This window comes from Pipra filicauda, unplaced genomic scaffold (genome assembly GCF_003945595.2).
Source record: "Pipra filicauda isolate LSUMZ 115617 unplaced genomic scaffold, ASM394559v2 scaffold368_size711631_pilon, whole genome shotgun sequence".
Taxonomy (NCBI): Eukaryota; Metazoa; Chordata; class Aves; order Passeriformes; family Pipridae; genus Pipra; species Pipra filicauda.
In genome coordinates this window covers 1-71,365 of record NW_024104496.1, presented here as the reverse complement: position 1 = coordinate 71,365, position 71,365 = coordinate 1, and the positions used below count along the sequence as shown (strand labels likewise).

At 42.4% G+C, this 71,365-nt stretch overlaps 1 protein-coding gene and 1 long non-coding RNA gene across 2 annotated transcripts in view; both read right to left on the bottom strand.

Moving 5' to 3' along the window:
- The window catches only part of LOC120323897, a 9,519-nt gene extending 3,503 nt beyond the window's left edge, over positions 1 to 6,016 (bottom strand). Inside the window, exons 1-2 of the long non-coding RNA XR_005564812.1 lie at positions 5,959 to 6,016; positions 2,657 to 2,793 (exon numbers count right to left, since the gene is read on the bottom strand). This is a non-coding gene — a long non-coding RNA (uncharacterized LOC120323897). The remainder of the gene's footprint in view (positions 1 to 2,656; positions 2,794 to 5,958) is intronic.
- Positions 6,017 to 37,968: 31,952 nt separating this feature from the next.
- On the bottom strand, positions 37,969 to 69,714 carry FHDC1 (FH2 domain containing 1). The gene is made up of 11 exons (XM_039384654.1): positions 69,086 to 69,714; positions 62,214 to 62,275; positions 61,539 to 61,641; positions 53,351 to 53,436; positions 53,169 to 53,269; positions 50,548 to 50,618; positions 50,338 to 50,445; positions 49,372 to 49,442; positions 46,907 to 47,024; positions 44,555 to 44,719; positions 37,969 to 42,051 (listed from the first exon to the last, which is right to left on the bottom strand). Exons 1-11 carry the CDS (start codon positions 69,566 to 69,568, stop codon positions 40,006 to 40,008), a joined length of 3,414 nt encoding a protein of 1,137 aa, XP_039240588.1. The 5' UTR covers positions 69,569 to 69,714; the 3' UTR covers positions 37,969 to 40,005.
- Positions 69,715 to 71,365: the final 1,651 nt, after the last annotated feature.

The following is a 71,365-nucleotide window of genomic DNA, read 5'->3' as shown; positions in this document are numbered from 1 at the left end:
GCCTTCTGTCACTAGCAAAGTTTGGGAAGAATTTGTTTGTCTTGCTGGAGAATGACTTTTTCTGGAATAAAAGTCTATACCATTTCTTTGTTCTGCCTCTAGAAAGAGAATGAAGAAACATGGCTAGGTTGTTAATATAATCGATTGCCTTACAAGAGACTTTTTTTTTTTTACTCCATTTTTAGTGAACTTTGCTGAATTTCACTAGCTCCCTAAAGTCTTTCATGTTTGTTATTTCTCAGTGCTTTGAAGCTGTAGCACAATGCAAGACAGGGCAGAGATACTAGAGACACTTCAGCATGAACTGATTCTACAACCAGCCTAGGTCAGTCCCCAGGATGGCTTTTCTTAGCAGCTGGGTATACCGATGTTCTCGGGACAAACCCTACCTTTTTTCCAAAGGGCAACTTTGACTCTGATTGTCATGTCAAGTCTGTCCCTGTATATGAGAAATTATTTCCATTAGCACTAAAGAACAACTGAACTGGAGGCTAGATTTTGTGAGATTCACACAAATCACTCCTCAGCCCTTTCAGGAAGGACTCTTTTTATCCTGATTCTGTACAGCAGTTAAGCAGCCAGCTCACATCACCGTGACCTGCAACAAGGGTTTCTAAGCATAAGAGAAGGGAGGGGTAGAGGGAGAAGGGAGAAACAGAATTATGCACAGAGAACCCTACCTGCTAGTCAGGAAGAAGAGACAAATGGAATGAAAAAGATCCATGACCTAGAGAAGGTTCTCACATTACGATTTGCAAAATGTTACAGCTTTGATCTATAATCCCTGTTCTCCTATTCCTCCTCCTCCTCCTTTTACATCCATGAGCAACTGTTATCTTTTATCTTACTTGGAGCTAGAGCTTCGAGTCTGGGGAGATCAGATCTTTGCAAAGTGCTTTGCTCTTTCATGGTAGCATTAAAAAGGCAGTTTTCCATAACTGCATTTTTCTGTGGGAGCAGGATTCCTCTCCTGAAGCAGCAGCACTAACTCTATTATTATGGAGCACTTCGAGAGTCTGGACTGAAAACAAGTGCAGAGTATCAGTATATACATTTTAAAACCCAAGAGACACTCTTCTCTTATTTTAATGTAACTGATAGAGTTTCAAAAGCTTTTCAAGAATAACTCAAAATCTCTGATCAGTGCTTTTTGTTTTAAAGTTATCAGTGTCCCAAAAAGCAAAAAAAAAAAAAACCAAAACAACAAAAACCCAACAACCCCATGCCTGCAACTGAAATATCATATAAAAATTAACCATTTTTTCCTTAGGATTTACAGAGCCAAATTCTGCTTAATGACTCAACCCAGGCAAACACTAAGAATCAGTGAGTTTGACCCATGGCATTTTATTCTCTGCAACTAACCAGCTAAAGGTCCTGTTTACCAAGACACGCTCATTTCATCTGTGATATGGATACACATCCAAGCATGGCAGAGTGGATGGAAAGATGTAAAGAGAAAAAAAAATTTCTGAGAATCTAGCCGAAATTCAGGAAAGATAATTGATAGTGAGGAGAGTTTTTGTCTGAAGAGGGGCTAAACAAGGTCTCATTTCAAATAAGAAGTTGTAAGATGTTTGATTTCCCTGCTGATTCCTTAATGTTGTGACATTGCAAGTAAGAGGAGAGGTATGCAATGGAAAGGGGCAGTGTTTCCTCTCCTATTACACAGGAGCTATTCAAGAAAGGAAAGAAAGTGAGCTCAGATCTATGCTTCACTGCTCATAGCATTTGCTGACTGGCAAAGAGATACTGAGTGAAAAGGTTTAGGGACATGACATCTGTTGGCAAGGAGGAAGTTCATCATCTGCATCCCTTGCAGCTGCTGATACTTGGGCAACACACTCCTATTCTAATGTCAGTGGTCTAAATGAGGGCCATACTCTGACAGTTTAATCCCAGGAAATCTCTGCGGAATTATTAGCAAGGCTCTGACTTCCACAGCAACTGTACACTGTTCCTCAAGCACAGACAAGATTCACTAGCTTCCTATTCAGGCAGTGGAGAGTCTGCTAAAACCCTGGTGCAAACTTACTTTTAAGACAGATCTGTTTACATCTGATCACCACTACCATGAGCTTTCAGTGAACAGAAAAATATTGCCCAGTTCCTCAAGTGATTAGAGCTGGGCTATTGTCAGTAATAATTATTAAATGCAGCAAAATGCCACCTTGGTACCGAATAAAAATACTCAGAATACATGAAAATACTACAACAGCATTTCATCTTCTCTTCTACTGGCTGGAAAGCTAACATCTGTTCAGCTTTCTGAGTCTCTTGTGGATACAATAATTTTATAAACTGGAAAATTTGTTCATGACTCATCTGCCTGTATTACCAAGTGAATTTTTTAGTCCAACATCCAGACATCCATTATGTGGGCTGCTAAATGATTTACACTGATTGAACATGCATGGTATGCAGTTCTCGCAAATTTTATATGCTAGCTGTATGGAAGCTGAATGCTTGCTGATTATGCTCCAAATAGCAATGAACCCAATTACCTAAGCCACTAACTCCCAGCATGGAAACCAGAAAAGCAGCTGTTGCTTAGGTACCTTAAAGAAATGTTTGCTGTTTCTAATTTAACAATTGTAATTTGAAGTAAATGGGAGATTCACATTAGTGAAGAACACACTCATTCGTTCAAAATCACCTCTTTTAATAGTTGTTTTCAATTCTTTATGCTCCATAGCTTGTATTCCAGCGTAAGGCCTTACCCCACACCTGGGGAAGCAGACAAGAATCCAGCTACTGAGCAACTTCTGAGATGAAGCCACCAAGGTGAGAAGCCTGGAAAAAAAAAAAAAGGTAAATTTCAGGGAGAAACATAAGGACACTTCTGAATCATCCTGGGGTGAAAAACTGACTTGTATCATCCAGATAGCCAAAATGAACTTTGTTATGAGGAACGGGTACCAATGACTGCAGAAGAATCACTAAAAAAAAAAAAAAAAATAAATATTTTGGCTGAAAGCAACATGTGGAGGTCACTTAGTCCAAATGCTTTTTCACACAGGGCCAACTTCACAGTAGATATTGAGATCTTGGGCCTTGTCCACTCGAGGTTCAGTGTGGATTGAGTGATCATGTCTCTGGCTCTGTTTCCAGTGTTCTGCCACCCTCACAGGGAGGACTTTTTTCCCCACATCAAAATGGAATTTCTCTCCTTGCAACATTTCACTGTTGCCCCTTATCCCTTCATTACACACCTCTGGGCACACCAGCTTTGTACCTGGTGACAGAGCGGAACCACCACCATAGGTGCTCCATGCAGAGTAGTGACAGCAGCACACCTGGGGTACAGGTGCAAGCCCAAAGGGACATCACCACCAGAGAAAGCAGCTGCAGTTCTATAGACTGGGAGCAGCTAGAAATTTAGCCAAGAGCCTCATTTAATAGCTTATATTGCATTTCTGAGCTCTGACGCACATGCAATTGACTGACGTCACCACACAGCTCTGCATCCACAGTGCTGCTGAGTCTGTGCTTCAGGGAAGGACTTAAAGCTAGGACTGGAATAACAGGAAAATCAGGGGAGGAGGAAGAATGATTTTATTCCTTTGAGCTCACAAAGCACCTGTCATACAAAACACTTCTTTCTTTTCAGGAGCACAAAAGTCACAGTGTGTATCACAGAATTAAATGAAAAAGCCAGAAATTACCAGTGTGACTGAAATCAGAGCCCTCTCCTCTTGTTCACCAAGCACATTATGAAGACCAATGGTTAAGTGGCTTTCCATTCCAATCAATAATTAAATTGCTGTCTATAGTCAGTAAGGTTTCAGCTCCTGTTCCAGACTCCTAGGTATACCCCCAAGTATATTTGCCATGAAAAACATGAGGAGGGAGGCACCCCCTCACTCATCACACTGGTACATGGCTCAGGAGACTCAGTACGGGTGTAATCTCATCAGTTTAGCAATACAACTGATCCAAATTTAAAAAAAAAAAAATAAATAAATAAATAAATCTCTATTTAAATAAACCTTTGTATGTGTGGATCTTTTGTCTTCCAAAATTCTTGAATAATTTATTAGATATTAATGGATATGGTTTAACCATACTGTGAAATCTAAGATGGCTGCCTATATCTATCTGTAGGGTTGGGGAATGGCAAATTCAAGTTTCCCAGTTAGCAAAATTACAGCTCCAATTGCACAGAATTAGACAAAACAGAAAGAAATTAATTATAAAACTCCTCTTCACAAATGCAATTTGAGGATTCAATTAATATCCCTTTCTCGCTGGAAAGAAAGATAAGATTCTTTGGAGGATCATTCTGGAGACCAGTTTATCTGCCCATTCTCTTTCCTGCTCTACATTTTTCAGACTACTTTGTACAGTGGCTAAAAGGGAGGATATGAACAGATGGCTGTTTGCACTGATAACTCTGTCTGCTCTTAGTCAGGTTAATTGGTTACAACCCAGTTAAAGATTACAGTCTGGTAAAATGATACAGACAGTCCTTCAGTTACTCTTCACAAAAAATAAAATAAATTGCTAAGAATGAAAATGGAGTTTCAATACATGCTAGGGATTGTGCAAAACACTGCTGTACAGTATTCACCCTTCCACACTACAGCTTTAAAGAGTATAAAATTTACAGGAACATGAAGGTCAAATGGAGGTTTAAAGACACGTTCTGGAGGATCAACAAATCCTAGGATCTTTGACAGAACAGTATCAGTGTCATGATTACTTTTTATTTATCCAGGCCTTTGGCATCAAGCTGCTCATGAGACTTAGGCACCGAGTAGTATCTAATTTCATACCTCTTCCGATTATGCTGAAAAGAGATTCCCCTTCAAACAACTGGGAATGTGCCAGAAGACTGCAGCATTGTACTGATACTCACTGAAGAAGAGATTGGGTTGACCTCAGTAATTATAATCCTCAATGTGTGGTAAGATAATGGCAAAAAACATGCAATGCAATCAATAAGGGATGAAAGGATGGAAACATAAGTAGGGCTGGCCTATCCGCTTATATGGAAAATAGACACCAACTCACAAACCTGATTGCACTCTCTGAGCCTGTGAGATTGATTATTAATGATTATCATGAAAGTGTAAAAAATTCCATAGAGCCCTTGACACAGTGCTGCAGGGTACTCCACTTTAAAAGGCAGCTCTTATCCAACACCAATGAAAGCACAACATATGGATTAAAAATTGGCTAACTGTCAAACTCACAAAGATAGTGGGGAAACTTGATCAACTGAGTAAGTTTCTAGCGGGGTTCTGCAGGGTTTCATTCTGGGTACACAGATCATAAAAATAGGTTTTTCCCTCCCTCTTCTGTGAAACAGAACTGTACATAACACACGTACATGTTTGTATGTGTGATATATACACATGTGTGTATCATACTGAGACTGACAAAGAGTAGAAGAACTTGATAATAACTAAATTCAACTCAAGTAACACGTAGCACTCAAGCAAACACAATGCAATAAATGTAAGAACAGCAAACACCAGCCTCACAAGACAACAGCGTATTCTATAAAACAAAGAACTTGAAAAAATTTGGGTTTACACAAAAATAAGACACTATATACATATCTGAGGAAATAAAATGAGCATGTACAGTCTGCATTTTTGCACCGTGCTGTAGGGGAGGGGAGCAGAGAAGAGAAGCTTGTTTCTCAGGTCTTTGATTAAGAACTTGGGAGGAGGTAGAAAGAGACACAAAGAAAAGGTGAGAGCTCAAGAAAATACTTTTCAGGAGAGGCCTATGGAGCTCCAGCTGTTTGGGCTATCAAAAGGAAGACAAAGAGATTACTCGGCTACAGGATATAAATCCTCCAAAAGGAGAAAATAAAAATTATTAGAGAGATGATTAACATGGCAAAGAAAGACACGCACACGCACAAAACCCCACTGGTTCAAGCTAAGAAAATTGTGAAATCAGACAAAATTGTAATCTACAAGGTGATTAACCAGAGAAGTAAAGTACCCTGGGGGAAGACTTTTAATCTTTGCTTGGTGTTTCCAAACCAAGACTGGATGTCTTCATGGAGAACAGAAGCTTTAGTCTGATTCTTCAGATCAAGGGGAAAACAAAATTGAAATTCTGCCAAAAGCACCAGTTTTCAGCCTGTGGTGCACACCTGTAGTTTACTTCAGAAGTTGCAGGATCTTGCTCACAGTGCCGAGATCCAGGTCTTTTATCAGTCACCAATACTCCCTAACATTCATCTTCTCTCACCACCAAGTCTCGGGTTTCTTTATACCTTCTCCTTTAAGCAGGCTGGTGAGTAGGCATGACCATTTTTTAATGCATATAACGAGAGAAAAAAGTAACATTTTCAAGCAGAAATCTAAAACCCCAGGGAAAGGCACGTGAACCACGTGACGAATAGCTGTAACACAGATTCTTATCCGCGCTCCATCCCAGCCTCATCTCTTACTCTGATATTAAAAGACACACAGCCCGTGCCATGCCAGCCCGTGTGCCCCACACTCGCTGCCTCTCGAGTGAAACCCCTGCACTCAGCTGCCCTCACACGGCCCGGCCGCGGGCAGCGCGAAAATGGCCCCCGGCCACCGGCGCGGCCCTTGGCCCGCGAGAGGCCTCTGGCGCCACCCAGCGGCTCCCTGGGGCCGCCGCCGCCCCGGGCCGTGAAGGGGTCCCCGGGCTTTCCCCCCGCCCCGCCACAAACAAACAGCGTTTTCTTCGCAGTACCTCGCCAACAGCCGACTAAATCCCCTTTGGACGCATTTATACCACAGCGGCAAAGCCCCACTCGCTACCCAAGGCCAGCGGGGATAGAGCTCAGCTGCATCCCTGCAGCCCCCTGCCACCCCCACCCTTCTCCGGGCGGGTTAATTAACCCTTCTCCGGGCTCCTCTCTCCCCTTAACGAGCAAGAGGAGAAAAAGCTCTAAAGTGTTCTCTAAAGAGCTCCGTGAATGCAGTCTGCTAGCGGGAAGCGATGCGAAATGGCCGCCTTTGCTGGCTTTTCGTGACCTTTCTCATTGCCCAGGCTACAGTCGCCCATCGCGGCTCGTCAGGGCATCGGTGCCAGGGCGGCTAACGGGGTTGTGTTTGCGGGATGCAGGTTGCAAAGTTTGCGTGTTGCTAAGCCTAAAGCAACCAACCCAGGTTGTTTTTTGGTTTTTTGTTTGGTTGGTTGGGTTGTTTGTTTGGGGTTTTGTTTTGGTTGGGGAGGGGTTGGTTTTTTTGTGTGTGGGTTAGGGTTTTTTTCCCCGGATTCCCCCTTCTGTCAAATCAATCCACAGAGCAAATATTCATTGAGGGAAAACATTTTTAGTTCTAGCCCGCAACCCGACTTTGACAAAAAAGTCAAAGGCAGCCTCTCCTCTGCCCCCAGCTGTGAGATCTAGACCTGCGAATTTACTATTAATTAAAAAAAAAAATGCAATTTTATTCTAAGAATTGCTGCCAAAGCTTAGTGGTAGGACCACACTGAAGTGGGTGCACCAAAGAGACACAATAGTATCTTCAGATGTCCTTGGATGCATTGCCTTCTTTAACCACTTAACTGATATAATGAGGTAAATGAAAGCATATGTGGTTTTTTTATATCACAGAGCTGCTGCTCACAGTAGGTGAACTAACTCAGTTTTTAATGCAATGTCTCAACCCCTTGAGTCTCAACACCTGAAGGAACTAAGCTATAAAATCTAATGATGGCTAACCTGCAGACTTCAATCTTGGTCTAAATGGACTCCTGTTCTCTGTCTTTTCCACTCAAAAAGTGCACCATTCCCCCTGTCCCTTCCTGGAGCACTCTCAGTCCCCATGCTGCTTCCCCACCTGCAGCACCAGTAAGTCATACCCTTACTTCCTGCTCTTATTTCTCCCCACCACTACATACTTCTACCATCTTATGCTACAGCATCACTTTGGCATAGTTTTGTTTATGTCTTGTTTTGATAGCAATGAACTGATAGTTATTCACATGGAAAACAACATCTCAGTGTTTACCAGTTCTTTGTTTCATATGTCCTGTAATTTTTTTATTACAAGGTATTTTTTTTTGGTTACCTGCAAAACGATATGATAATTTAATTGTATTATTTTCCTCAGACCTTCTCAAAGCCTTTGGCTTTTTAGAATCCTCTTTCTAAATCCTGAAAATAGCATTTTTCTTAGCATTTCTGTTTACTACTTGTTTTTTGAACTCTGCAAGTATTTTCCCTTTGAAGAGGGGAATGAAAATACATGTTCCAGAGTAGTCTTCTTTTGTCCATCTCAAGGGACACCACCAGGGATATCTGTGAAGCATTTTTTGAATACCTATTTTTCTATTAGCTTTTTTGCATCAATGACCCAACTACAACTGGCAAAGGAGCAATCAGGTCTCTCCCTTGCAAATTGCTGTTAATGGGCACACATACCTTATACCCACATGAAATATTGCTTGGTGGGCTGTGTGGGTGGACCTGAGCCTGTATTCCTGCAAATACTTGAGGGCACAACCTAGTCACATCCTTACACTTAGGTGTTGTATTAAGACACACTTGAGATAAGCATACATTTCAGCTGATTTTTTTGTCTCAGTTTTACACCCCTTAAAGAGTATTGACCACTCATTTAGTGGTTGTCACTTTGGTGCTGGAGAGTTCTGCTGGATACTGTCTCAGTACACATTAAGCAACAGTAAGTAATAAATTTAGGCATGGAAGCCTGACGGGTAAGGTTTCACTGGAGGTAGGACACAAAATATCATGTCCTACATACATAAGAGAAAGGGTGAAAAGAGAAGGCTTGAAAAGGTGTTTTTCAGTTATGATTACTTTGTGGAAAACAAAGGTGGGTTTGAGTTTTATACATGTCTGATTTTCAGAATTCCTAAGTGTAGCCAGAGGAAGCTGAGACTCCTACATATCTGCAAGCCCGTCTGCAAGAGCAGTAGCACTGTGTTCCAGCGCTGAACTTGTTGTTCTTAATGCTGGTTTAGAGATGGAGATCGGGATCTTGATTTCACTTAATACATGACTGACAGTGCCGTTTTAACATGAAAATCCTCCATCCACATGCTTTTAAGGAATGAGGAGCCAGAGCCTGTCAGGTGGATTAGCCATATGTCAACTCCCCAGTGCACTACAGCAGAGCCATCATTAATCTGAAAACTTGATCTTGAGCCAAAGGGAACAATTATATAACCCAGATATCTGTAAGGTGAATGGTACAAAAACAAGCAAGAAAGAACAATCATTCTTACATACACATGTGTACGTTTTACTAGAACTCTTAGGCAATCAAGATTGTCATATAATTGGCTTTTTTAAAATTACAAAAATGATGGAAGGGTTGCAGTAATTAAAAAGTGCAGGCAAGACGTTGAAAGGTGATAAATTACATAAAGCCAAAGTGCAAATGAAGCAAAATCTTTACAAGTATTTATTTGCTTCTCCAGAATTTAGATAATTTGTGTATTTGCTGTTTGCCTGTTCCATTGACAAGCCAGTGTGACAGATAGTCAGAGGGACAGATAGCTTTCAGAATGACCTGAGTTACCAGAGCAGAAGATTGCTTTTAAAATTGGTGTCATGCCCCAGAAAAGCCACAGGAGTGAAGCTCTTCACCAAGATAGATTGCATGGGCAAGTTCTATGGCACACGCCTCAATTATCATGAACGTCCAAAGCAAACTTTGGAAAAGTGACAACAGACGAAAAAGGTCCACTAGCATTATTCCTCCCACACGGTTAAAGGAGATGAATGTGCAATTAATTCAAGGTTATTTATTAGGACAGCGCCTAGGGCCCCTCAAGGTGGGGCCTTATTATGTTAGGCAGGTAAAAGCAGAACAAGCCTCTGCCCCAAAAAGACTTATACAAGTATATTTCCTTGTACAAGGATAAAATATAAGCTCAATGAACTAGGTGTCAAAGGAACTTTAAGATTATACTCCAAAACATGCTGGAAATTATTCTAGGAGGAAAGTGTCTGCCTAGGTAGTTCAAAATGCCAACCTTTTCATACTGCCCCAGAGCCATCCTCCAGAGATCTGCCACAGAAGTAGTAGTCAGTGTCAAATCCCACAGGAAGGTCTGCAGTCTGTAGTAAACCCCTAGGACCTGCCTGATTCTCAGGGTTGATTTTCCACAGAATTACTTGGGAAGGTAATGGTCCCCCTTCTTCAAGGGTCCTGGTAGCAAGTCTCCAAACCGGTATGCAGTTTAATACCCGACATCTGGACATATGCTCTTGTACCTGTTGACTCCTGAGTATTATTTGCAACATACGGTTTGCAACCAATTTATTTGTATTTTGCAGCTTCCTTGGATTTTATTTTCTCTCTGTGTCTTTTTTTTTTTTTTAATTTTGCCCACCCAAAGATGCCCCAGGTTGCACAGCCTTCTAGCATTTTAGATGCACATTTCTGAATTTACTGGTGCATGGGACTGCTCCTCACTGGCATGGGCAAATTCTTTATGTTAAGTAATGCTAATAAGAATATTTGCTATTTTTCTGTTATTTTCTATCTTCAAAATGTTAAATTAACTATCTAAGCTGCTAGAAAAGCTTTTCTGTAGCAGCATTTCAGATTTCACAAAGCCACCCATTTACTCTGTGCCCAAACTCTCAAGACTGCAGTGCAGATGCAATGGTAACCTATAGCAGAGAAATGTCAGACCTGACTTAACCTCCACTTCAGCACATGTGTGTGTATACACAGCCCTTTAAGGTAGATGTGTGAGTCGTCCAGCTGAGGTCACAAACAGTGGACACTATAACTGGGGGGGAGCAGTTATATATGATGTGTAAAGAGTGATTTCAATAAGACTAACCTTTTGTTTGGATTAAGAGACCACAAGGAAACAACCCAGGCAAAAGAGTATTTGAGAGAGTGTTGCACACAACTTTGTCTGTATTAGCCTGTTCGGATCTGGAGGCAAAATGGCTGTCAGGCTTTCTTGCCAACTTTGACATTAACAGGAGGCAGGGAAGCCAAGGGATTGCGTGCTGGCCTTGAAGTGAGAAAGCCTGAGCCCTGCAAGCTGCTGGTTGATTGACACAAGACGTACTTCACTTCCCAGTGCCTCTCTCTCCTTTCCCATCCATTGCCACTCTTTTAGATCATGAGCTCATACAGAGAGAAGCTGTTTTCTTATTCCGTCTATGAACAGCAGAGCCCTGAGCTCAGTTGGGCCTCTAGGCACCAGGTTAATATATATAATAATAGTGTGGTACAAAAAAACAAAGGCATAACAGTTTCATGACGGAACGCATCTCAGATGAGTTAATGTGTGCAAAGCACTTTGAAGTTGAAAGGTTCTGCAGTGTGTAAAAGCTGAGCATTGCTTTCATATGGATTTGTTGATCTTGAGGACTCACGAAGCTACTCAAAACATGCCTCTACTCAGCGAAGTGCAGAGTGCGAATCCCTGCTATGCACTCCGATCTCCAAATGGAGTAGTATGTCCAAGAAATTCCTATTTGAGGATGTCATTAAGAAAACCCATGTCATTATAAGCAAATATCTTTAGTTTTAGCACCTCTCTATATTAAAAACAAGCATCCCTAGGGAAAAATGCAAATAGGCTTTTCACAATCCTGCTGATTTTGGCATTATCCCTTCTCCATTGCTTTGAGTCACTCTCACTTTCTGATTCTCTTACATTAAGTTGCCATGGGAAATACAAAAATTCAAAGAAAAAGTGTTACAACCTGCCAACAGCTTGACATGAATCTTAGCCATTCTGGCTCCTGAAGCTGAATTGACTTTCCAAGATTCCCTGAAGCCCAACCCATCCCTGGCCGGGAATAAATGGCATTTTGTGACTCCATATCCAGCATTTCTGGGATCGAAGCTGAGACCCAGCCCAAACATTCCCCAACAGATTCCAGATCCTAACTGCTACTTAGGATCATGCTTGTTTTAGTTGCTTTCATACCTTACCACCCCTTTTGGATTATTATTTACTGCATTTCAGGGGAAGGGAGCACCCTAGCTCAGGATCTAGGACCTGTCTCATGAGGTGACACTCAGGCACACCCACTAGTGGTCCCAGAGCTCATCTTCTGGCTGAGACAAGATGCAGCAACTGCACAAAACATCCCCTAAAGAAAACAGAAGAGTTACGGGAGAACAAGGAGTTACATAGAGCGGCTTTGTGCATAATTTTGGTGATTCTGCATAAGTTGAACTCTTCTGCACCGTTTTGTGTATGTATTACAACAGAGATCCACAGCGATATGCACGCTTACGCATGCATCTACCCAAAGGGAGAAAAGCTGTAATTAAATCCGCCTGACGGACTCTCACCGTCCCCACGGGCCGTGTCCCCTCCCACGGCCACCGCAGTCCTTCCCAAGCCAGTGCCACTAGATGGAGCTGAGCAACAAAATTCCTCCCAGGCCACGTGCACAGCTGCAGCATCAGCGGCATTGCCCAAGTCGCATGTTGCGACTTGTTTCTTGCTTACTGGGCACTAATATTTCCCTGGCCAGTTGATACAGGGACAAGCTGTGGCGAATTGTCATTAAGAGATTGCAAAACCGTACTTCTCAACCACGCTGATTCACCCTTAGCAGAGGATGATGTCAGTCCGTGTAGATTTGGCAGCCAGAAATGAGTTTGGGAAATGAAAGGAAGGGCTTCTGCATGCTCCACAGTTTATGGTGGAAAAATCTCCTCTGTAATGCCTTCTTTTGATTATCTAGGGAACAGAGAGTCTGGCAGCTCTTGGCCTTTTAGTAAAACACTTTTGCTCATCAACGGCCTCCTGAGAGCTTGGGAGACAGGTGGGAAGCATCTCTGCTTTCCCTCTCCAGCCTTTCAAATGATCCAATGACAGCAAACTGGACACGAAACTGCCTGTCTTCCTTGGTGAGAGGTAGTGCAACAGAGAGAAAGAAATACAGGGAAAAGCAATCATAAAATAAACCCTCAGCCTTATGGTCCAGACAGAGCAGAAGTTTCAGGGAAACAATCATAATGCAGGCAAAACAACTGTCACTCTCATCTTGCATGGGTAGTGGTGCTCAGAGGCTGAAAACTGGCTCAATGGAAACACACAGCCCTGGCACACCCCATTTGAGAGAAGTGACACTGCCAGGTCTTGTTTACAAAATGCTTCCATAGCTAAACAAATATGGTGGCAGGAAATCTGCTTCTAATTTTTTAAAGATGCTACAAGCAGAGGAGATAAAAAAAAGTGGGAGAAAGGTAAAAATAAAATATATTAGCAAATCAGGTAATTACAATATCTAAAAAAATTTTAGGATGCATATTGTCAACCTGAATTTTCATATTATCTGTTGACAAATACAGTGGACTGCAATGAGCTGGGAGCAGAATGCAAACACAACCATAGCTTGTAACATAACGTTATTTAGGTTATATGTTGAAATGGGAATAGGGATTAGCTAAATCTGCATTAGAGTGGGTCCAATATAAACTTTGGAGAAACCAGTGTAAAAACAGAATAAAATCTTAACCTTTGCAATGCACTCATACAAATTACATGGGCATGTGAGAAAAGAAGTCATTAACAAATCGTGGAATGAATCTGCAAATATACTGTTTCTGTTCAAGTCTAAATGTATTATCCAAAATAAGCCTCTTTTTGTATTTACCTAATCAAGTGGATATATTTACAGAGATAGAGATACAGCAATTTCTTTATTCCATGAGTGTGTCATATTATGGGAACCTCAGTTTAAGATTATTACAAAATGAATGCTTTCTGCATCCCAGCTCTGTAAGGTGGCAAATGTCTGCAGGCAGACACTACTGAGATGTTGTAGCGGTACATTATGCAAAGCAGATGCTACACTAGTAGGTTCCTATAATGGTAGCCAAGTGGCTAACCAGTTGGAGGACCACTTTTTTCAAGCCAACAATACTAAGATGCTTTGCAGTCAAGGTGTGTTAAAGCCTGCAAGAAAGGGTGTGGTACACTCACAAAAGCATGTCTGTGGCCAAGGTGTTCCCAGGAACGTGGGATGAGTCACCAGTGTCACATTGCTTAATTGCTTGTGACAGGTGACCTTTGGTAGCCACATTATTAATAAACAGAAGTATGAGTGAGCCTTGCTACATGCAGGCACCAAAGTTTGATGTGACCATCTAATGCTTTACAGAAAGCCTCAAGGAGCACACAGGACTGAAAATGTAGTATTATAGCCTGATTAAAAAAATGGGCCCTCTGTGCCTGGTGAGCAGTTGTGAGGAGATTGATAACTTTCAGGAGTTTAGCCATATATTATCCCACTGTAATGAACAGAGATAGCTTTTTAATTATTTCTAATCTAATTTGATAGTTAAATTCAGAAAGCAAATCAGTATCTACTGTAGCTGATATTTGATGTTGGGGAAGCTGGAAAATAAAACTTTTTTTTTCCCTACCTTATTGGGCTTTAGGTGAAGTTAGATGGCATCCTTAGACAAAGGTAATTCATCATTTAACTTCAGCTGTGCTACGTGACTTAAGCAAATGGGAGCTCTGGTGTGGCGCTGTCACATTACAGCCTCCTCGTCAGAAGTGCTCCGTTTCCCAGGCCCCACATTGCACCACTGCCTGCGCCACCAAGGAGGTTTGCCTCCAGACCTGCCGAGGCTCGTCGGCCACCCAGCACGCTCGCACACCAGCTTCTGGTCAGGACTCCCACTTCTGCTGGAGCACCTTTGGGAGAGGGAAAACTCAGGTACCTTCATGCAAGTCCAGACCATTGTGCCTACAGTGCTCAGGGAGCTGGACACAGATGGCACTGAGCCCGTGTGCCCTGGCTGGGCAGCTGGCAGTCCAGGTGACTCTCTGCAAGAGCATGCAGGTGGCAGGGCTAAGCATGCCAAAGCCTGCCCTGAGCACAGACGTGGCCCGAGGGGTTTGCAATATTTGCCTCTGCCCTGTAAGAAACACATGGTCACCTTGCACTTTTGGGAGCCCTCCTCTGGCTGCTGCACTCCCCAAGTTTATGGAGCAGCCAGCACATTGCCCTAAAGCTCAATTCAACCTCGGTTTATGGTGCATATGAAGAAGATCCTCCCTCATTCTCGTAGACACAAGGTGATGGTGGCAGGATGGCATTGACCCAGAGGCAAAGCCATGTGAGTGTCCAGTCTGGGGATCTCCAGCTCCCGGCCCCACAAGACTGATGTTATCTCCTGCACATCCAGGCTGCCAGTGGTAACAAGGAGCACTTTCAGCTGCTGTTGGCCTGTCTGCTTTCCAGTACCATGGACCCCATGCCTCTTGACATAAATCCGAGCTGAATATAGCCTCAGGCTTCAACTCACATTAATCCTACTACAAGTTCATACAGTGTGGTGCAGTCAAGGAACTCAGTGCAAGAAATGAAAGAAGAAAGCGGAGAGAGGAGTAAAAAGGGAGCAGGAAGGGGTTGGCACCTGTGCTAGAGACATGGCAGAGAGCAATTGGAGGATTTCTCACAGCCAGTTTCAGATCACCTTTCATTTCAGAGGCAATCCTGCCTATGAGTTGCAACACCTTACCTTGAGACCCTGCATAAAAAAAAGCAAGCATAAATTAGTTTTGCTGTTCAGGGGTTTTGCGTAAGGGGAGCTGGTATCTCTGTTTCCACCCAGAGCCCCTCACTAACAGAGCACAGCTGAGTACAGGGCTTACTGATACAGAAAGCTGAATGGAAGGTACTTTTTTCACTGAAAGGCAGTGGTTTGTGCTGGAGAAGGTGGAAGAGAGGCTCTTTCAGCAGGGGCAAGACAGCAAACACTGCCAAATCTCTGTCATATGGCCACAGTTAGCAGCATCTTCCAGTTAGCTGGCGAATTGGGCAAACTGCTCTTCCTTGCTAACAGAAAGGCTGAAATTGCCCACGAGGTGATGCGGGGGAAAAAGAGACTAATAAATCCCCTGTCCTCTGACAGGCTTACACTGGTCCACACTGATGCCTAGGCTCAGGTGGCATCTCTTGAGTCTACGCACTGATGGGGATAACCGGGGCACAGTGACCCTACAACCACTACCTACACACAGACTCCCAGCACAGGCAGCTGGACAGGGAGCTGTAAAAACAGCCTCTGCCCCATGGTAGTCGCTTGCCAAAACTGTGAGCCCAGCCAGGCACACGGGTAGCTGTGCTGCCAGGCCAGTGCTCTTGGATACCAGGGCTCAGATAGGAAAAGCACTGCTCCCTGTCTGGGGGAGAGGAAAATCTGTCTAAAAACTGCCATCACATGAGAAGATTCACCAGGATGAAATGTCAAAGTTTTGTTTCGACTCTGCTGCTGAGCTTACAGGTGACACTGAGGAGAGCTGAATAGCCTGGAGACAGAATGACCCCTTGGTTTTTGGGTCTGCCAGAAACAACATTTTTTTGTCTCAGGTTTTCTCTTCATCCACCAAACTCCAAAATCAATTCTTCAGCCAGCTCTAACAATGATTTTAACATCTAGCTAAGAAAGATGTGTGTTCTCTGTATGTATATTACTATTGACACTGCTCACCACAGGTTTAGCACTAAACATGGTGATGATGTTTTTTCCTCCCTGCCTCTTCTTCTCTGCTTGTAACCCCCAGGACCGGTTCCTGCACTTACCAAGATGTTGCGTGTCCTCTTAGGACAGACAAGAGATTGTTTTGAAGTCCAGCAGCTGTTAGTTGTTTACAGTGAAAGTTTCAGCTTTGAGCTGAGATCAATGCAATGGTTTTAAGTATTGGAGAAAGTGTAGAATTAATATAAATCTTCCTGTCGTTTCCTCATGTTTGTCTACTGTGCATACAGGCTCCAGGCCACAAGCTCCAGTGAAGCCTCCAGAGACAGACTGCAAGGGGAGACATGAAAGACATACACCTAGTTTTGTCAAGCTGCTAAAATTAAAGCTGGTCAGAGCAGTGTGAGGTGCCCTGCAGGTAGCAACATGGTGTCTCTTTCCTAGGACCCTTTCATGAGGTAATGATGAAAGTACAACAACTGTCAGGGAGGCCTCTTGCTGCTCTGCCTTCACATGCAAAAGCCTTATTTGGTTTGCCAAAGTAAAGCTGGTGCTTCTCAACAGTAGAAATACTCATGCCTACAAGTGGCCTGTCTGGCCTCTCCCAGGTTATCTGTTGTGGTCACATCCAAAGACCCCAAATCAAGATCAGAGATGAGGCTGTGGTAGATGTTGCGGAAGTCCCACATCCTGCCACAATTTCCATGCTGGTGTGGAATGGGACCGAGGAGCCAACAGCTGGCTGTGGGGATGGTCATGGCTAATGGCAACTCAGTCAGCCTGGAAAGCATGTTCTGGGAACAATCTGATCCTTCAGACTCACTCATAAAGGAAACCAAACAAACTCTTGTACCAATAAAGCCAGTTAGCTTTGAAAGCTATCCCAGCCAGCTCTTGGTGTCCCTCACAGGCTGATGCAGACTGTCACAGCCTTTGTGGCCCCACTTTGCAAGGTCAGGGTGGCACAGAATCCTTCAAGCAGCCAGGAGGGGTGTGAGAGCGGAGCACGCAACACTGTAGGGATGTCCCATCCCCTGCCACAGAGCACATGCCTGCTGGTACCTCACGGAGGGCTGTGAGCGAGAGCCAGGGCTCCTTACACCCCCTCAGTAAGTCTGCCCCTGTCAAAAACTGGGTGGAGGGAGCCTAACCCCACACAGCTGCAAGGCAGTTACAATGGGAACACAAATTAAAGCCACCCATTTATGTAAACTACCTCAAAGTACTGAATACAAAAGCAGATGCATGGAAACAAAACTGCAATACCAGTTTCAGGCAGGATCCACTGGAGCACAAGATGAATTATATACGTATAGGATTTCAAAGGGGATCATTAAGACAGGCTGAGTTCTACCCACGTCTTAATGACCTGAATAGATTAGCCTCTCCCTCCTTGCTGCCTTGTGCTATCTGGCTAGGGATAGACACTGCAGAGATTTTCGCTTTGCTTCAGGCCTTAAAGCACAGCTTCAGCTTCAGGGAGAGGGCAGGGGGGCAGTGATGTGCTGCTGCATCCCAAGAAGCTCCCACCACCCTTCCGAGAGTGGCTTGTTTGCAGAGACAAACCCTGTGGCCAGCCTCAAAGCAGAAAACAGGCAAAATGGAAGGAGAGGAACCTAGCTGAGTGCACTTGGACTGGGCAAGGAAGAATAAGGGGGAAGAGTGCCTGAAATGAGCCTTTCTGTGGTGTTTCTCAAGCATCACTAAAGGAAAGAGAGAGAAAAAAACCAGAATAAACAGAGGACAACGAAGGAAAAAGTATGATATTAACAGGATGGAGAGTTTAAACAACAACAACAACAACAATAACAAAAACCAAACAAAAACAAAACAAAGAGATGCATGATGATCATAAGAGATGCCCATGCACCTTGCAGATCCCTCCTTACAACCACTGCTCTCCATTCTGTGAAGTAAGTGCCTGTTATCCAATGGGGGAAAGGCCGAGCATGGTCTCCTCACAGCCTGCGCAGGGTTTCCCTGCAGGGCGCGCACTGCCCATCCCTGTGCGGAGCAGCTCTGCCCTTCCGGAGCACGGGTAAATAATCCCACGCGCGCACACCTTGGGGCGAGTACATTTTTCCTGGGTGAATACAGCTTTTCCAAGTGACCGAGATAGGATAATCAGGAGTAAGAGACCAGATTATACAGCAGGGCTCAGAAATTTTCGTGGAAGCCCAGGAATGCAGTGCCACAAGTAAGCCCTGCTGTCACCTCTGTTATTTTTCGAGACCAGTTTCTAAAGGTAATTTTTTGTTTGCGATAGCCTTGGAGTCACTCTGGATTTATTCTCTGTAGATCAATTCCACTGACTGTCCCCGTATCAGGGCAGTTGGTGTCCTTACGACCTGTAGCCCCTGAGGGATCCCTGCTGCAGCCACAGCAAACACCCCATCAGGTTTCCCATGCGCTGCATGCAGCAGAGGGTCTGGATGGCCACATACGAGAGCCGCCCCAAAGCTGTGACTCCTTGCAAAGCAGCAGGAGACCTTGGGGTAGGGCAGACCTAGGGCCAGTGTTAGCATCTCTTAATCTCAGGCAGGCGGGTTCACATGAGGCAACCTGACACAATCCATGTTCTACCTCTCTCTGTGCCAGGCAAAAAGTGCTGCTGTTTGGGTTCCCATGGCATTTATTTTATACCCTTTTATCCTAAAGCTCTGTGTTCTTTAATGTAATAAACAAATCACAGGTCTTGTTTTACATATATCTGTTCGGTACTTTTTATGCTTGTCTAAAAAATGCCTAGCAAACTGCTGCATTAAACAAAAATTAAGTCGAGCTTGGGGCTCCTGTACCCAGAGCCCTGAGGTTGCACAGAGCCTTCTTTGTACAGCTTCTATTTCTGTCTGATTAAGCTATCTAATTCTCAGAGGTTAAGCTATCTAAACTGACTAGGTACTGAAGCATTTAAAATGTAAATGCACTGAGCTTTAATCACAGCCTGCAGACTATCCCTCACTCTCTCTCCAATTGTGTATACATGGTAGTTGTTTCCTTGCAATTTCTTGACGTTACACCTGCATCTAGTGTCACTCTCACATGCCACAATGAACCACAGCATCCTGGGGGGAAGGACAAGGTGTCCAGGTGTAGGAAAGCAAAGCTGAAGGTGCAGCTAGGGCAGCTAATATGTCCCTGTTTTCCCTCTCTGTCCTGCTGCCCCTCATAGCCTCGCATTCTCTGTGTCAGTACCTACACTATTGGCTCAGGTTGCCCTTCGTCAGGCAACACTGCTGCCCATATGAAAGTCAGGAAGGGGGAGGAAGGCAAAAACACAGCTCTCCAAACAGGGACAATTTATGCTCCCACAGTAATGCACTTCAGACAAGTGAGTGCTGCCAAGCTCTCCTCCCTCCCAGTACCTCACAATGATATTCAGAACTCCTTTGATTTTTTACATTTGAGAAAAATCCTTACAGAAGAAGTATTTCCAGTCTGGCACGGCGTGCCCTGGGAAAAGAAGACACACTACAGCTGCAGTTGTTCTGCAGCTCTGGCCCGTAGGGGTTATGGGGGGAAGAGTGGGGTGAGCCTGATGCAACCCTGCAAATCCCAGGACTAGGCAGCTCAGGGACTTCCCAAGCTACAGGCTGCATCTGCAGCAGCAGCTCTAACAGGCCTCCATAGCCTGCTTTCCCATTAATTTGCCTAATTGCTTTTTGAACCGATGTATAGTTTCAGCACCTGAAGCATCCCATGGCAATGAGTTCCACCAATTAATTATGGTTGTGTGAAAAAAAGACTTCCTCTTCTATGCCTTAAAAAATATCTGCCTGATGATTTCATTTAACATCCCTTGGCTTTTGCCTCATGAGCAACTGCTTCCATTCCTCCTGCTGTTTGTCACGTTGCAGACTCTGCAACCTGCAGCTTCAAATTCTCCCTTTTCTAGGCTGAAGTTGACTGATTCAGTCTCCTCTCATACAGATAGCATTGCACGTCTCTGATCATTCCTGTCATACGTCTCTCTGCCTTTTCCCATTCAAGTACAGCCTGAATTTCAGGAGTGCCGCACACCCACAACCCTGAGGTTGCTCGGTAGGAACTGAAGACATTGGGTCCCGCATCCTTTAAAAAATCGAACTTGCTGCTGTGGTTTATGCCCCAAAACTGGCTGCAGCCATCTCAGCAGGTGTGCTGGGGACATTGGCACTAACCCTGCCTTTGGTGTAGGGGTGGTAGCACCATGCCTGGCTCCCACAGCTTCTGCAGACAGTGGCTCTGAAGTGGCAGCCATGGCCAGCTCTGGCACTTGCTTCTTGACACCTCTGTCACTAAGCCCACAAACAATTGGTGACTGCCACAATATTTGTATTCGAGATCATGTGGACAATAGAGGTAATATGTTCATTGAGTAATTGTAAGCATTACCTCAATGAAACGTTTATAGGCTCTTGCAATAGAAATATTGCAGATAGGAGGAGAAATGACCTCAGACAGGATCAAATATGCAAAGCTAACTGTGGCCGAGGACTTCTCCCACAAGATAAACAAGTGGCTCAGCCCTCGAGGGGAATAGCAGGAAAGGGGAATCCCGGCAACCTGTTCTCGTGCCAGGTTTTTTTTTTTCTGCAGGGCTTTAGTAGGAACTGTGTCTGGGAATCCCAGGATGGCCTCAACCCTTGCTTGCCTGCAGCAGCCCTGCCTGAGGACAATGCTGTTGGATCCTGACTTCACCGGAGCCCCTCACCGCAAGCCCTGCACACCACAGGGGGAGCAGGCTTGTGCCTACTCTGTGCCATCAGTTTCTCTGAAACTGAACAGGACACAAATACAGGCATGGGTTTTGAAAGGAGGCAGGGAATATTTACAAGGGCTGGGCACATAAGGTGACTTTCTCTCGCTCCTGAGATGCAGAGGTGATTACAGTACTTCAGCCTCTCCAAGACAACTACAAGGAGGAAAGTCAAAATGCGGGGCAGAGAAAAAGCCATGACTCAAAGCACTATGCCCACCTCCCTGTATCTCTTGGGATAACAACGCACCAGCCACTTCTCCAGTCACCGCAAATTCCGTGGGGCTGCTGTGTGCCATCTTGGAGATTATCTTTGTCATCTCTGGCATTTTTCTAGCTCAGTTTATAATCCGTCTTTCTTTAAGTACTCTGTTTTTCTTAAACAGCGTTGCTATTCTCTTCAAAACATAGCTCTGTTTATTCAAAACAAGCAAGGGTTGGTATCACACCATGCCAAATGGCAGCCGTGTTGCTGCTGGGTGGCGCTTGACAGCACCGAGCTGCAGGTGACAACTCCTTTTTCCGGTAGGTGAAACAGGCAAGGGCCAACAAGGATATGCCTACAATATCTGTCATGGCAGAGATTTTTAATCTGGTTGCCAGCATGGATTACAGTCTGAATCTTCCTTTTCTTTAGGAGAAAGCATTTGCAGACATTTCCAGCATTCCCTCTCTAAAGTTATTCTGCAAAAGATGAGCGAAATAAATTGTTGGCTTAGCAGGAGTGAGGCAGCTCTTCTTTTAAACAGAGGATTTTGATTGTGCCCTGTTATTTTATCTTTTTGGAATATTCAGTAGACAAAGTAATTTTCCTGTCTCTGAGCAGTGCTAAGCTGTCAGACTCCTTTTCTCTGAGCAAAAGGTAGTGCAGCATCTTCTCCCCACACAAGTGCTTTTTTTGGAAAATAAAAAAGAAAAGGAGAAAGAAAACCACCCCCACTCCCCCCACCCCAGTCGCTTAGAGGCATATGGTTTTCCAGAGACAGCAAGAATAAAACTGTGCCTGATCATATAAAACCCCAGCATCCAGGAATTAGTCCTAGCAGGATTGCCACCCCAGGAGAGCCAGCCCCACCTGGGAGCATAATACCAGGAGGCTCATTTAGCAGCTAAAATAACCCACCCTGCAAACATCCTTCCATTTAGTTTTAAACAGCAGCGGGTCTGAAATTCAGCTGGATTCAAACAGGATGGGGGGAGGTGGGAGGTGAAGGATTGGGGCAGGGCAAAAAGAGATTACCCAGAGCCCTCCCTTGCAACCAGTGCAGACACTGCCCGTGTTGTTTCTTTAACTGGGGAAACAATGTGCTCTTTCAGGGGCTGCAGGTGGCTTGGGGCATTGCAGAAAAGGGACATTATGGCTTTCCATGATAGCGTGGTTGAAAGGTTTGGAGCCCTATGTACAAAAAAGCCTTTGCTGAGGGTATTGCTGCTGCATCAAGTATCAATGAAAGCTGCATCTCTGCTGTTATGAATCCAATTGCCACAGAAAATGAATGGGAAGCATTAAGAGTAGCAAAATAGTATTTCAAGCTGCAATGAACAGCATCCAATTCATCAGTGAATAACAGGCCTGGGTCAGTGAAAGAATAGCTCTGATTGAAAGAAATATGGAAGAGCCTTGAGCAGTCTGCAGGAGCAGATGTGCAAAAGAAGTAACCAAAACTGCAGGCACTTCTCATATACAGCCAGCTCCAAGCAAGGCAGTCTGACTGGGTGTAGGGTCTGCAGCTCCCCATGTGAACCAGTTTACAGGGCCTTTAATATCCTGCCACTCCCTTGTCTTTGGAAATAAGCTTCTCTGAAGAGGAAAAACAACCTGTATGTGCAACAGTATTATAACACCAAACATCATGGTCAACCCTTCAGAAACCAAACAGGCATGAAAAGCATAAAGGCGTTATCAGCATTTCTACAGTTAGGGAAAGTAAGGGTATGTAGTAAAGCCAGAAGCAGAATTTGACCTGACCCTGTTTCTCCTTCAGCCCCTGTTCCTCTGATTTCTGGGATGCTGCAGTGATGAGAGCTGCAAAACCTAAAAGCAAGCCCTGCTCTCTCCAACACCACAGCAGGACAGCCCAGCCTCAGGATGTTATCAGTGGGTGCCAGGGACCACTTGTAGCATCAAACAACTGCTTGCCCACAGCCTCAGCCCAACTTGCTCCGTTGCCAGGACTTGGCAGGCTCTGCATAGGTTTTTCCTGGGTGTGTGGGATCCACTTGATGCTGGTAAACCCTGCTGATGGTACCTACTGATGGTACCACAGAGAGTTAGCTGGGACTTGGGCTCTTGGCCCGATGGCTGCTAGTCCCTGAGCTGCTGGGGTGCCGTGGGGCTGAGCCAATGCCAGGACATGTCCCCTTAGTTCTGAGCTGCTTTGGGCTACACACTGGGCTTTTACTGAGAGATTTCTCTGGGTAACCTCTCCATGGCAGATGCTGTCTTCAAAGAGCGGTGACACAGGAATAGCAAGACAGCTGATGAGGTTTGATGGCTCTTTATTTAGGGGAAATCCTCCTGACTATTGCCCAGGGCAAATAAGACTCAGAGGCTTGAATTCCCAGAGGAGGCATTGATGCACCAGATCAAAGCCTGCTCCCCAACTGTCACTGCAGAGGCATCACCTCCAGCCATAACAGGAGGTTATAAAAACAAGGTCTCTCCCTGACACATCCCAGGCTCCACTAAGAAATCAGCTCCAAAGAGGGGACGGTGAGAGAGACCCGGCTATAAGTCCACTGTGGACTTTTTGTGCAAGGGGCAGGCTCCCAGAAAATGCTGTGGGATCAGGGCTCTAGCCTCAGGGATGTGCCAGAACCATGCAGGAGCTGGGGCAGGGGAGCATTGTGTTGCTCGGCTCTGCCTATTTCTTGTATTAACTCCTATAGTCAGGGATCCATCTGTTTGCTTCCATTGTTACACTCTCACACAAGGCAACCAAAGTCCAGAGCACTGTGAGACTCTTGAGTTATTAGAAGTTCTGGGGTATAGTTTTTAAACCAACAGGGGCATAGGGTCCTGCCACTGGCAGTGTGATTTCTCTCAGGTGGAGGCTTTCCAAAAAGTCTCACCACTGCTGGCACCTCATAAGGAGCCTGACTACAAGTGGGCACAGGCTATATCAGCCTGCTCGTTCTACAGCTGCAGGATTCACTTGCAGGGCACCATGTGTTCTCACGATGGTGGCTGCCCACTGGGGCTGGGCTGCCAGCACTGCTGGCACAGACCATGCCAAGCTGGTGTCAGGAGCAGCTGGCAGCCCCACGGAAAGCTCACCTGGTGCAGAAAAGGCCAAAGAGTTGAGCTGTGTTAGTTGACATTGCTTCAATAATTTATATCACATTTTGTAGCTGTTGATGTTACAACTCCTTCAAGGTACTTCAGTGTGAAAGATAGCAAGGTCCCTGCCTTGGAGACCTTACAGTCTAGTACAGACAGGTAAACATAACAAGTAGAAACATTAAACTTTAGGTAGGGAGTGGGGACAGGTTGAGGGAGTATGTACAGAAATTATCTTTGGCACATCAAAGAGCTGGAAGAAGTCCATCAGAGGAACCTTTAGGCTATTTATGTATTTCAGGTAGCAAGATAAAATCATGAATAATGAGTTCCTGCAGCCTCTTTGCAGAACCAGCACTGAAGCAAGGCTTACAGAGACTCTTGCCTGCTCACATATGTCCTTCGGATGGGGAACGCTGAATCCTCCCCAGATTTACATTGCTGTCTTTTAACCAGTACAGGCAGAGGCAGATAACCCGCTTTTGCTACGCTGTCAGGTGGTGGAAGGTTCAGGCCTCCAAGCACCAGAGACAGCTTGGGCCCAGACCAGGAGGTGTTTCTAGGTTCATTCTTGTTTGTTAGGGCTTTCTTAAACAGACTGACACAAGACATGAACTCCTTCCGTTACAATGCAAAAATATGTCACCCAAAAAAAGACAAACATACGTGGCAGCACTGTAGTCATTTTACTGCCAAACAGATCAAGCCAAGTAATTTGATCAAATCACAAAGGAATCCTGTGCATAGAGAGGCTGGAGATCCTTTTCGTCAGGCTGATGTGGGTTCTGCCAGCCAAAGCCCCATAGCTATGGTGTGGACTGCAGTTACAGAGAAAAAAAGCAGCTCCTGCCCACCCTGCTGCTCCCATCTCCTGTGCTGCCTCTCCCACCCCACTAGCCCCAGCACCACTGCAAAGAGCTGAGTGAATCAAAGTGTTAACTGTTTTAAAAAAAAAGTTTTTTAAAAAAAGTGTTAAGCTGAAAAAACAACCTGGTGAAAAGCATTATTTCTCTGACAGATAAATTCTGCAATCCAGTTCATCCTATAACAGCTCCTATGAGCAACTTGTCAGGCTCCATCCTTAATCAGCCCCTGGGCAACTAAGTTAGGACTCTTCTACTTGATGGCAAATAATTGCAAGAGATTGCCATTGTTTTATTGTTGTGGTTTTTTTCTCATGCTGTTTCAGCCTCAGTTTGCTTGTTGCCATCTCACTTGTTGTTGCTGTGGGTCAAGGAGCTTGGTGGCATTACAGTGTTTTCAACTGGAGAAGGCTCTCCCCAGACAACTAGAACTGCTTCCCTGCAGCCTGGCCTCAGGGCACACGGAGAGACCTAGGCAGGGCCATGCAACCCAACAGCAATGGTAGCCACAATACAGCTTGGGTGGTGAAGTGAGTGGCAGGCAGGTCATTTGTGTTCGCATGGCTGGGGTCACACAGGGCTAGTGAGAGGCTGCCTCTGCCTTAGCCACCTGATAAAATCAGAGATAACTCCTAAATTTCTTTTTCCCTCCTTTTTCTACTTGTTCTCCCTCCAGCCAGCACTGCCAGAGACGTGCCCTCCCAAATCAGCCAGAGGGGACCTCCCTGTCCTTGTAGGTCTCCTCACACCTCTCCCCACCATGGTACCACCCACTGGTTACACAAGCCAGGATACAGCTCCCTGCCTATCCCTTCACCTCACCTACACATCCCCTTGTTTCCCTTCTGTTTTGACGACCCTATCAAACAGCTGTGGCAAAGTGGAGGCAGATCTCCAACATCTCCTCCTCAGGTGTGTGGATAACAGACACAGCAGCAGGGACAAGGCACAGCCTCCTCAGCCCCTGTGAGCAGCCGCTTATCTCTACAGAGGGCATACAGATTTCAAGACACAAAGTACTCCACAGTATATCTCACAAGGAGTTACAAAAGACTTTTAAGTTACCAAACTTTCTCTTTCCCACTTATTTGGCAGTGGACACCGTAAATCCGTGGTACACTGCAGACTGCAGCTCTCTGAGGATGAGGTCATCTACTTGCCCTGGGGCACAGAGCCCAGCACTTTAAAATTTTTTTTAAAAAAAGCACCATGTAAGTGAGAGGAATCATCAGTCTCTTTAAGGCAAAGTAAACAATCATAGAGAGAAAAACACTTGTAAGTGGGTTGGCTTAATCCATGCCAAGAGAAAAGGATATTTGTTGCACAAATAAAGTGAGTAGGAGCAAGACTTTCTGGCCTAACTAGTGGAGAGGTCCATAGATCAAGACTGGAGATCCTAGCCATGTATATGAATCAATTAAAGCACTCAATGAATCATTTATTTTCAACACAGGCAATCAGTAACAATGGTTTGATGTTCAATTGATTTCTCATTTGTCTTGCTCCCCTGAGTAATGATGAACAACTCACCACTTACATGCCTCAACTCGACTACTCCTGGAGCAGCTTCTTCTTCAAGGAATCACACCAGGCACCTGCTCCTACCTGCTGACATTTCATACCTCTTGGTCACTACCTGCTGATGCCTTTGGCTCTGCTCATTTCATCCCCTATACTCTTCCTTCCATGTTCCTCCTTCCTTCTCTCTCAAAAAGAAAAAAAATAGCAAAGCTTTGTTTCCAATGTGTGGCCATAGAGCCACAGATTCTTCACTAGGGAGCATCAGCATCCTACTTCTCAAAAGCTCAGAATATCGAAAACTTCCAGAGAAGCAGCACAGCTCTGTGTACAGCAGGTGATGTAAAACAGTCTAAAGAAAGAAGGAAGTCTTTACAATATTTTCTATATCCATACACACTTCCTTCATCCAAAATGCCTTTACGTAAAGTGGTTTGTGTAGACCTCTATCTCATATTTTGGACACCTCATAGTAAATGTCCCTCATTAGACCCAGGCGCATACCAAAAGGAAGCCCTCGGTTCAGATGCTGGGCTATGCTGAAATCTCAGGCGATTAATACATCATGCCAACAGTGAGGAGTCCTGCAGTCACAGTTAATTTTGCAGTGTGCAATTCACATGGCCTCAGATAGCTATCCTGAAACAAGACAGCTTGGCTGTGTCTGTTGACTGTTCCTAGCAGATAGAAGGAACCCCTGGGATCGGGCCAAGAAGAACACAAGCATAATCCTATTATAACAAATAAACTGATAAAAGATGGGGGAGGAAAAAAAATGTTGGGGCATGCTGAGCTTTCTCATTCAGGAAAACAAGGTGCCTGCACACATCTTGCAGAGCTGAGCACTGATTTGGGGCACTGGGAACAAGTTTCCTGGGGGGTCTGAGGCTCCCACCATGCTCACCCATGCACTCCCCTGTGTGGAAAGCAGAAAGCAGAGGTGGGAGCTACACTGCCTCCTATGCCCAGCAGGACTACGGCCTCAGCTTGGTCACTGCCAACACAGCAAGGCCTAGTGGCACAACAAGTGGCACGGAGGCTGTGAGTGACATTCAGGCATCAGTGAAGAACTGAGAGCAGACTGCTTCGGTGTATTACAGTGAATAGCAGGGACATATGAGCTGTACTTCACCTCCATCTGCCTACAGTCACCTTGGGAGCATCCCCTCCCCAAAGTATCTGTTACCCAGCATAAGGCTCTGGGGTTCCTTTTCCCCTCTGACAAGCCAGGCAACCAACCAAGAGATCTTGCTTCTTTGTCCTTCCCCATCACTCTGTAGCTCTTCAAAAATCATTTTTGGCCATATTTGTGCATAAAGCAGGCCAAAGAGAGCTGCGTGATCATAAACAACTTGTTTCCTCTGCGCTCAGAGCATTTCCAAACACTTTTGCTTTTCAGCCATTTCAGTGGAGAATATCTTAAAACCTCTCTTCCATTTATAGCCATGATTCAAAGATTTTAGCTCCTTGGTCCACCTCCTCATCTCTAAAGCTTTCAGAAAGCAAGGGCCACCTCAGGGAACCAGCTGCCAGTGCCACATTTCCAGCTCCTGTAGGAGTGAGACATGGAAAGCAGCAACCACGCTGCAGCCCTTCCTAGGCACACACACTCTGACTTTTTAAAACAGGCTCAATAGAAAAATATCAGAATTTTCAAGATTACCCAACACGCTTCACTGAAATTTGTTGAGACATCTCTCCCAAAGTCATCTGCTGCATTTGGGAGCGCCACGAATGCTGCAGTTATGACTCAAAGCAGTAAGCACAGCAGCTAAGGAAAGTCCTTTCAAAAGGCTCCAGATTCACCTCCACAGAGCGGGCACGTTCAGAGTTCACTGAGCCTGAATTCAATATTAGCTGCCTGATGTCATCGCGATTGCAACTCACTTCCTTAAAACCCTGCAAGCCAGAACAGAGCTGGTATTCATGGAGGACGTGCAAATAGTGCCCCTTGGTGCTCAAGCTCTGGCTTGGGCCATGCTCAGATGCTCGCTTGCACTAGCAAAGTAGCTCTTCTGGTGAAGGTAAAAAGCCTTTTATCTGATAGTTTCCATCTTACCTACAAAACCATTAGAGACCTTCACAAGTCACGCAGTGCATCCCACAGGTGTAAAGGCTTATTTGCTCCAGTTTAGCAGCTCATCCCTTTTACCAACTAAGCAATCAGGCTGCTATGAGATCTGTTAAAATCAGACTGGGAAGCTGAATGGAAGGAGGAAAACATACCAGGCCAATTTTCACAAATATTTCACATATGGTGCTTGATACCATTGGACCAACATGCTGCTGAGAACCACTATGCTTATCCTCAGTTGAAATTTCCATGAGGCCTTTCCGTGACACAAGATGACACTGGGCCTGGGGAAGGGAAAATTAGTGGATGTGAGCGGGAGGGCTTGGTGGTACTGTTTGATGGTCTACAGTGAGGAAGTTCCATCTGGGATCAATTTCTTCAGTCCTATCAGTGCTTACCCCAATGATTTCATTATCTAACCCACACTGTTGCATGTGGTTGGCCACCAACATGCACCTAAGAGAGTGAAGAAATGTAAAGCAGCTGCCAAAATATTACCCTGGGGGTTGTCAGCACTATCCAATTAGCACCAACATGTGATGATGCCTTGCCCAGGAAGAGGGATGATGGCCATTACACACACAGTTCAGGGAGCAAATATGCGTGGGAGGTGGTCCCTGCTGACTGCTCCTCGCTGCAGCCTGCTGGCTGCCTGCATCCTGGGCACATACTTCAGAACCAGCAGATGTGGCACCTTGAAACCCCAGGGATCTCTGGGACTAAATTTCCTCCACTTTCTCTTTAGGTCTGAACTCCAGCTGCCAGCAATAGAGGCAAGAAGCAGCTTTGAGCTGCTTCACTGTAATAGACACAAATTCCAGCTTCATCAATTCCACCCCCCTCAACCTTTCTTAACAAACAAAAAGAGCTGATTTTTAATTTTTGTAAAATTCTCAGCCTTGTGCAACTTCAAGATGATTTAAAAAAGTTACCAATTTCCTGCACTGGTCTTGATTTTAGAAATCCACACATTTAAAATAAATAACTAGCACTTTACATAGCATTTAAAGATTTGTGTTACAAGAAGGAGCACAGGCTTACTAATTTTTTATATTTGAAATCAGAAAAGACCACTTGATGGCTGCTCAGAAAACAGCATTCTCTTTGAAATAATGACAAGTCCAATGGAAATGGAAAATTGCCACAAATTAATTTTTTAGAAGAGGCAAAAGCACTTCATATCAGCTGGAGTTTAACTTGAGTAAATCCTTCAGCTGGGTTTGGCAAGTGAGTTTGAACCAGTATCACAGTAACTCAGCTCTATGGGCAGGACACAGTATGCAAAGATTACATCATCAAACTTCACGTTGTAATCATCCAGAATAGGCAATACCACTTGGAGAATCATAAAACAGATGAAAACAGTCAATACTAAGAGAATTACTTAAAACTAAGTCCCTGTGCCACATCATCCCTCCTTGCCTTACATGTTTTGTTTATGAAAGCCACTTCAAATTATTTCTATGTATCTTGCAGTATCTTTCTTCCTTCCTTCCTTCCCTGCCTGAAGGATCTTTGCCTTGTTTGGTCCCGTAACACTGAATCACATACCCAGTTAGGTCACCTGCAAGCTCTTTGCTGGGATGCCATTTTCGCTGGCTCTGAGAGCAGAGCTCCACGTGACTTTATCCTTATTTCCCTCAGCAGGCGATGAGATCATCCTTCTGGTGGCCCAGGAATTGTTGCAAGTCTTCTCAGGCTGCAGTGATTCATGGGGAAGCTGCTGGAGGTGGCTTTGGTGGAGCATGGCACATGTGACTCACCGCTGTGCTGGATAAACACCCGCACCGCAGCGAGCTGGCAGGGCGCTGGCACCGGCCAAGCCGCGGCTGCTGGAGCAGGGCTGGTCCCAAACAGCAACTGCAGAGTCCCTCCTCCCTCCGCCCCACTCCAGATCCAAAGAGTGCAACTCCTTTGGTTGCCATAGCATGGGACTCCACAATAACATCAATAAAGCAAATGACCCAGGATGAGGCCATCTGTTTCATATTCACCTCAAGGCACTGCAGCAAAGGTGTTGTGCTCAACTGAGGGACATTTAGCCCAGTTGAACAGGAGCGATTGTGCAGCAGCATGGCTCATGCAGGCACCAAAAAGTAAAAAAGAAAGATAAAAAGGAGTCTCTTTTTCTAAAAAGCAGCCATAAAGTAGAGAAAATGGTCAAGACAGTCAGAAAATGGTCAACTGAGAAGCAGGTGGCATAGCCACCATTTAATCTGCAGAATAGCTCCAGGCTTGTCATCAACTTTAGCGGAAGGGAAGGAGGGAGGGAAACCCAGGAAAAGAGGGGACAGAGTAAGAGATTCCTTTTTAAAGAATGTCAATAAATGAATCATTAGATGTTATCACTGTCTCCTTAATTACAGAATGCTCAACACAGCCCCAAGGGGGAAGGGAGAGAGATTTACTGAAAAATGCAGATTCCTAGCTTAAGGGACAGGAGGACTGGACCAGCTGCAGAAGACAACAGGGGGAAATCACAACTCTGTTCTTGCAAAGGCTTAATCTGTGAAGTAGAAATATGATAAAAAGAGCTTGCCAGTTTGGCACACAGCACTGTAACAGATCCAGTTACCAGCAATTAGAGACTCCACCCCGATTAATTTGTGTTAGAAATCCTATGACAGTTTTAAACAGAGAGCTTGAGTATGTGTTGGAACTATTTACCAAAGGTTGGGGTGACTTCTCTGTCATTTAAAATGTTGTATATTAAGGCTGGACATTTTATTCAGAGCTATTTACTGTACTTTAAATGAAACTTATTCAGAGAAGTACTTTCATTAAACACGAGGTTAAACTTGATCATACAATGGACCTCTGTGATTAGTCGTGGACCCACTTTGCCAATTCATGCTGCATTTTCAAGCTACACATTCTTGCAAATCTCTGCTTTATGGTCTTTTGTAATATTGCTGGGCTTCTGCAATTACAAAATGTCTCCTGCTGTATTTCCACATGCCCTTCTCCCACGGGTTGCTTATGCCACATTTCACATTATTTCAGATACTCTCTTTGTGCATGCTGGGGACACCACAGCCTCTGGGACTCCATGGGCACAGGGCTGTGCCCAGTGGCCTCGCTCCTCTGGCTTGTTGTGCAGATGAGGCACAGCCCAAGATTTCAGGGATATTCCTCACAATAGTTTAAAGAGCTCCCCTTGCTAACACTCCACTCATGGCTACTCGTCTGTGCCTCTGTGCTGTATCTCCAGCTGGCAACTCATCTGTAAATTGTCTTGCAGGGGTCTGGTTTGGCTGGTATTGTTTAGTGGGTCCAAGTGGTCAGTGAAAATTGGTTACACTCCTACTGCAAGGTACACACAGGGAGGGCAGGGGTTAAGATTTGGCTTGTGTATTTGTATTTTCCCTACAGCTGTCTCCTTTGCTGCCTTACTCATTATGAGGTCCTTCAGGGCATGAGCTCTGATCTGGGATCATCTCCACTGGAGTATGAACCAGTTTCATATTTTGCAGAGACCACTAAAAGCACCATCAGGAGCTGCTACATGATCCAGCCCACGCTCCATCCAGTCAAGTTACAAGTCTCTCACAACAGATTGCATCAAATCCATCACAGCAACCCAGGCAGTATTTTGCAGCAATATAAAATATTTTCTAGATTTCTAGGCTTCCTGGTTAGCTGCTGCTTTACACACTCCATACAAGTATTTGTATTACCTGGGATGACCACAGCGGTTCTTCTGTAAGTGTGAGGGTCCTGGTTTCATTCATAAAGCCACGTTGCAAGGGAAGACAAGCATCAGAAGTATCACATTTGTCAGGAGACTTTCTGCTTAAATTGTACATGCAGAAAGAGGCATCCCATCCTGCAGGACACAAGTTCATCACTGGGAATACTTACTGTAACTTACTTATTGTATTTGGCTGGGTTATTCCTTTAAGAAGAGGGTAAGAAAACATCTGCCAGGAAGGGCTGAGCTGTTGAGCTCACAAGGGTCATTTCGCAGTTTCCCACGGATCAATTGCCATGCCACTACCAGCACCTGCCCACATTCACCTGCGCTCAGGTTAGCAGTGCTAGGCCGATTCTCAGCCTGGCTACTGAACGTCTCCCACCTCTCCTCCTCTTTCTTCATCCAAATTGCAAATATCCACTCTTTCCCACAAGCCTTTGCAACTTTCAGTGTTCCTTTTTCCCCTCTGGTTTCTCTTAAGCCCCAAACTTCTTTCTTTCTTGCATTAAGTAGGGTCGTTCTGCTTTTGAATGTTCCCTCGAATTTCTTGCCCAGCTCCTGCCTTTATTTGCTTTACTGACTTCAGGTCACCATCAGCCACCTAAGATAGGCTAGCATTAAAAATTACAATATATTACTTGAACTAGGTGGCAAACACTTTTCAAGCCACAACCTGCAGAAGACGGGCATTTTCCTTAGCGTTTTCCCATCCTCAGCACCCTTATTTCAGTAGCAGAATCTTACGCCTCCCTTTTATAACCACTTTGTGCTAAGAACAACACCCTTTGGCCCTCAGCAAAGTGACCTACGTGTGAAGTTAGCTTTTCTTGGAGCAGGAGGCTGGGCTGGGTGACCTCTGGAGATGCCTTCTCAGCTCAACTATTCAATTGCTTAGGCTATAACCTCCTGGGAGGAAAGACGTTCTTAAACAGGATTCAACTGTTTTTAGAAAGAACACATGCGACACCAAGTACTTGCAGCAATAAGCAGTGCATACCCTATAAAAATACACTGTGCATGCGTTACAAGTGCTCTCCCTTTCATGCAGTGATTAGTCACTTCCAGCAGAACTAAAACTGAGTATATATGCTTCAAGACCCATCTTTGGGCTTCCATGCACTATCTCTTATGAAAAGGTCCGTTGTCCTGTCAGAGAAATGCAAAATCTCCTGGAGCATTAACCCATATCATGAAAATCTGTGTGCACATTTAAGAAAGAGTAATACAATTATTATGCTCTGGTGCACAGGGAAGCAGCACCAAACTGACTGCACAAATCTATTTGCTTGTGGTACCATGACTATGGGTGGGGTTAGAAATCACTTCGCAAATGGCTTTTTAAGCTGTCCTCGACAGTCTTTCATTAGGGCTTTTTAGACACCGCAAAGCTAAATTAGTCACACCTTTATTTGAACAGACTTTCCTCACCCACCTCTGCAAAATCATCCCATGTGCTCAGCTCCTCAGCTCCCCCTGCTCCCCCGTAAGCTGCTTGGCGTGCGGGACGAGCGACATTCATATAGAAAAGAAGCAAAGATGCACTTCTGGGTAACAGCCTCCTCCAGCTACTCACTTGCAGTGACAAGGCAAAGCTGCAAAATACAGACATGCAAGCATTAAAAACTGAGTTCATTTTGTTGATCTATTCCCACACCTCACTGGAAGCTGGCAGCAAAAAGTCTCAGCTTGCAGATTTTGCAGACAGACGTTTGGGGAAGGACTCACATTGGCAGAAAGAAGAAAGCAAGAGATGGAGCAAAGCAGCCACTGGAGTCAAGAAACAAAGAAAGCAGGATGAAGCAAATGGAAGAGTATAGAATGCCTGCCACGTGGAAATAAGATAAAGAGAGGAATGAGTTATTAGCAGAGGATGGAAAATTATAACAGAGGAAACAGGAGTGGGAGGAAGCAGTCATGGGATGTAAAGGGGCAAATACAGCTGTAAAAGGGTGGGGAAAAAATCAAAACCACATTTACACCAATTTTTCATCCGAAAACAGGGGATTAAAGATTTGCATAGGGAATATATCTGAATCAGTTTAAAATGCTGCGTGAGAAACACCAGAAACCAAAACACGAAGCTAGCAACGTGTCCTAGTTTCAGCCCCAGAACTCAAGCGACTCCAGCAGTTCTCAGAGAATTGCTTTCTGCAGTGATTCGGTGGAGTCAGGCACAGGGGAGTCCTGGTTTCTCCTGGAGACCATGATTTAAACCTAGAGCTGCCAGAAACAGCAGAGAGAGAAAGTGACCCATATGGGTTCTGAACACTTGTCTCCAGTTGTGCCTATACATTTGTTTTTGCCACATTTTCCCTTATGCACTTTTCCCTAGGCAGCACATCAGTTACTGGGCTTCAGTAACGCGTAACACCTACTGTGCAGGTATCCATCCTGGAAATACATTCAGTTCCTTCCCACAACTTGTGCTACCCGACCTGAAAGATGTAAAATCTTACTCTTTTGAAGAAACTATTGAAAGTGCACATAGAGAATCAATTAATCTGTTTACTTAACCCTACACAAAAGGACTGTGAGAGCAAGCACCAGGGAAGTGATGTTGAGAGAAGGTTTGCATCCCTCAGCCCCCTTTACTGCTCTCTGTTGAAGGTCACTTTTTTACTTCTAATGACAAAAAAATGGGAGACTATTGAAAAATAAAATTTATTGTGAGTAATTATTTAGAAGTGGAATCAAACATATTTTAGCCAGCTCCTCTTGGGTGCCCAAATTAACATTGTCTGGGTTCACTTGCCAGAGGTTTGTATTTCAGAGCAAAGAGAAAGCAGTTGCTGGGATGCACTGGGGAGCTAAACAGTTCTTGCTTTTATGCCTATTTTGCTGCTGGATCACTGCAGCCATTGAAATTATCTGCTGCCTCTGTGCAGCAGAGAGTTATTTGAAGCTAACAGCTCTATTTATGAGTCAAAGTCCTATTGTTTAAAAAAAGACAAAAAGCAGAGTAGGTAGAGTTCATATCTTTGCTCCACTTGACCCACGAGGAGGCATCAAAGCTTTTTGCCTTTTTTTTTGGAATAGGATAAAAAAAAGGACCTATTGTTCAGACCCGTTGAAAAGCAGAAGAGGCACATCTCTGTTCAAAGGGAGTCTGTCTGCTTCAGATGGTGTGAATGGTCTCAGAAACCCATGTAACTCTCTCCCCTCCATGCAGACAAGGCCACCCTTGCTGAGCATTTGCTCAGCCACTGCCTAACTCACCCTGAACAGCACCACTCAAGTCAATATGCTCATATCCCCAGTGCTTCAGTGCTACAAGTAAGGACATAAGCAGCTAGAGATTAATGAGGATTTTTCTCTTCTCTTTTTTTTTTTTTAAATCAGAGCAAGTTGCCAGCTGAGGCAGTGTCTACCCTGCAACCTCAGCCTTCAGCCTGAAAAGACACAGAAACCAACTATATGGCAAGGAAAAACCGCTGGCTGGAATCAGTTTTCTCTGAGCGCAAGTGGTTGGTACTGGTGGTGGTGATCACATACCTTACAGCAAGAACCTTCACATGTCCCCTTGTCTCAGTGTCACTTTCTTTTGAAGTTGCAAGGATATTTGCTCAGCTGCCACTTTTAATGGCGTACAAGATTTCCCGAATGCATCTTTCAACCAGGAAAACATGTCAGAGTTTTTAATATCAGCTCACGAGTAATAAAAAAGTAACGTATTTCTGGCTATTTAGATAGTGACGTGGCTAAAACAAACTTCTTTGTTTTCAGCAGCTGTTAACAATACCTGCAGGGAGCTGTTCCCTAGGCAGTTATCTCTGGCACTGGCGGCAGTGGGATGTAAACAGCATGTATCAAGTTAATGGAAAACACTGAGCAGCCAAATCTGAAAGGAACTGTGTTTAGCTGGGCCTCTCTCACAGGGATTACGTTCTCACATGCAGCGGCGGGCAGGTCTTCCTGGGGTCGGACAGCCGGGGCTCTGCGGCAGCGCTGCCGAAGCAGCGAGCCCGGCCGAGGGTGTGCAATTACAGCCGCGGTGTGCGAGCTCGGGGTCAGCGCCCAGGGAACGCGCCCTGCGCCTCCAGCCTGGGGCCACCTCGGCTCTGCTTAGGAGGGAGCCAGCGTGTGGCTGTCTGCATCCGTCCGCACAGATGTACCCTAGGATTAGAAAGATACCGGTGTGCTATTTGGAATGACACCGTCCGGACTTGTACACTGTGGGAGGTGTGATGGGAACCCTTTCTGTCTTTCTTGATAATTTAATGAGCTGTTGTAATGAGGGATGCACTGAGCCCCTCATTTGTATGCAGCTCCCACATGAGATGTGAATATTAAATTCCTCTAAGTATGAATCAGCACCTCTTACTCCCACGGCTTTCCTCTACCTCTGAATCTCCACCAGCTCCACCAGATTCCCTCATGGTCCCCCAGGCTCCCCCAGTTCACTGCCACCTCAGCAGCCACCAAAGGAGATTGATGTACCCCTGGTCACATTTGGAAGCATCAGCCATTCAGCAGAAAAAAGCTGGAGAAAAGGTTTCAGTTCTTTCCTGAAAACCAACTGCAACCAGGCGCCCTGGCCTGTTAGTGTTTGGGAAAATTGTATGACATGGGAAATTAAAGCTACAGGGAATCACTGTCTCTGACAGCTGGTAGTTTAAATAATGAATTGGTAATTATAAACCCTTTTGACATAAAAATGAAGTTTAAAGAAACATAAACTTTTGAGACACACCTTTTGCTGGTGAAGGGCTTTCCCACGTAGATTCCACCAGCAGCCATCACTCAGCACTGGCAGACAGCAGGTGCTTGCCACTCCAAATGGGGAGAGACACTCACCAAACTAGAAAAGTCAGGGGCTAAACAAGTTTGCAAATAGCAGCAATTCCAGTCCAGAAATCATTTCCATAGCAGAGAGGAGGAAGTGCCTCCCTAAGGACAAGGAGGCTGGCTGGATTTCACTTTTTTTCTGCTGAAAGATGTTCTTTTGTGTGCAGTAAAGAACAAAAAATAATGGGAGAATGGGACAAAATTGAAAAATTCAGAATTGCAGTGTAAAAGTCACCACCTGCTCCTGCAAAACAGGTCATTCTTTATTTCCACAGTCCTGGGAGCTGTAAACCAGAATTTCTCAATAAAGTGTGCTAAGCTCAAAGGCATGAAGATAGCGACAGATCCAGACTTGTTAGTGCCATGAACATTTGCCTTGGCCACAACATACAATGTGTACACAAAGTGCTGCATCTACCATCTAATGCCTTCCATGTTATACCCCAAGATGTGCAGAAAGTCCCACTTCAGAAACATTCAGAAACTGATGTTCAATTGCATGTCTCAGTACAAAAACAAATCACGATTTCTGCTGTAAAGTCTTTCCTCAGTCACCTACACCCAGACTCAGTCGCTTGAGATCTCCAGGACCAAAGCCAAGAGTATAACAGGAAAGAGAAAGTACAAACCTCATACCCAGTAAATGGGAACTTTATTAAACTACCGAGTTACTCCGAAATGTATAAATGTTCCATTAAATACAGTCAGTTTTCTTTTACACCGATTTATAGAAATTTATTTACATGTTCCAAACACATTTAAATTATTTTTCAAGCTTGCTACCAATAAAATTTGTTGTTTTTTCTTTTTTAAAAAAGGAAAAAAGAGAATAATCTGCTCTTGCAGATGTGCATACATCCACACAGATACAAATAAGAAGGGAGATGCTTTTTTATCTAACCCACAAGGGAGGCAGTATCCAAAAAGCTTATGGCATTTCAAGCAAAATATTTGCTCTTGCCAGAAAGTGGGCTATATAAATTCTCCCTGTGGGACAGACTCAAACAAGAGGCCCTATGCAATACTTCATGGTGGTTGGGTACGATGTCTGCATCAAGATTTGCTGGTACGTGGGAGGAGCTAAAGGTGCCTTGCCAAATTCAAACCTCAAAGCTAGCTGTCCCTGATACTAGCCTGTGAGAAGAATGTGAGCAATTAAATGGCTCATTCTCACTGAATTATGCTCTCCCAGCACTGAGGGATAAAGCAGACAAACAGATCTACCACTAATAAGTCAATGCCACTTGTCCAAAGAGATTTTCCTTTTATTTTTTATTTTATTCTTAAATGAGGCTTTCTTCGTAAATGAATAAAAGGCAACTCTTTAAATAAGATGCTTAGGAGAACAGCAGTTTCCCTACCTACCTACATTTCTCTTGGGAAGATGCACAGCATGCTGAATGAGTTTTCCCTCATTCTCTTTATCTTAGTATGACAGGAGTTAAAATTTGTATCTGCAGAAAAAAAAAAGTGTTTTTATTTTGCAAAAAGCTTATCAAATACTAGTTTAATTCCTTTAAAGTCTTTAAACATTAAAAGCCACATTTGAAGCAACCAAGGAGCTCTACAAAAACAGTGTCATGCGTAAGCTCTGTGTTTCATGCTAAATATTCTTGTTGACAAGGAGAGGGAGTGGAGAAGGAGGAGGAGGCAGGGAAACTAATGGCTCAACCAGAGCCATTGCAACATTCAAGTAATTTGGTAGTATATAAACCAGTGGAAACATGGAATGGTAAGAAAGTGCTCGGCACTACATTGCAGCCTTCAAGAGCTGAACTGCAAACATCCTGATATGTATCATAAATATATGGCACTTCTGTATGACCAAAAGCTGGCAGGTTTGCTTGTGATTAAAACAAGTCAGGAGTAGTCATCATCCCAATGGTTACAGATGGCCCTTCCAACAGGCACAGCCTCCAGCTGTGCTATTCGATGCAGCACCAGCCATATCTACGTGTGCATGCAAGACAATGCTGCCACATTCTTGGAGAACAAGCCTCCTGTCCAGCAGAAAGCCTTTTCCAGACACACATACACATTCATAAAACATGCTATAAATTCTTCAGAGAGGTTAAAGATAGCCACAAAACAGCAAATGTCTTGTCCTACATTTTTTTGGCCAGCAGTTCCCAGTCTGTCCAATTGCCAGCAATGGACTTCGCAACAGGCAAAAAGAGCTCCGAATCCAAGGAATTGAAAGCAATGGAAAGCACAATCACCTAAGTTTGTTTTCAGTACTGTTCCACAGGATTCATTTTGACATCAAGTAAGAAAACCAACCAGCACAAAGGCTTGAGTCTTAGGAAGAATCTTATGTACACAAAAAAACTGGCCTATATCCATGTTTTCTGTCACAAAGTGTTTCATCTTGTAGTTAAAACTTCTTAAAACTTTTTGGCTTTTGGTGACCTTCTGTATCATAAACACAAAGATTTGCTGTTCTGCTTGCATTCCATCACAGTAGGTTCAAATACATTCAAATTCATAAAAAAGGATTTAGACCAGAACACAACTACTTGACCTTTTCCAAAGTGTGCTGTACTTTAATGAGCACATGATGCCATTTATCGGCAATATTACTGTTTTAAGGAATTTCACTACACAGACATCCAGTGCTTGAACAAGTGTTCACATTGCAAGGTTAAAAAACACCTCTCCCTTATTTCAGTAATGGCTTCAGTATTTTACCAATTGTGGTCCGGTTTGCATCTTTCAGTTTAAGAGAGGCCTTTTCCACTGTTCCCTGCTCCTTTGGTGCAGGCTCTGCTGTAGTGCTGACGGCTTCTCCCTGCAGGATGCTTCTCCCAACCACTCTGGCACTACTCGCTCTCTTTAAGGTACTCATACTGTTCTCCTTTGGATTTGGATCATCAGAGGTTGCTGCTGGCTTCACTTTAGGCAGCCTCTGGGACACAGACCTTGTGATGGTTGGAGGTCTGGATGAGCTGGATAGATCCACTTTTGCACGCTTTGAAGAAGAGGCCACTGTATTCCTTGCAAAGTTTGGGACAGCAGATGGTGTTTTGGGAATACTGACTGTGGCAACCTTGGTGTCATCTGTAGGAGTCTGGGGTTTTACACTGGAGCGACACATCTTTGTTTCGTCTGTCTTTGATTTGACATTACTCCTAACAGGTTTAGAGCTTGGCTTCTTGAGAGAGACTCTGTCCCTCTCAAAATGAGCACTGCTCGAGGTGACAGTGCCCCTTCGTAACTTTGGCTCCTCTACTGACATGCTGTGCCTGTAAGGACTTCTTGGCAGTGTGTCTGTTGTGCCTCGGACGGAGCTGCGATGAGACAGCCGACTTTCCACTGTACTAGTTTCACGAAGGACTGGCTTGGCTTCTGGCTTTTTCACGCTGCTCGGTGCCCTGTTTGACCGAGAAATAGGCACCACTTTCCTCATACTTTCATTCTCAGAGGCATTCAAAGTTCTGACAGGTCTGGAAGGAGCTGTGTGGCTAGGGCGAGTGCCACTGGGTTTTGAGGAGCTTGGAGATCTATCTTTTAGAGAGTTTCTCTTTGGTCCTGCTGGATCTTTATTTTTTATGGGCTTTTCTTTAGGAATCATGTGCTTGCTATTGGCATCGTCCTTATCATTTGGAGAGGTGTGAAGAGACAGGTCCTTGCCAGAAGCAGAATTCAGATTTGAGAAGAGAGTTCTAGCCCTGTGTTGAGCATCATTCCCAGAAGAGCATGCTTTGACAGCCTCACTTCTTATTTCATTACCTGTTGATTTAAAATCATTTCCCTCTTCAGAGTCCAATGTCAAAGAACAATCAGTTGTTGTATCTGACACGTAGCACATTGGCCCATCCTCCCTACTTCCCAAAACACTTGTATCCACAGACATGGGGCTGCTGCTGCTGGGCTCTGAAGCTTCACTCTTGCAACCCACTGCCTTGGCTTGATGGTCCTGGGCCTCTCTGGAACTTCTGCAAGCTGGAGGCAGGTCGTCATCGGCAGTGCTCTGGGAACGAAAGCTTAGATCATCTAGAGTCTCCAAGTCTGTTCCACCACCATCCTCTAAATATATTAAAGGTGCATCCTCTGCAGGCTTTGTTCCTTGAATATCAAACTTATGCAATCCTTTAACAAGTTCACGCTCCTCGATTGCCAGGGCCAGAGCATTTAAATCTGTAGACTCCTCACAGGAAACGTTGGAAGTGTGCATGTTGTAGTCAGTGCTCCTCTGTGAATAATGGGCACCAGGACCAGCTGAGCTGCTGAAGTGACTGGGCTGAGCTGGAGGCACCTGCACTAGGCCACCACCTTTCACTTCCATTTCAGACTGTTGGTGTAAGTTCAAGGTATTTAAGTTGAGATCTCTTGTTTCTTTGGATTCAGTCCAGGCTACGTTTGGTCTTGCTTGTCGGGTGTTTGCACGGGGAAGGCTGTTAAACTTGTTTGGATCCTCGTCTTTTGAGATTTCCAGGAAACTCTGCAACTCCCTGTCTGCAGTAATCCCCAAAGAAAGTCGAGAGCGTCTAGAATTTGTGTTTCTGTACAAAGGGCTTTGAGGTCTCTGCTGCAAGAAGGGAAGAAACTCTCCAAGTCCTTTTTTGGCCAACATCTCCACATCATTTTCACTGCTGCTCCGCCCAAAGCTCCCAAGCTCTCCAGCTGCCCAGGATCGACGCTTCTCCTCCAGCTCCTTTCGCCTTTGCAGACTATGAAGTTCCTGCATCTCTCGCTCCCTGTTTTCCTAAACGGGAAAACCATAAATACATGACTCCAGAGGACAGTGTCCTACGCATGAGAACAAGACACGCTGCTTTATTGCTCCCTTTATTTCTTCCCATCGAAGTTAGCTCCTACTGCTATCACCCTCTCCCAACCTCCAATAAATATGCACACATGAAATCACCATGGCAACCACAGCCTGCAACTATTAACCCTGTGGAGAGCAGTTCCCCACATAACTAATGCTGTCAACACATCAGTCTGGTCACCGTAGGCAAAAAATGCACAAGTCCCTGCAAAGACCAGCAACGTGATCTATCACATCCAAGTAGATGTCAGGTCATAGAATATCCTGAATTGGAAGGGACCCGCAAGGATCATCGAAGTCCAAACTCTTGGCCCTGCCCAGGACAGGCTCAAAAATCACTCCATGTGCCTGAGAGCATTGTCCAAATGCTTCTTGAACTCTGGCAGACTTGGTGCTGTGACCTGGGGAGCCCGTTCCAGTGCCCAACCAGCTTCCACTTTTGGTCCAGCTAAAAAGTTCCTGCTATAAGATGGAGAGCTTCAAGTCCTCACTAAGTTTAAAGCTGGCAGTTTTATCAGGTGCGTAAACATCTATCTAATCATTACATTTGTATTTTAAGACAAACTTGTCTGACAAGCACGCAGTTAACACCACGGTCCTTCCATCCACCCTTACTACAATTGCAATTGTTCCTCAGCAAGTGCAATTTCTACACAGTGCTACTTCCCTCTATCATTACAGATTGGATATTTTGCAAAAAGTCATTGCTTAATTGCATATGGAAGCAAATAGAGAAGTTAACACAATGCCTCACAATACTTAGACATCAACTGACACCACTCAAGGACCATTTATCAATGTCTCACTCCAATTCTGGATCTCATATTCACTGTTGGCTTCAAAAACTGGCAACCACTGTAGAGAGGTTGCCCAGGATAGGATAGAGATTTTGGCAGCTAGGCTGAGGGATTTTGATTCAGGAAGCCATAGAAGAGGTAGTTTGTGTTTGAAAGACAACACAGTAACACCTTTTTACTAAAATAATTACCAGTGATTTCCTGCAAATATCAAAATTTAACTGTCACCTCTAGGCTTCAGATTTAATCCAGCTGTACCTTTGGTTGAGCTTTCTGGGTCACTTTCTGAAATGAAGAACCTGGTTTGCTGCAGCCAGTACAGCGGTAGTAAAACAAAGAAGTGGGAGGCTGGTCTTGACAGAGGGTTCGAAAATTACATAGTTTTCCAGCATGTTGTTAAATCTGTTCTGATCATTGGCACACTGTTTAAAAAAAACACACCTCTATTTGTCTGAAGCACTGTCTAGTTTGATCTTCCCACTGTTGTGACAACAGAAGAGCTGCATAACTAAAAGAAGTCACCTGAAAGCTTTCAGTAAACAAAAGCCTAATGCTTTTTGATGAATGGATTAATCTACACCTCTTAAGGTAGATTTGAGACTACACTGGGTTCTGAAAGATAAGATGCATTAGAGACTTAAAAAACCTGAGCAGCTAAGAAAGGAAAAATGTCTGTGGCAGATAGCTTGCTTTCACACGTATGGAACAACAGAATGAATTCTTGCCAAAAGCTAAAGCTCAGTTTTAAATACTGCATTGTAAAGACAAATGGTTAAAAAGAGGTGTAGATATTATTACCATCATATTCCATATTAGACGCAGAAAATTTTAACCCCACCCAGAACATGTTTTAGGAGATTTTACTCAAATGAAAAATCTATTTTAAGCACATAAAGACATGTTAAAAAATGGTAAAAAAATGTTTAAACATTTGAAATATGTGCATATGGCCATTGTGGTACAAGTCATCTCTTTAAACTGCTGGTTTTGCAGTCCACACATCACATTCATTTGTCAGAACTGCCATCTTTATTCTGAATTGTTCTCTTAATTTTGCAGGAACAGTGGTTAGTCCATGCTTAGTAAGCAAATCTTCTCAATATTTCCAAGTAAGAGTCTGATTTGTCATTTTTTAGAGTGTAGCTGCTTACTACGGAGAGAAAGAAAATCCCCATTGGACCTCAAATTAATAGCTATCCAACAACCACTCGTAATGTGTGGCCATGAATTAAATCTCCCAAATATTTGAACGTATATGCATGAAGTCATCTCTTGCTAAACTGACTGCAGTAGTGATCACCATGTGGTTTTGTACATTTGTATAATGTCCACACACACGTGTAACTACGTGCTGTCTTGGGTGGCAAAGCTTAGGTAAGCTAATGGTACGGGCATGTTAGCTGAACATCCTGTCAGCTTGCTAGGAATCCAGATTGTTCTCTTTTTTTCTGAACTAAAGCTGTTACACAAAGTGCTGTCAAATGCAGATTGCATAAGGCACAGAAATAAAGAAATGTGTGGATCGAACTAATTCATACTATTTATAAAAGCCTAAAAATACTGGTAACAATAGGTAGACTTTGCTGAACCAAAACTGTAACCAATGCCTCCTTCATCTTGGTATACTTCAGCATTCTTACCTTGACAGCTGTGTTGAATCTTATGCAGAAGTCCCTAAATATCTGGAAACACTCATCCAACTTCATAGTTTCTTTGTCTTCACAGAAAAAGTCAATGAGAGCATTTCCCTCCTTTTGCAATTCTCGTTTCTGGTGTTCAAGCTCCTTTAGATGTCTTACAGCAAACTGCAGCAAAAACCATATACAGCATGAACCACACAAAAATTAAAGTCGCTACAGGTCATGTATATATTAGGAACTTATAAAGTTCATGTTCCAACCTAGAACTTATTCCCGAGCCTGGGAAATTAACATTTTGAAGGAGAACTCCTACTAATGAGGAAACATGTCGTTTCAGCAAACAGAGTAAAGAAGGTCAGGAGAAATGGATAAACACCAGGAAAAAGTCCAAAAGCCCTTGAACAAACTTAGAACTTTAATTTTTAGATGAGTAAAATCAAAGACTGTACTAGGACACTGATAGATCACCAGGGAGCCCCTTAAAAGTTCTTCATTCCTTAGTTTCCCATTTCCCCTTCAACTTTCGACTAAGCATAAAGGATTAATTTCCCCTCCCGACTCTTCCAGAAAAGTACATTAATAGATTCATGGATATACATCACAAAATCAATTCCTTCCTAAGGTGACCCTAGACCATGATAAAAAAAGGTTTTCATGCCAGAAAGGCAAGGAACTGCTGGAAATATGTATATTTTAAGACATCCAGAAAATGTTCCCATAAACTAGCACTTTGAATCATAAATGTAGAGCTATACAGACAGGATGGGAGTAAATCAGTGCAAAGAGATTGAGGAGGAAGAGAATAAGGCTGTGATTAGACTCTGAGCAGCAGAACTGCTTAAAACACTTTGCTCAGATGCTCCTGTCTCCTCTATCTGCATCACCAGCCACTCGCTTCTATCCTCGCCCATTGCCAGATCTGAGACCACATGTGATTTAAAGTAACCTGATGAGAAAAGATAATTTTCAGACAAGTATGTTCTCAGAATCTAACTCATGGACACCTAAATACTTTTGATAATGTAATACTGGGGTGGGAAAAGGCAGCTGGAGGCACTGATGACCATTTGAGCCAATCCTGCTTTCAGGAAGTTACCTGGAAGATTATACCAGTAGGGTAGGAACAAATATGACTTGCTAGTCTTAAGAAAAAAAAAGAAAAAAAAAGGCTCACAATAAAACCTGGACTGAAGATAAACTGGACAAATGATAAAAGCATACATTGAAAATTAGTCCCTCCCACATATTCGGTACTTTATTCATGAGGGTGAGATAATCAAAGCTGACTTTTATATCAGCTTGGCTATCACCTTAATTTAGAAACAAAAAATGGAAGTGTTTATGTAAGGTATGCATTTGTAAAACGATTTTTTTCCCAACATTTCTTTTGGAATGTGGCCTAAACAAGGTTGTAGTGTTACATAAAACCAGCTATTAAATTTTTAAAAATCCCAAACATGTTAAAACATAACATTAAAGAGTCTGGGTGCAATGGATAAAAGCCAACAATTCAGAGTGAATGAGGACAAGTATTTCAATCTTAACCCACCCCTTTCTTCATCAGCTTTTCATCTCCTACAAAACTGCAGGGACTATTAACTATATTTGCTAGTGGAAAATCAGGGCAGTTAAGTTCCGGATCAACACCTGCCTTTTTACTTTTAATAATTATCTATAACATGAAACAGAAAAATAATTTAATTGAAGTATAATATGTATTTCTCCAAGCATCACCACATACTCAGAAAATACCAAGAACTCTGCTTTAAAGTTAAGTGCTATACATATTCAGGCCTGTAAAGTCATTGCAGTACTAAAAGAAAAAAAAAAAAAAGGTGAACCCACCTGGAAATAATGGAATGGCTCACAATAAGACACTGTGCTAAGGATAAATTAGTAGAGAAAACAGTTCCTTAACCTTCCAGCTGCTAGTATCTCTTCAAACACCCAGCAACAAAGATTTATATTTACTGCACAGCCTCAGCTAAAACTGACGTGCTCCAGTATAACGTAACACAGAGATACTACATTTTGGGCAGCTGCAAAGTACAAAACCATTGACCACTCCAAATTGTCTTATATTTTAACTACCGATCTTCATCAGTCACTACACATGCATTAAACATGCTTGCCTAACAAGCCTGGGGCAACGTACACTCAGTATCCCTCCCTGTAAAAACACAGTCCAACACTCTTACTTGACAAATAGGATGAGGTTGGAACACCTTTGTACAACTGATAGGGGAGCTGTATTAAAATAACACTTCTGTTTATTAACATGTCCATACAAATTGAATTCATCTGAAGAATGCTCCTGCATTCAGGTGACACTAACACCAATATCTTACAAACCTGGAGAAAGCTTTCCATCTGGTGAAAGAGTTTTGGGTCTCGTCGGATGCTGTCTTTAACAGATCTTGCCTTGAGGGACAGCGAGTGGAGCTCTGCTTCTACATTATCGATGGATAACCTAAAAATAGCATATAAGGAGAATGTTTATCAAAGGAGAAGGAGTGGCCCACAGGTTAGCCACAACATGCTGCAAAAATGGATGTTTTACATGAGGTGCAACCTGGCCATCAAACAAGACCTGCCTGTTCAGGAAATCTCTCCAGAGCAGACACTGAGGGTTAGGAGAGAGATAAGCACATTTCTTCTTATTTGCAACCTCAAAAGATTCCCATGGGGTGTGGTTTCACAGTTAACTCCAGCCAGTCCTACCCACCCTTACCACGAGAAAGGGTAATGCCACCCTGCGTCTGAGCAGATGTTCCTTTTCTCTCCCTGGTGCCTGTGCTAGCGCTCATTTTCTAGATGGCCAAGCCACATCTGTGTACCGAAAATTAACCTAGGAAAACGGAAGAGCCAGTTTGCTTCCTTTGCTTGGTCCAATTGATTACATCATTGTTTGAGTACAGGAGCTGCCACAAAAAGGGGGCCACAGGGGACTGTCAGCCAGGACTACCCATTTTGGCAGTAGCATCTGGCATCATGAAATTGCATGCTACATTCTTCTAAGCAGTCACAGCAACACAGCCTACACAGTATAAACCCAACAGTCATAATATTTCATCCTTCTACTATGTACCAGAGCTGCTCCTATGGAGAGGTAACTCAGAAATTGAAGATCACAGGAAGGAGCTCTGATCTGATGTAATCTAAGCGTTCTCCTGGGAGACCCACGTTCCATACAATGGGAGTTCCCACCTAAATCTCTCAGCCACTTTGAGAGTAAATGCTTCTAAATCTATGGCATTTCCTTCACAAGAGAACTAGGCTTTATCTAGGAATTGAAGCACTGTGGTTTCCCAAATGCTAAAGATTAACAACTGTACGCATACTCCTAACTAAGGTCATTTCACCAGCAGCATGACTTCCGAATAGTAAAGCTGAAGAATTTGTGGCAGACGGACTGAAGTGCACGTGGCAGCAAGATGGTGACAGCATGCATAAGTTTGTCAGTGCACACACAAATGAATATAATGTGTGCTGGTTTTTCTCTGCTTACTTCATCTGCAAAGATTAGTTCCCTGTTCTGGGCAGATCATAGGTGTTTTTGCAACTAAGGAAAGCAGTAGAAAATACAGGCTACTTTTTTCTGCCTTTGAAGGAGGAAGAGGATGGCCTACAAGTAAAGAAGGCAAGACAATAAAACATAAAGAACATAAAGGTAGTTGTTTTAACATGCTCTAATTGGGACGATTTATGAGCAACTTGTACATGACAGTTCTCTCTAAAGATCTTCCTCGTGCCCAATGGTGAGGCACTATTTAATTTTGTTTCATTTTCCTGTACAGAGTGCATTCCCCGAATAGACTTCAGCATGAATTACAACAGAAGGTTTTCAGCACTAACAAATGTGATCAAAGGACAAAGTGGTTAGGAAAAAAAAAAAATCACCAAATTTGGTATTCTGCCTGTTCCCCTGCTGTTTGCCAGGGGGCTTGGATGGCAAGGAAAGCTACATTCCCCAGCAGGCCACATGGCAGACTGCCAAAAAGGTGTGTGGGTTGGATGGCAGAGAGCCACACAGGTGGTCCCTCAAAAATTTTTTTTATTAACTCCCTGGCCACTCCTTTCCTCAGAAGATTTCAGTCTTTTGCAGACATTATTTAACTCTCCATCAGATCTAAGAGACTAGATCCATTTTACAGCTGGGAAAAGAACGTAAATAGATTGCCCAAAGCTCAAGAGTAAGGAAGTAGCAAAACTGGGAACAGAACTTCAGCATTGTTGGCTTCCAGATTTGGGATTTAGATCATGCTGTCTCACATAAGCAAGTACAGTTATTGAGGTACGAATCAGGTTCAGTTTGAAATTATGCAGCTTGAGACTTTAGGATGATAAAAAATGCAGAGCCAACAAGCCATTCAGATTTTCCATCCAAGACAGCAAATAGAGAGAAGCAAATGGAACCTCAAAAAGCATCTAAGCAAAGCCAGGGCTAGCACCTGTACCTGATACCAGATTTGGAAAAGTATAGTAGCCTGCTCAGAGACAGATGAAAATTGATTTAAGAAAAAACAGTAACACGCTTTTAGTTCCATCCTTTAAAAGTAATGAACACGCACATGTACTTGACAGAGATAGAACTACCAAACCCCTATGGAGATCATGTAATAAAAAACCTCATACCTGAAGGCACATTGCAGGCATACTTCTGCTAGTAAATGGAAATTAAGCCCTCAAAGCTACAGTAAACATTTGTAAAGATCTGTTTTTGTGCCAAGACTTTCTTGAACAAGCTTCATTGCTTCACAAATAAGAAAATTCCAAGTCAGGTCTAACCATAAGTTCTCAGTTTTCTTTTAACTCACCTGGCGGCATCATGAACACTCCCGATTTTTTCTGAAAAGTTGAGAAGAGCAGCATCTTTCTTTTGGGCTTCCTGAAACAAACACAACAAAACCAAAACCATACACAATCCATTAACATTCCACCACCATGCCAAAGCCCCTAAGTCTGACAGTTCTAAAGCTTCTGGGAGGGCACTTAAAGGTTTCTCTCTTGCATTGTTTTTCTTCCCATTCATCCTAACACAACTGAGTGGAGGACATCCCTTAAAGAAAGGCAGGGATTAGAACTGGAAACTTTAAACTCCAGCTTCCATTTTCCAGTGTGCAATAATAGCTGCTTCTGCCAGTGAACATAAGCCACATGTATTAATAAGGAATGTCAAGGAAAGAACAATTTACTGATGCCATTGTTTGAGCAGATACAATGTTTCCTGTGCAAACATCAATTAATACCCTATTGTTTGCTGGCTGGAAATCTGTTAAGCCAGTTTGTACACAGATAACCAAAGTCAGATATAGAAGCATTTAAATCCTCTTCCTTCTAAAATCAAGAAGTTTGAAAGGAAAGAAAAATAGCTTGAAAAAAGTCTGCAGCAGCTTTACAAACTTGTGTCAGTCATCAAGGGAGAAAAACTATCAAAAAGGTTGCTCAAATGATTCAATAGGAAGATTGAAAGAATATTTACCAAAATAAGCCACTTCCACAGTGTAAGAATTCAGGACAATAAGAGAAAATCTACAATGATGAAGTTTGATGAAGGTAAGTTTTTACATGATATAAAAACTTAAGTTTTCCATGAGTTTCTGGACAGGATGACCAGGTAGCGGTAAACTGGTGAATTTTGTGGCAGGAGAAGAAAGGTGAATACTAGATCAAAGCTGTAAAAAAGCTGCTTTTTCTGAGGCACATGGCCCCTTCTATTGTCTATGATTTATGGACCTACATTTGTAGCAGTTGCTTATACCAGCAAAATAGTTTTTCTATACCAGAGCAACAAAATGCAGCAGACTCATCCCAGGTTTGTTTGCTTTTGTGTCCGCCAGCTTGAGCAGTGACGACAGTTTAAATCCAACAGCATTGCCAGCATAACCTCCCTAAAAAGAAATGAGCAAACAGCTGAGGCATGACATCAGTGCACTGCAATACTAACAAGGAAGTATGGTCCATCAGCCATCTCCCTTTTGGATGTCACTTACCGCATTCATAATATTCCCAGCCTGAAGGACCAAGTGCAATATGGAATGCAGTTCCTCACAAGTCATTAGCTCTGTAAGGAGCAAGAAAATTGCTGTCTAACAAGTGTTTGTTTAGAAATATACACAGTCAGTTACCAAACTCCTCTTCATCTCAAACCTTTTTTTTTTTTTTTTAATTTTAACATGAAACTACAATAAACTGAGGAGGTCGTGGGAAAAATAATGGTACTATATAACTCCAATTCACGAGCACAGTTGACAAACCCCGAGTGTATGTTCAGACTTTAACTCAGCAAGTGTAGTATTTCCAAGGCAACTTCCATCAGCTAAGGAAACATTTGGGGCCTAATCCTGCAATGTGTGAAGTGTCTCATGCAAATGGTTAAGTAACCTCACCACCTATTAATTCCAGTGTGAGGCAAATGTTCTGCACCCTGCAGGATCCATTTGCCATCTGCCAGGATGGGGCTTTTGAACAATTATTCTTTTTTTAGCAGACTTGGCCATGAGGCCTGAAAAGATAACAGGCAATTTTTAAATTTTCCTTCTTATCCCACTCCCACTACAAATCATCATTTTATTTCTGTATGATCACCAACTCAGAACAGCATTTTTTTTACTTTAGTCATATCAAAGATGATTTAGTACAAATCATTTACACATTTTGCTCATTTACACATATGAGCAAAGAACAATACATGTGCTTAAAAGGCACCAGAGAGATTGCCCTAGAAATGAGATGCAGAAATTCAGAACTGTAAAGAGTTAATAAATTGGCATTACACAAGTGGCACGGCAAACCAAATAACTCCAAATTTGCAAGTGTCCATACAGCAAGAAAATCACCATGACCTGGTTTTAATGTAATATACTATACTTTAGAGTGATGAACATAATAAAAGGTGGAATCCTTTTAACTGCAGCGTAAATACTTTAAAAATCTATTTTGTTTTCAAGTTCACATTCTGTAATTTTTACCCTGCATTCAACAATGCAGCACAATGCAGTAATCTATCATTTTGGAAGCAGGTAGCCCTTGTAAATTTGTATTTCAGTATTAGGAGCCTAAGAACATAGAACTAATTAAATAACCTTTGATCTAACAAGCTATAGGTGAGGAAGCAAGGAGGAAGAAAGACAAGAGAATACAGAAAAGAATAGCAAATTTCACAAGGCCAAGAAGAGAAGGCAATTTCTAAGGACTTTGCATAGTAAGAGCCTGCTCCGCGTCACTATGACATACATCCATTTGCAGGCTAGATGAGAATCCATCAGGCTATTTAGACCATCCTAACCCCTAGTGATTGTCAGCATTAAAATTTAAGTGAGTGTTCTCTCAGCTTAATTACAAGGAAAGAAACCTAGGAGATAGCAATAGAAAAGTAGACATAATTCCTAAACAACTTCGGGCTATCAACAAACCCTGAAGTGAAAAGTCCAAATGGAGAGCACATGACGCAAGTGGACTGAAAACAGGGAAGGCTCAGTCAGTCTGATTTGCGTGACTGGCCTGATGCAGGAGTTGGAGACCAAAGTGTCTCCTCTGGAGGGAATTAATTCATAAGTTTACAGATGTCCTGGGTGAAGGACGTGAAGGACATTAAGGTGCAGCTGCTTTTACATATAACATATGCCCTCACATATGTCTGCTCAAAACACAAAGAACAATGATTTGAAAGAAATCCTAATAAAAGGCCAAACTCAAACCCCATCTTAAGCTAAGGCACGTTTTCCTGAGTCAAGGACTAGTTCAATCCCCACTGGTGGGAAAAACACAGCAGGCTTTTTTTCATTTGCTTTCACTTAAAAGGACTATCCTAATCACCAGCGCTAATAGTTGAATATTTTAGTACTGTGCCTTTTTATACTACTAGAAGCAGTCTAAGCAGTGCTCTACTAGCCTGTCAAAAACATTTCCAGCATGAAATTGGAATTTCTTATTGAGGAACAGGGCAAATAGTCACTCAAGACACTGGAAAGAGTCAGCATTAATGTTTAACTGAAAACAGGAAATTAAGTATTTTCCTGCAGAGTAGAAGACACACAGATAATCACCTGCAGCATTTCAACACTTGTGAAAGGTAAAGAACAAAATAGATATATAGAGAAACATAGAGAACAGAAACAGAAAACATACGAATAGCAATAGTATTCTCTACCATAAAGATTTTAGCCTATCAATACTGCCACCTCAAAAGGAAATGGCATATAGAGAAATTTAGAAAGTACAGTCACTTTCTCTATGAATCTCTGAAAGAATGAGCAGAGAACTGTAACAAGCATATTCCATCAGAAGGAGAATGGTGCAGGAATGAGCAAACTGTATGCAAAAGATGACTTATCCTCATTTGGTCATGGACACCTTTGCTTCTCTGAGTTTAAGATACAGTACTTGCGGGCTTTGCTCATGAACTTGTTGCTAGTGTGTCCAAAGTCTCCAGATTTTTGATTTTGGAAGCAAAGATTCACCAGGCACACCCTGATGGCATTTGTCAGAGGGGAGTTAGCTTCCTTTTAATAGCTAAGGTACCTGAAATTCAAGCTCTAGTCTTCGTAATGCAGACTAATTAACATGCTAACAAAAACAAGAGTATTAGGCATGTCCCAACATATTTAATTACCTTTTGTTGCCCGTCTTATAATTTTCATGTCATCCTGTAGAGAAGCACAGGAGGGTGAGAACTCCCTCTCCAACACCATGGCTTCAATCCTAAGAGCATAGCTGGAGTACACAAACAGGTTTAGAACTGACAGCCAAAAGACAACATTTATCATGAACAGAATAAACCTGCTATCTCCTTACTTTGGCACCTGGATTAGTAAATACATGAAGGAATCAGCTTGAGACAGTTTTGATACATCTCCATCAAAAGCTCTTAATTTCTTTACCTAGAAAAGAGAAAAAAACACTAGCAAAGAATTTTACCAAAGATCAAGATTAACTTGACTTTGGAAGCAAACAACTTGAAAAGCAGTAAATTTAACAGAAGGCATTGGAAAGTCCACCCAGTGACTGAATGGTTTCACTGTCCCAGGTTCCTGTAATTTGCACACACCCCAAACACAAAAAAAAATTTTAAAAATAACATCACTCTTCTCCCAAAAAACACAGTCCAATGGAAGAAAATACAATGCCTTCATTCTCATTGGTGATTCTGATTTCTGAACAATGTTTGCTCTCATCACTATGTTTAGGACACTGATGATGATCCGAAAAACAATCCTCAACTCTTCAATAACTGTGCACTTGGGCATAGTTTAGCTGTGTTCAGAACTTCCAGCAGAGGACTGCCTGGATCTCTTTGGCACAATGAAGTTAAGATTTAAGTTACGGGGTTTTTTTCAAGATACTTGCTTCAACCATTTCCCCTAAAACACTCTTAAGGGATAAACTGCATCCTCTTGAGTTTGTATTTTTCATTCACATGAAATATTTTAAAGATAAAGCCAATCTTGCATTTTAAGTAATTTGTTATCAGTACTCTGAAAACACCATTTACATATAAAGGAAGTATCACTGCATTAATTTTGGCAATCATCATTCCCGGCTCCACCAAATCCATATATTTGCATGATCTGCCCACATACTCACTATTTGTTTATACAGAAGAATTGAAAAATACATGCACATATGTTTAAGTGTAACTAGAGTTTCTTCCACATCTTCCAACACAGCAACTGGGTCCAAAAGCAGAGCTCACTCTCAGGTACCCTGTTTCTTCATTCAACCAACAAGTTCACACCCAGCAGCAGTTGCATGTTTCCACTGATTTACACATCAGCCCATCATCCTTCCTTTTTATAGCATTACACTTAAAGCCCATTAACAACCACGTTTACACAGATGGTCTTCAGTTTTAGAAAGCATATTAAGTTATCCTGGAGAGAGGCACACTACATCAGGACATCAACAGTTATCACGTTGCCATGATTTACCAAGATATCAAGAGGTTTTTTTACGGAATCAGCTTCCAAATTAATCACTTAAATTATTTTCCTGCTTGGACTGTAAAAAAGTAACTGATTTGTAGTGGAAAACAACATATGCTATGCAAAATCAGGGATTTAAAAAAAAATTCTGAACTAGCAGAAGAAAAGGATTCTTTTAACCACTTTGTTCTGCTTTATTCACATTTTTTTCCACATCATAAAAAAATAGATGTTGACAACACATTAAGAAAGAAAAAACAAAAAATACAGATTAAATCCAGAGTAGAAAAGAATTCCAAATCAAATTAAAACCACATACACAAACAAACAAACAAACAAAAACAACTAACAAAAACTTATGACCAAGAAAGAGAATTCTAATCAGAGAGCAATTTTTATTCAGGCTATCAGCTCTATTTCCTAACACCTCCCCATTTAACTCAAGACACTCAGACAAAAGCTCCTCTAAAGATAAACAGTATACCCGTTTTTTGAGGCCTGAGAAAACTACTAATTTACTGAGTAATTCAAGAAGTCTGCCAACAAAAAACAGGAAAGACGAGACTTGAAAATGCTGATAATTCTAAAGTATTAAATGAGCAAGAAACAAACCCAAAATAAACACTTTTTCTGCATCATGAAGTGGGAATATGTCTACTATCTCAGTTAGTCTTTACAGGTTCTTTAACCTAGCTTTCAAAAAATAGTGGTCTGCAACCTAAACAAAAAACCCTGCAAATTCTCAAACCTCATTTTACTATGTTGCAAACATCAGAGTTTGCCTGAAAAGGATACAGGTATTCAGATATGGGAGAGGAGGAGGAAAGAAAGAAAAGCAGCCCACCAAAAAACCCACCCCAAGTCACCAAAATCAAGATCATATCAGCCACAGGTAATTATAGGAAGATGCAATTTGAAGACTTAACTGCACAAAAAGTGAACAAGAGATCCTGAGATACTCAAAGGAATATTAACTTATTCATGCTACCTGTACTATACTTAAATATACTTTTGCCAGTAAGTAGCAATCAATGTTTTCTGTGTGGAATTTTGGTTTTACAGACACTGGATGAAATCCTCTTTCTTCTACCTACTCAGAAAAATGCCTGGAGCGCTGCAAGGGAGTACTAAATCCCAGAATTCATTCAGAGGAGGAATGTTTCTAAACATGCACAACAGAAGACATTGATGAGGCTGCCTTTTGATAGGTAGCATGGGGTGTGAATGTCAAAATGCAAAAAGCTTTGGGTCAACCCAGAAGACGGCCTATATAACCAGACTTAAATCAATCATGTGCTCAACACCTGGTTACACTTTTCCCAGCCTACATCAACCATCTTAACCCCCAGTTTTTCCTTAGGCATTCAAAATTAACTTTATAACAAGCAGCAAAGCAGCTCACCTAACAAGTCCAAAATCAAAACATGGTGGAGGAAAGTGACCCATTCCACAAGCAGACAAAACAGGAACAGGATAGAGTTATAAGGTCATTTTCACCCTGGAATTCAGCATAGCATAGCCTGATTCTCCATATGTGTAAGTTTTTCACATAGAAGACTAAATCTTCTGTTAACTTGGCCTTAAAGAAGTAAATAATCAGGGAAATAGCTTAAGGTAAAGATAGGACAATTTATTTTCTGATCCCTCTTTATTACAAATTTCATGACTGAAAAAGACCAGTTATATGACCGTGAAGCAAAAAAGAAAGTTATTTGACTTTACTGACACTACCTATAAACTAAAAAAAAACAGCTGCTGAGCCCCAAAGCTAAAAATTACTGAAACACATTTTTTATGTTTGTCCTTATACATTCCAAGGGAGACTACTAAAAATCCCATGGGACTGGCCTCTTCTCTCTGCGGCCATATTGTCCGAGTCTTCCCAAAGAGAACTGAGATTCTCTGATGGCTCTTAGAAGTTGGGGTCAAATTCAAATACCAAATGCAGCCAGGAACTGCGAAGAAACTACGGGGATCGACAACAATGTTCACTGTTAATCATATTAACAGATATAGTAGATAGGTGTATTAGTCTGAGAACACAAGAGATGTAAAAAAGTGGCTTCTTGTAAAATTGCAATGAGTAACTCTCTCGGTTCAGGCCTTGCCCTCCTCTTTTCAAGCACAACAAAATTTTTTCCACAACAGTAGACAGTCACTTACAGAGGTATGGCAGTGCAATGTATATATGCAAGAGAGTGTAATTACATTGTATGTTCAGTTCTGTATTACTCAAATTGGGTGCAGAGCTACTAATTTAATTTTTCATTATATTTGTATATGGAATATACATTTGCACTGTCCATGCATGCCCATGCACACTAAATCAGATTTTAGATACAGAAGGTTCTCACATATGTAATTTGCTTAATTTTAAAAACAGTTATGAAACATAGAAAGCCTGATCTTTGATTTGATTTGTGAACAATTGCAGTAGATATGCCTACTGCAAGTATGTCATTATACCTCACAGACAGGAACGCTAATGCATTCAAGTTTTTGGTCATTTTTGAGCTACCAGTAACACTCACAGTGGGATTTTACTTTATGGCATAAAACAGGTATGTTGTACTTCTACGCAGGAATAAATGTTTTCTCTGAGTTTTTTTATTTAATAGTTCCATGCCACTGCAAATAATTCAGAGCACTCACAAAAAAGACAGTTAAAAAACACCAAACCCCCCAAAGGCACCACAGTGGAATCCATCTACAAGGGCGTGTGGGAAACTAATGTATTAGGCAGTGAGGCATCATGGGGCACAAGCCTGGGCAGTGGCAAACCACCATGAGCAAATGATAAAAAGACATGGAGAAAAACCTGCAGGTTATCATAAAGGGCAAAAAAGGAAGCAGGAGATGAAAGCTTTGAAGGATGGTCAGCCCTATACAGCAGTGGCTGAGAAAAGGAGGGGGCAGTTAACTACACAGACGTGGTTTGAAAAGGGTAGAGCTGTCTGACAGAAACAGTTCCAGTACAGCAGGTGACAGATGACTAGGGTTTGAAAACAGAGTATACAAGCAAAGGACAGGCTTGAGACATTACAAAGGAAGTTAAGACATTGTGTTGATAACCTGGGCGTGCATGTGTGTGGGTGAGCTGATTACCAGTATGATACGCTCTCTTCTGTATATATTTAAAGTACAAATTCAGGCTATTCTAGCTCGTTAAACACTGGACTCTCAGCTTTTACCAGTCTGGGCCTGCTGAGGAGTGCGATGATATGCACATAAAAGCAGCTAAAAGCTCCTTCTCTGCTTTGGTCAGGATGCCAGTAAATAAAAGCTGTCAGCCATTTCAACGGGATATCGTTAAGAAACAGTTAGGAATCTTTTTAGAAGTGACACAGCAGAGAAGGCCGTTCCTTAGTTAAGATTCCCTGGGAAAAAAATGAACTGAAAAAAAGGGTGAAGCAGAGGAGATTCCAAATAGGCATTTCTTTCTCTTACAAAACTGCTTAGCACAGTATGGTACAAACAGCAGGACTTCTAAGAAGGCTTATACAAAATCAGTGATCTTATCTTACTTGTTATTGTATTGAGAATTTTTATACATCTGCTTGGTCTTTTTATTTAGCCACTGTATAGTGGCCAGACTGGAGACATACCCACAGCCCTGAACAAAACATTGAGCGGAACCTTGCAGCAAGCTCCAGGTTTGCCAGCTTCAAGTATTTGTCAACTTTTTCAAATTCAACATTTAAAAATACCCAAATGTTTTCAGTTTTATGAAAGACTTCACAGCAGTGCCAATATTTCAACAGCAGTCTTATTCAGTCTGAGAAAACCATTCAGTAAAGCCAGTATTTGCCATTTATACACAAAAATCCCAACAGATTTGATAGCTGTTGGGATTTTTCTTAGAAAACAGCTAGAAAATTACCAGTACCGACACGTATTTATGCATATAAATAGAGTTGCCACAATACAATACCACAAATAAAAAGAATAATTTTAAGGACAGCAGATGATAAATGTATTTGTTAATGCAAGTACTTAGCCTATATTGTAAAAAAAGCCGGAACATCCATCAGGTACCAGAGATATTATCAATTGAAATTATGCAAAATGTGTCACAAATGTCAAACTACTGACCAGGGGCACATTCAGGTAATGTGACTGTGTATCACAACACTTCTAGATAAGATAAGATGAGACTACAAAGCTGGCATTTACTCACATTAGACGAACTGTAAAGGTCATGGTGAAAAAGAAGAAACTAAATGGTCCAGAGTTGCCCTTTCTACAGCTATGACCAGGAAAGGTATTCCTCTCCCTTCTTTCACTTTTACAGACTAAGGATTTATGGTGCTATATAAAAGAAAAAACGGAAGACATTTCCAAACACAGTTACTGGTGTGTATCACAAGCACAGCAGCGGGTAGTTGGCTCTCATTCCAACCTGCAAGAAACCTGTGCTGCCGGGAAATGTGACTGTAAAAATACCTGAGCTGCTGAAAAGAGCATACAAAGGGGAAATCCAGAAGCCCACCTACGGGTTACACCAAGACAGTTTGCACTGGTAACTGAATAGCAACTAACCTTTTAGGATGCTTAAGTCTCTGCTCACAGTAATTCTCAATCCCTACAACAACAAAGGAGGTCTTCAGGAGAAGGGGAAGTATCTAAAGGGCAATCCCAGGGAATCCTTGCTGAGGACAGGAATTGTGTAAGGACAGGCCAATGTGACGACACCTTGCCAAAGCTGTCTCTCTCACATGATATGACAAAAAGAAATTAGGGAGTGTTAAACAAAAGAGGGAACAGAGAACAAATAACACCAATTTACCTGGTATCTCTAGTTATTCTGGATTATTTATATGTGAGGTTGTATATTTCTGATGCCTTTCCCTTGGCAAATGGTGAATCACTATTCCAGGGGACAGGTATTCAGACTCAGAGGCAGACAATGAACATACATTTAGGAAAAAAAGCTGAAAAAAACAAAACTCAAAAGCCCCAAGGTTCATAAAAAGAATGAATTTTTTAACTGCCTACACTAAAATTTTAGGAGCCACAATAGTAAATGAGTTATTGGACCCATTTATTCTTTGACCACTTTGAGCATGAAAACATGAAGGCATGGAAACATTTTTCCATACCAACAGAAGCATCAGTCCCTTACACTCAGGATTTTCTCCCTGTCTTGCCTGCCGCCATCCACCTAGCTTTCAAGGAGAAAACTCCCCAAAAGTTAAACAACTATGGAGAGATTAACAAAGAGAACAGAAGTTTTTCCTTTTTCTGATGCATGGAATTAATTAAATACACACAAATACCTACACAGTGGAAACTAGCCTCTTTCCAGCCTTCCCTTGGGAACAGCAACAAATCTAATGTCTGATGTCCCTTAATTTCTAATACTCTACCACACCATAAAGTATCTTTTATTAATTTCTCAAGTGACTCCTTAAAAGCACTTTTTAAGTTCTCTGGTCCCACTATCTTGAGGGGCAGGTCTGTTGTCAAACCATATACTAGGACACAAACACACCTTTTCACTCTTAGCAGCACCTCCTGGATAGCTAAAGCATCTACTTGAGTATTGCAGACAAAATTGATAAAATTCAATGACTTGCATAACAGTTCTAGCTGGACAACAACATTTGTATCACACAGAATACGTTATTTGAAAGATTTTCTACTTGTCATAAAATAACAACCAAGATCTAACCAGAAAAAAAAGAAAAAATACTTTTCTTTCCATCTAATTTGCTGTACATACACAAAGTTAACTAGGAGACACTTTCTTTTAAGTTAGCACTCCACTGTTCACCTCTGCCTGATTCCTTCAGAGGAAGGAGATAAATTCTGTTTATATACAGGAATATGTACTACAATTCAAACAAAGAGGGAAGGGGGAATAGGTTTGAGGTCCCAGCACTACTGTTGCCTTTCCTTTTTTTTTTTTTTGATTAATTACATTTCAACTTGTTGATATCCCCCAATGCCAAACGATATCTTAATCAAGTATAACACAATTTTTAAAAGATTCTCTGCAAAGGCCCTCAGTTTAGGGTTATAAATTTGACAGCAAAACAGTATAACGTTCTGCTGTTGACTGGATCTGAGATTTGCTGCTGCACAGAGGAAACAGAGTGCTTCCTATGACCTTGAAGTGGTAAAGCATGTGAGTTGAGGTTGATCTGTATGTGGACTTTAACTTAGCAATTTCCCAAGTTTCAGACGTCACTTTGATGTGAAGCACTCAAGCAATTCTAATGCTAATTTTGTCGAGTTTGTGGTTTACATTACTCTCAAGTGCATACAAATGGGTCAGTGCAAATATGTGAGCAGAGAAGGAACTGTACATCATTAAGCAGGGCTCCCAGGTCAGTCAATGAAGCTTCACCTCTTTAATCCTATGAATAGACTTGAAGTTTGAGATTAGGAGGGGAGAAAGCTGCACTTGCATGTTGGTCATACGGAGAGCACGAGAACATTGAGAAGGTGCTGTGGTAATTCTGTGCCTTCTAACATGTCTCTTTGAGCATGAAGCCATGTTAGTAAATTCAGTGGGTGCTGCACACTGGAGCTGCCCTTCTACACTGTTGAAACCGAATGACCCAGGCCCAGGAGCAGGCCCAGATGCACCAAGAAGGCAGGGAACCAGAAGGCAAAAAGACAGTAGCATAGGGCTACCAACATTCAGCTCACAGGCGCTGTAATGGGAGAGCGGGAGGCAGGTGCCAAAGAAGTGAAATTTGCTTGCTTTAGAATATACTTTGATTCTGAGTTTTCTGACATCCCGAGAGCAGAGTCATCTGCACACAGGAGGGTTCTAGGTCTTGCTAAGATGTCAGTGGGACAAAAGAGACCATCACAAAAGCTAAAGGATCTTAACAACTCCTTAAAAGCAGGTGAAATTACTTGATGTGAGGGGAATGACTACACTGCGACCTCAACACTACATGTCAAATGAAGATTAAATATTTGCATTCAGTGGTTTCCTATCCCCTGGCCTCAGGAAGGCATTGGGATTCCTCTTTTAGAGACCTTCATGTTGGAATTCCAGGCAGTAGAACGCTACAAAAAAATAAGTTCCATGTAAAACCATTCTTTACCTCCTCTGCTTCTGGTAATAATTTAAGAAATTCATGTAGCAGTTCAGAACCATAGGGCTGACTTCTTCCATGATAAATATCTTCAATGATGGATTCAGCAGACCTTGAAAAAACAATTGAGCATACATATTTCTAACACTTGCAGGGCGAATAGTTACACAGATTATAAAAAACGTGCCTGGGCTACTCAATGGAATTACAGTGAGGCTATGGATGCATCAGTGTCCACAGCACTGTTCTGACACCACTTTCAGGGATGCCTTTACTGAAGGGCAACATTTTCAGCAAATACATATAGCAATGAAACAGCTTGCTCTTAAAAGTTCCTCACGTTTCCCCTTTCTACTAATTGTTTATAAAGAAAGGAAGCCAATGAAAGGCAGTTTGCATGCAGTATTGCATGAGATACAAGAGCTTCCCTTAACTCTTAACTAACTCCCTGAAAACTGACTTCCACTGGTTAACATTAGCAAACTCTAAACGTTTGGTGCTAAGTCATAAAAGAACTCAAAACTAAACATATTAGAAAACAAATTATGTCAAATTACGTTTGACAAACCTGAACAGAACTGTAAACTCCACAAGGAACAGAGCACAATACACATTTGATGAGCACTATAAAGAATTTCACACATCTGTAGCTTGCACTAGCTGCACAGAAAAATCAAATCTTACTTTTTGAATTGTTTGAGAAATATCCCAATATTCATACTTCTCTTTGCATCCAAAATGGAAACCTGGGAGAGAAAGCAAGAGAGATTAAGCTAAGAATACCTAGGAAAATAGCACATAATGCAGATATTGTTTCTTCAATTGCTACAGATAATTGTGTGCAGTTGCCACCAAATCACAGGCCAAATGAACACACAGGCATTTCTCATCAACAAAGATCATATATTACAAAACTAGTTTTTACCAGGGAAATGCACAACACACTCAAACACCTTTTTCCAAGTGCAGCAAAAAAAAAATCCACAGCAACATGTATGGAAGGAATCAATATTTTTATTTCATTACAAAGTAAAAACATTCTTCTTGCTTATTTCATACCGCTGCATCTGTGAAATGTTGCTTATCAGGTAATAGGTTGTATTGCATTTGAAGGCCTCGAGGTTAGGGAGCACCACACTTCAAAACCCATGTTATTTCAGAGGTTTTATAACAAATGTGAGGATGGGATTTCTAAGCAGAGGTCAGTACGCACTAATGATTTCATTCATGCAAACTAACAGCCACGCTGATCCACAGAAAGATAAGTAAGTTGATCTTGAATCAAAACCTGAGACAGATAATGCTCAAAAGGAAGCAAAAGGAAATCCATAATAAAATAACAGTCTCCCCCTACTTTGTATTTTAAAGTTGATTTGCTGCATCATCTTATGTGTATAAACTCTGGAGACTAAGCAGAGAAAAAAACCCCACGACATTTTCCACTAATTAAAAAAAAATTAAATAAAAGTGTTATCTCTTTTTCTTCCTGTAACAGTATACAAGCTTAAACCTGAGAAGTTTGACTTGTTTTAGAAATTGTATCCTTAAGGTTAAAATTTTACCACAGCTATTTTGGTGATAACAGTTACAAAAGTCATGAGATTTACAAGGACAAGAGAATTGTCTCACCTTAACAGTGCCACCTGATTGCTACAATAAAACAGCTCAGTACATAGATGTTCAAGACTACTATGGGACTCATGTTTGAGGTTTTGACAACTGGAAAGGCGTTTTGACCTCTGCGATGGTGCTCAAATTAGAAATACATATATAAATGCAACATTGGCATTGTCATGAAATTGAATTAGCTTGCAGTCAGCTGGTGACGGCGAAAATATGGGTATGGACTATCCTCAGCATACACCTAGGAGACAGCCTCCTCATCTGCTGAAAAGAGTGAATCATATTGAAAGTTTTCTGAAATTCTGAAATTTCCTAACTTCTGAAAACAACAAAGACTAGAAAACTCAGGAAATATCAGCATATTAGTTTCAATTAGATTAAATTAGATTGCTAGCCTGAAGCCCTTCAGTTTTAGCATACACAAAGATAAGAGGACACATCGCGGGTTTATTCTCCTGTTATCTTGGGAGTTGAGTGGCCCCTAACAGATCATTAAGGAAAAGCCCCTTAACACAGGACCTGTTCAACTATCTCTCTGCCTGCAGTATCTAATCTTTTTCAAATGTTTTACTGCAGGGACCTCTCACTGACCTCTCAAACTGTAACTCCACTCTCCAATTGCTCTGGTCACTCCTAATTCTCTGATTTCTCTGTACTAAGCCTATAAGCTTTGCCATCACGATTTGGCTTTTGGTTTGTTGGAGATTTTTAAACATGTTCACAATTAACCTTCTGTATATATTATTTTCAGTCAGTCACTAACTGCTAACAAGATGACTGATCATCAGTTGGGTAAACCTTTGGTTTTTATGGCACAACTCAGATTTACAGTGCAACCTCAAACAAATTAGAGAAATTTTAAACATCTTTCTGTGAAGAAAAACAACAGACAGGAACATATACAGCTGCACTTGTATTATCAGTACAACATAAAAATGTCATAGCTGTTCTTATGTACCAGGATTTTATACACAGTTCTTGCTCTGTATATGCATGTACACAATTTTTTCCCCTGATTTCTTGTTTAAGCACACAATCAAAACACATCCCAGGTTTTGGTCATTCTTGGCTTGGTGTCTACTTTGAGCTTATCAAAAGTGTTTGAAAAAGCTGTCATAACTCCTTCAAGGAGTCTCCAGATGGGAGTGTGAGGAGGAGAATAGGGGAACCTGGCAAATATTCCATAAATACTCTACTCCTTGCACACAAATACGTTATCATCCATCTCACATTCAGTTGCATATTAGATTCATAATCTTAGTCTCAACATCTGTTTGCAATGTCTACTCTTCTTCTCCCCTGAGATTTCATTTGATTTCACCCTTGCAGAAAGCTGTCTGCTGTTGCTTTTCACCGTTCAAACATTACTGCAGCTTTTTCTAAATTCTGCTCAGTCTGCTCCTATCTTCTGTTCATAAAGGCCTTCAACACTGGAGTCGGCACAGCATGCTCCAGATCTCTGCTTGCCATCTAAAGCGATTTTAAAGTGTCATCCACCAGTAATACCCTCGGACTTACTGACTCAAAGAGTTACACTGAACTGGAACTGAAAATTGAGAACAGACATTCCTATTCTCACTGGGATTCTTCATATTAAAGAAAACTCTCATATGGATTTTATGATTTACTTTAGATAAATTCAGGAGAGCTTTCTCCATTCTTATCTTCTTCAACTCTCTGAAACTGGAAATACTACAATTCCCTCAGACACTTTCCATCATGTCAACACCTGCACTTTGCCATTAAATGCAAAGCATCACAGGCTCACACACTTGCCACTTCCGCTTCATAAACAGTGCAATCTTTAAAGTAAGGACACCGATTCACGGACACCACTCATGAATCTGCTTTTCATCGCCATAGTATTCAACCCAGCATGTTTCCAAAATCTGCAGCAGGCACAGGTAACAGAGCCTCAGTTCAACAAATGTTAATCCACCACTGAAATGTTCACTGTTTCAACGTATTAACAGAAGGGGAAAATTAGCTTGAGTACCATGGTGGAGCTGTGATGATGGTAAGATGATATCAGCTCCTGAACCCTGACACAAATTTGCAATCAACACGACAGATTCAGAGGAGTGTTCTGGGAGACACAAAAAGCCTCTCATCAAAACTGGCTTTGTAGTGACTGCAGAAATGCAACAGGAGTTTCTTGCCATGAAATCATCAATGAGGAACAGGAACATGAACATGACAAAGAGGATTTATGACAGATTAGTGAAAGCAAAACATTGTATGTATTCTTTGCATAAGAACAATGGGCTTTCACATGGTGGGATACAGTTTACAAATCAGAGCAAGCATGGAATATCCTGGTGGCTCAGGCTTGGTGCTGAAGGTTAGGAAGAATATAAACAACTTCCTGTTTCAACTTCCACTTCACTTTACAATGCACTAAATCACTGTCGAGTTTAATATTTTGGCCTCTATTCTCTGAGCCACATGCACTGCCTGGAATAGTTGAGGAAAGGTGTACTTCCACAGTGCAGCAGAGTGAACCTGGCAGCTTACTAAAGGGCTGTCCCACTCCATGTCATCCTCCCTTGTCACGTTCCTAACCTGCTCTTTCCCTCAGGCAGGCACTGGTACTCATCTCATTTGGTTCTTGCTGTTAGTTCTTTGCTGGATTAACTGGTTGAATCAGCTTTCAAGAAGGTGGAATGTGCATCAGAGCCAGCACAGAGAAAACAGAGAGAAGGCATGTTTAGGAGAGGGGACAAGAGACATCCTGTTCACTCCTTCCATCTTCCTTCTCTTTCTTCCTCTCTCCATTGTACAGGAACTGGTATTCACTGCATCCTTTCACAAGTCATCAAAACTCACTAAAAGAGCAGAAAACAAATGAAGAACCTCACGGCATTCTGCTGAGCTACTTACTTAAATATGTTTACAGAGGATCCAGTATCTGTATTATATTTTCCAGTATCTGTCCAGAGCCAGCAGACATATGGGGTGAGGTAAGGGACAGGAGCAGAGGGACAGTTCGAAGGACAAAGCAAGACCAGCTCCTCTGGTTGACAAGCTGTTCTGCCCACTCTGCTGCCAGGCTTGCTATAAGCCTGGCTGAGTGTATTTTGTGCCATACTGTGACACCACAGAAGGACGGCGAAAGTAAATTGGCGTGTAAACTTTACTTCTACACCCCCTATTTTTCAGAGGCTCAAATTACATGGAACCATAGGGCAAATTAAGCCTTTAGTCAAGGAAACATGTTAATTAATCTCCTAAGGGTTTGGTGAGGGATTGTTTACAAAAAGGAAAGCATTTGCTGTAGGAGTTTTGACTCAAACCTCAAAAGGGACTTCTGTTATAATGACAATGTTACAGCTAAATTCCCTGTATAAATCACCAGCGAGTGAGGAATTAAAAGGACATGTAGTGTTGTGAGCTCCCACCCGTGTAGGACTTCTCCCAAAACTGCTCATAACTTTATAACCAACAGCTATCTCTGGAAAAGGTATGAACCCCCCAGTCTCCTCCACAGTCTCTCCTCAACACTGGCTGAAGAATCACCCTTTACCACTTTCACTGAAGCTACACCACTGCACTGAGGGGAACCCCACTGCAACAACAGAGCACTCTCCAGCCACACACTTCTGTACAGCACTTTGGACACGTGCTGCTTTTTTCAGATTTGGATCTAAGTGATAGTAGAGTTCAAGCAATTGAAGTTATCTTGAAAATTCATTGCTGACATACTATGCCAACTGCTAATTCCACTATTTAAACTCCAAAGAATATTTTCACTGCTAGACCATAAAGCACTTTCTAAAATCAACTAAGAACAGAGGTAACGAAACAAAAAAACATCTTGTCCATCTTTCCCTGTCAGCCAGTAACACAGTCACAAAGAGAACTACAGCTCCCTCAGCCCGACGCTAACACGCTCTCCACAAGGTCACACAGACACCGTGTACCTCAGCCTGCCTCCAACTCCTTTCAGCCTGTGTAGGTTTTACTACAGTGAGCTGAGGATAATCATTCTGCACTAAAGTAAGTGAGCAGCACCTGACAGCACGGACGATGGGAATCACAAACATTTCCCATGCCTCAGACCTCCAGACTCCTGCTGAACAATGCCTGTCTGTAGTCACGTTAAGCAGGTGAGCTGTTGCGCATCTGTACTTCCGCACTTCCAATAACACATAGCTCCTCGGGATTATCTCCTTCCCTCTTTGCTAAGCAGATAGGACGGCAAAGTCCATTAACACATAAGAAATTGCTCATCACTGTCTGACACACTGCTGCAGCATGCTTGACAAAGCTTAGCAACGGTGTTGAACATTTTGTCACTTAAGTGGCATCACTCAGAGGCAAGTGCTGTTGCCTCACCACCTGCCACGCGCAAAGTCACTCAGGGAGCCCCGAACCAGTGTGCACAGGCATCAAGCAGTGCAGATGCACTGGACCACCATATCAGCTCCAGACAGATGCACAAAAACAATTAACTTGCAGCAAGGCAGGTTTTTGTTTCCAAGGCACTGTATATCTTGGTGAATCCCTTATTTTGCAGGCCTCTAATTTTCATCTCTAATGCTGCATGAGTTCTGGAGCACACTGGGGTTTTTCTCTGCGCCAGCTACTGCACCACTATGAGCCACATTCTGTTTTATGAAACTTATTGTAATTTTTACCAGAACTAGATCTTCACTACACAGCAGTTCTGAAAGGGGAAGCTTCTAAGGAAAACACAGCATCTGTAAACGGCACAGGAAGTCCACTCACTACACTCCTGATTCGAAGATGAACATCGCCTGAACACAGCACAGAGGTAATGACTACCTCTGATGATGGCTCCAATTACTACTTCCCGATGTCAGGGCTTCAGAGCCTGCAATACACATGCCTTTCAAAACCTTTCATTTTAGTCTATGTACAACATGCAAGCTATCAATATACTGGTTTCTCATCTTGTCCCTGCTGATCTTATTTTGACATCTCACGAATCTTGAAAGATACCAGCAAGTTTTAGTCCCTATTTTCTCACTAAAAATTGATGCATTGTTACATGTCTTAACCTCATGCCCTCTGTATTTTTTTTACAAGCTAACATGTATGTAGACACACACCAGTGATTAAGTCTGCATTTCAGCCCTCCAATTACTTCACAGAAAGATCAGTTGAGACAATTCAATTCAGGCTTCACAAAGAGCCTGTCTATAAATGAGGATTTAAGAACTAGAAAAGCTACTTATCAGTTCACAGAGAGTGGCTGAACCTGAGAGTACTTGGTATGTAGCACCTCACCACCAGAACAGAAACCAGTGACAATCTTCAGATCTTGTTAGAAGGTTATTTTAATGCCCAGAAAAAGTAGGGTAGATGAAATAAGGTTTTCATGAGCAGGAAAGCCATGTTTATGAAAGGTGAAACTTTACCTCAATTAAATAACAAATACTCTTAATCACTATATTATGTTTTATATCCTTGCTGTCATTCTGGTTCTTCCCTTCCTGATGTCTCTAGGACACCAAGGGTATATACAGCATTAACCCTTGCAACAGGACCCTCTTCTCTCCTGCCTGGTGCATGTTTGTATGTACAACATCTCATCTGCACCACAGACATAGGGAAAGAGCTGAAGAGAAAGGCAACAACACACCTATGTTCCACACTGAAAACTCAAGGGCTATCCAACAAGAGTAAATACAGATGCCTTCAGCTCCCTCCACTTATTCATATTTATTTTAACAGGTGATCAAATCACAGCACTTACCAAGTTAAAATAATAAAACACTGTTAGCTCTTTGAAAAACAAATATGTGCCACTAAGAACAAAGAGTTTATCCTTCCCATCGCTCCCCTCTCCTTCAAATCAAGACAGATTTGCCGTAAGGATGAAACTTGACAGAGAAAGAGACAAAGGCGAGGCAGAATTCACACAACTCCCACAGCATTATGTAAAAAAGAGGTTATACTTCAATTCTTACCTCCTCTTTAGTCTCTTTAAACGAAGACTTTGAAGATCGACTTCGGGAGTCCTGGGGCTTGGTTTCTTCCTGCTGCCCAAAAAGTTCCTCAATTGTCTTTGTATCAATCTGATACTGTGGTCTTGCAGCAATTGTCCAGATGTTGTTTTTACCACGGACTTGTTCCTCAGGGATAGTTTTCCAGAAAAAGCTCCGCATTCGTTTTTTTTTGCCATGGTTGTCATGCCCATTTATCAGCTGTGGAGGCAGGGGTAGGTTGGGCCCAGGCAGTGGAGGAGGGGGTGGTGGTGGAGGCAGCATTGCCGGGGGAAGTGGAGGGGCTGGGGGAGCCCCTGTGAGGGGACATGGTGGAGGGGGCGGTGATGCTGCAGGCTGAGAAAGTTGAGATGCTGTCGTCGTATCCTCGTTCATTAATCCTGTTGCAACTGGAATAGCCCCATTTTCTTTATCATTGACCAAGGAGAGACAATTCATAACATGCATTTTATGGCCTCTCCAAAGAGGAGAGTGTTACTTCCTTGGATGGGTTTGAAACATTGAACAGTGAGTGCAGTAGCCACTGGTAACACCCCCTCTTAAACCCTAGTCTGCCAGCAGCAGCAACACAAGAGGGGACTGTATCATCTTCGCAACCTACAACAAAGGACAATAGGGAGACTCAGATCAGAGAGACTGGATATTGTCCCTTGCACTGAAAAGACACCAAAATTAAGGTACAACAGCTATCAAGTTTTTAATCCAGAAGGGAAATTTAGTGACTCAAAAGTCTTCACAGGGCAGTTGTATAATATTTATCCACACTAAGATTTTAAATAGCTTTAGGTGCCTAGATTTCAAGAACATATATAAAAATAAGAACATCTCTTAAATCACGCACAGTATATATTGAAACTACCTATTAATCTCAGTTCAGTGCAATTTTGTAAGAAAATATATTTATCACAAATTACTAAAACAAACCAATATTATTCTACTCCTAATTTCAGGTACATTTTTAAAGGTGACCACACACAGTTAGAAGATATAAGTATTAACTATGGTACTGGATTAACTGGATCAAAGAGACCCTGTTTGAATCCTTTGAATTCACGGCTCAAATCCAAATTGCATTAAAATAACAAACTATGTCTGAGATTTAACAATGTAACTTAATGTACTACTTTTTTTGCCTTTTTCACACAATTGCCAATAAGGGAAAAATAGTGTGCAGTCCCTAAACTCTGTATGTTCACTGAGATGAATTTATAGTATTCTGGTCTGGTTATACTACCTCCCAAAACATACTCAGAGAAGAAAGACCACAGTTTGATTAAGTTGCCCATTATAATTTACTTCAGCATCTAAGTTAAAAGAGCTGGTTCAGTAACAGAAAGGACAGAGGAGCTGACAGGAATAGGATCCTACACATCCTGAGCATTGTACATATGCAAAGATTTAAATATTTAGGAAAATTTTTACGTCTAGCTTATCTCATGAAACAACTTAACAGGAATCACAATAGCTTTTAGTATTTTTCCTACATTGTCACCTTCTAAATGAAGATGCTGTTATTGATAGCAAACCCTCAAGTAAGAGTATGATGTCCACAAAACCTACAATTTTGATAAGCCAAATCTATTGAAACAGATTTAATTCATAAGTCTCAGAGAAAACAAGTGTTTTCAAGTACAGACCAAAGAGGAATCCCATGATTTTATGGAAATTTGGAAGCTATCTCAAAAAAAAATTGGGAATTGACCAGAAGAAAAAAAAAAAAAAGAAAACAAAAATCAAAGTGCCACACAATACAAATTTAGACAGAAGACATAGAGCCCCTGAGCAAGAATCAGTCAGAGGAAAACTCAACAGAAAAAGCTGAAGTAATGCACTGGCACAAGAACAACATCAAATCAGAAATTTGGCACCTATTTAGTGGTATGCCTCTTCAGCAGGGTTCACATGGAGCTAATAGCAGCCCAGATCAATTTGACATTGTATAATAGTGATGAAAAAACTTCGCTATTTTTGCCAGAGATCCATCACCGTACAGGAACAAACAGACCCAAGTCACAGGAATAAGCCTTAGGGCAAATTCTCTCTTGGTCTGCAAGGGCTCAGCCACTCACAGCTTCACTGAAGCCAATGGAAACAAGCACAAAATGATCCACTGTACCTTTTCTTCTCAAAAGCTTGCACAGGTAGCAATGAACTCCTCTCTCCTGCTTCAGACTTTCTAATCTTATACCTTACATTATACAGGTATTCACAAGAAGAGAAAACGTATATCAAAACCTGTATGAT

What these genes read in the sequence shown, in the direction of transcription:
- FHDC1 (XM_039384654.1), bottom strand. Translation starts at nt 69,568, where the DNA reads ATGCATGTTATGAATTGTCTCTCCTTGGTCAATGATAAAGAAAATGGG. An exon ending in TATTACCAGAAGCAGAGGAG is followed by an intron (nt 53,437 to 61,538) that starts GTAAAGAATGGT and finishes TCTCTTTTCTAG; the next exon opens with GTAAAGAAATTAAGAGCTTT. An exon ending in TTACTAATCCAGGTGCCAAA is followed by an intron (nt 53,270 to 53,350) that starts GTAAGGAGATAG and finishes TGTGTACTCCAG; the next exon opens with CTATGCTCTTAGGATTGAAG.